This window comes from Coptis chinensis, chromosome 4, assembly GCF_015680905.1.
Source record: "Coptis chinensis isolate HL-2020 chromosome 4, ASM1568090v1, whole genome shotgun sequence".
Classification (NCBI taxonomy): Eukaryota; Viridiplantae; Streptophyta; class Magnoliopsida; order Ranunculales; family Ranunculaceae; genus Coptis; species Coptis chinensis.
Genome location: NC_141459.1, coordinates 78780881 through 78840024, shown reverse-complemented (window position 1 = coordinate 78840024; position 59144 = coordinate 78780881). Strand labels below are relative to the sequence as shown.

General features: G+C 37.4%; 1 protein-coding gene and 1 long non-coding RNA gene across 7 annotated transcripts; both read right to left on the bottom strand.

Moving 5' to 3' along the window:
• Positions 1-6290: 6290 nt before the first annotated feature.
• LOC147504957 (uncharacterized) lies at positions 6291-15524 on the bottom strand. Of its 6 annotated transcripts, none has more exons than XR_015220496.1 (7): positions 15359-15524; positions 8631-8693; positions 8322-8538; positions 8033-8092; positions 7791-7900; positions 7384-7554; positions 6291-6563 (listed from the first exon to the last, which is right to left on the bottom strand). It is a non-coding gene; the product is annotated as an uncharacterized LOC147504957 (long non-coding RNA). The 6 variants fall into 6 exon arrangements; XR_015220497.1 differs by having other exon boundaries at positions 8631-8689; XR_015220499.1 differs by having other exon boundaries at positions 8476-8538; positions 15359-15512.
• A 16595-nt stretch (positions 15525-32119) lies between these two features.
• On the bottom strand, positions 32120-36539 carry LOC147504956 (subtilisin-like protease SBT5.4). Its single transcript, XM_086605417.1, has 11 exons — positions 36456-36539; positions 36254-36363; positions 36075-36172; positions 35798-35962; positions 35148-35256; positions 34316-34862; positions 34000-34094; positions 33623-33868; positions 33359-33473; positions 33034-33247; positions 32120-32927 (listed from the first exon to the last, which is right to left on the bottom strand). The coding sequence occupies exons 1-11, from the start codon at positions 36537-36539 to the stop codon at positions 32392-32394; spliced, it is 2319 nt and encodes a 772-aa protein (XP_086461543.1). The 3' UTR covers positions 32120-32391.
• Positions 36540-59144: the final 22605 nt, after the last annotated feature.

The following is a 59144-nucleotide window of genomic DNA, read 5'->3' as shown; positions in this document are numbered from 1 at the left end:
AAAGATTGAATCCTTCAACGGTTCACACTTCAAGCGATGGAGAGAAAGGGTGTTCACAGCTCTAGATGTACTCAACTATGCAAAGTATCTCACTGATACAACACCCGTGGAGGGTTCTAATGATTTCAAAAGAAATCACGCTGCTTGGCTCAATGGGAATAAGGTATGTCGTCATGCTATTTTTAGTACCTTATCCAATGAAATATTTGATATTTATTGTTCAAATAAGAATGCACATGACATATGGGAGAGTTTGAACAAAAAATACGTAATAGAGGATGCTGGTACTCAGAAATATGCAATTAGGACTTTTCTAAAGTTCCAGATGAGAGAGGATATAGATGTAACGTCTCAAATCCATGATTTTTTCATGTGCTGATTAATGATTTGAAAACTGAGGGTATTGATTTACTCGAAACCTTTATTGCTGGATGTTTGATTGAGAAACTCCCCGAGTCTTGGAAACACTATAAAAGCAGTATGAAGCATAAGCGTAAACAGAATATGCAATTGGGACTTTTCTAAAGTTCCAGATGAGAGAGGATAGAGATGTAACGTCTCAAATCCATGATTTTCATGTGCTAATTAATGATTTGAAAAGTGAGGGTATTGATTTTCTCGAAACCTTTGTTGCTGGATGTTTGATTGAGAAACTCCCCGAGTCTTGGAAACACTATAAAAGCAGTATGAAGCATAAGCGTAAACAGATGATTCTTGAGGATGTGATCATTTACATTCACATAGAGGAAAAAAACAAGACTCGGGATGACGTGTTGTCTAAGGAATTCCATTCCGAAGCCAATATCGTTGAAGGTAATCCCAGTAAATCCAACAAAAACTCTAAAAAGCAGAAGTACAACAAAAATAAGAATTTCTAGGTCAAAGGCACTTCTTTTAAAAGGAGTGGTACTAGCAATGGAAATTGTTATGTTTGTGGTAAACCTGAACATAAGGCTTTTCAGTGCAGACACAAGAAAGACACTGATGATCCTCCCAATGCTAATATAGTTGTAGGAGATGCTATTATTGTTGCTGTGGTGTCACAAGTGTTCATGGCCACTAGGAAGAAGAACTGGGTACTAGATTCTGGTGCCACCCACCACGTCTGTGGTGATGTTGAAGCCTTTTCAGACTACATACTAGTGAAAGATGAAAAGGTCTATATGGGTGACTCTAGGTCTGTTCCTGTTGAGGGAACATGCAAGATTCTCCTGAAGTTAACTTCAGGGAAAACTCTTTCACTTAGTAATGTTCTTCATGTTCACGAGATTAAATCGGGAATCGATTTTGTGTCCCTTGGGAAAAAAGGCGTCAAGGTGACTTTTGAGAGTGACAAGTTCGTTTTGACAAAGAATGAGGGTTTTGTTGGTAAATGTTATTGTAATAACAGTGGTCTTTTCATGTTGAATGTACTTGACAACATTATTATTAATAAGAATGAATATGCTTCTGCTTACTTGCTTGACTCTTTTAATATATGGCATGGTAGACTAGGACATGTGAATGTTCAGTATATGAAAAGAATGAAAGCATGTGGTTTATTGTCTGATATTTCTGATTTTTCTAATGATAAATGTGAGATATATGCTGAGACTAAAGCCACAAAGAAACCCTGCAGAACTGTTTCTAGAGATAAAACTGGATTATTAACTCTTATTCATATGGATTTGGGTGAATTCAGAAGTACCATGTCTAGAGGGGGAAGTTTTATTATATTACATTCATAGATGACTTCTCTAGGTACACCATGGTATATTTACTTAGAAACAAGCATGAAGGCGGTGAGATGTTTCTCAAGTACAAAAGTGAAGTTGAAAACCAACTTGGTATCAGAAGATCAAAAGACTTGCCCCGATAGGGGTGGAGAATATAAGTCTAACCCCTTCGGGACTTTGTGACAAGAATGGCATTATTCATGAGACTACTCCACCATACTCTCACGAGTCTAATGGAGTAACCAAGCGGAAAAACAGAACTCTAAAAGAGATGATGAATGCTATGCTTGTAAGTTAACGGAGCTTCCCGAACTTGTGGGGGAAGCAATCCTATCTGCTTGCCATATACGAATATGATACCCAACAAGAAAGCGAGGGGAATAAGACACCATATGAGTTATGGAAAGGTCATGTACCTAACCTGAAATACTTCAAAATGTAGGGGTGTCTTGCAAAGGTTCTTGTGAACGAACCTAAAAAGAGAAAATTGGGACCTAGAACTGTTGATTGTATGTTCATTGGTTATGCTCGTAATAGTGCTGCATATAGATTTTTAGTAGTAAAATCTGATAATAACCTTGTCGATGCTAACACTATTATAGAGAGTAAAAATGCTGATTTCTTTGAGAATTTGTTTCCTTTGAAAATTGGCATTGAGAGGTTGGTTGCTCCTAGTCAACAACAATCAACAGATCCTGAAATTTCTGAACAAGAAATTCGGAAGAGTAAAAGAGACAGAAAATCCACCAATTTTGGTGGTGACTTTTACACGTTTCTTCTTGATGATAATCCTGTGACGTATAATGAGGCAATCAATTCTCGAGATGCGCCTTTCTGGAAGGATGCTATAAACTCAGAACTAGATTCGATTATACCACATGGGAGATAGTTGATCTACCTCCTGGGGCGAAACCTATACGTTACAAGTGGATCTTCAAAAAGAAACTGAAGCTAGATGGTTCCATTGAGAAATATAAGGCTAGATTAGTAGTCAAGGGATTCTCCCAGAAAAAAGGCATTGACTATTTTGATACTTATGCTCCTGTAACTAGGATTTCGTCTATAAGAGTTCTAATGGCTCTAGCTGCTATTCATAATTTATTTATTCATCAAATGGATGTAAAAATTCCATTTTTGAATGGTGATCTTGATGAAGAAATATATATGATGCAGCCGGAGGGTACTATAGTACTAGGGAATAAGTAAAAGGTATGCAAGTTAGTTAAGTCTTTATATGGGTTGAAACAAGCGCCAAAACAATGGCATGAAAAGTTTGACAGTGTCATGATGTCTAATGGATATCACATAAATGATGCTGATAAATGTATTTACTGTAAATCTTTTGATGTGAATACATATGTGATTATCTGTCTATATGTGGATGACATGTTAATCATGAGTCCTAGCCTTGATGTTGTGAGAAACACCAAGATATTTTTATCCTCCCAATTTGAAATGAAGAATTTGGGAGAAGCTGATGTGATTCTTGGAATCAAAATCATCAGAAATAGTGATGGCTATACGCTTTCACATGAGCATTATGTTGAGAAGTTTTTGAAGAAGTTTAACTTTTATAATAGTAAGCTTGTGTCGACACCTTATGAGGCAAATAGTGAACTTCAGAAAAATGCTCAACATGGTGTCCTTCAGTCTAGATATGCCCAAATTATTGGTAGTCTCATATACTTGATGAATTGCACTAGACCTAACATTGCTTATGCAGTTAACAGGTTAAGCAGATACACTCATTGTCCTAGCCAGGAACATTGGAGTGCGTTAGAGAGACTAGCCAAGTACTTGAGAGGAACAATGAATTACGGCATACGGTTTAGACAAACTCCCACGTGATAGAGGGTTATTGTGATGCAAACCTGGATATCGATTCTCACGATATCAAGTCCACTAGTGGTTATATTTTCACTCTAGGTGGAGGTGCGATTCGCTTGGAAATCTTCTAAGCGGAGACCTTGATAGCTCGTTTCAACCATGGAGTCGAGCTTATTGCTTTTAGATAAAGTAAGTCTTGAAATTTGAGTGGCTTAGAAACCTCTTGGCAGATCTTCCTATTGGTACAAAACCGCCTCTAGTTTGTACATGCATTGTATTTGTCGGGTATGATAGCAAAGGCAAAAACAAATTGTATAATAGGAAAAGAGGCATATTAAATGCGAGACTATAGTCTATAAAGCATTTGTTGGAATGGAGTTGTGGCTCTAGATTATGTGAGGTCAAAGTTAAATTTGGCGATCCTCCGACAAAACCGTTTAACTTGGGGAGACAAGTGGTTGAAGCGTCGAGGGGATGAGACTTTTGCCTTAGATAGATAGAGGCGACGACGGCGGCAACCCCACCTATGTGATTGGAGATCCTATGAAGTAGGTTCAAAGGGAAAAACAAGTCACCTCGTCGCTCTGGTATGCTATTGTCTTTCTTTGAGACGTCCCACCCTATGACTAGATAGCATTTTTGTATACTTTGTATAACTTGAATTGCAATGAGAAAGGATGAGTTATTTTACTCTTAATAGAATCCATAGTCCATTATTTTTATGAGATAGTGTATTCTAACTGCTCTGTACACTTGATGGATATCGACCTACGTGAATGTAGAACTGGGTCGGTTCTTATGAGTATTCAGGCAAGTACTCTAGAACATTCATGGAACACAGACAGCGCAAGGGCCAAAAAGCGTAACACCGCAGAATAGACATATAATGAAAGAACAATGTGGGTGCATGTGCTCTATTTTACTACAAGGGAATGTTGGTTCAAAGATTTTTTAATCCACCACTTTCACGTATTATAAAACATGTTACCATATGACTGGTTCAAGCTCGAAAAACACCAGTATCTTATGCATTGGTTTTTCGATTCTCTCTGGCATTTCGTTAACCATTTTCTTTTGTAATATCCTATTCCAAAATAGTGGGGGACTATTAGTATTTTGAAATAGTGGAAGATTGTTGAAATCTCTAGGAGTATTTCTAAATACTAGTTTCGGTGTCTAGTCGATTTCACCAATAGAGTTTGAGGATGAGGATGATGAGTCTTTATCTCTTTAGAGTTTGAGGATGAGTCTTTATCTCTTAGAGTTTGAAACCGACTTAGAGTGAAATTGTGAGTCCTTATCCTATCTGAAACCGACCACCTTACCTCTATAAATACAGGGGCTGTGCGTCTATAACAGACACAGTTGATTAGAAACACATCTCAAAAAAAAAGAAACCATTACATGCCCTATTCTTCTTCTTTTCTTCCTGTCAGCCGCCAGAGAGAGTTATATTGGTGTTCTAGAGGGTAGTCTGTTCTAGTGCAAAGTCAGGCTGCTGTTAACCATTGAATCTTGTGAGAAAGACACACAACATTTGCCTTTCTACACCATTGGAAGGAGCGAAATCTTTCCTTAAAGACAGCCTAATCCGCGCCTTGGTTATTACCTGTTATTCTGTCCTTGTCTTCTATTGTTTTCTTTTATATGCATACAACATGTTGCATTGAAAGAAACCCCCCTATAAGATGTTTTAACAATCTCCTGAAAAAAAAAAGTCAACCCAAAATTATTAAAATATGAAGGAAATGCGGAATTTATAGAGGGAGGCAATAACAAGCTCACATTCGCTGCTGGTGTTTTTAGAGTTTCCTAAATTGGCAGAGGACAACCATGACTGCTAGGAGTTGTGTAACAAAGAAATATACTTGCCAAAAGAAAATTTTGGGAAATGCACCATCATGAATCACATTAAGTTCACAATGTCAATTTAAATGACTGGGTGATTATGTAAGCCTAGATAAAAATACATACTTTATTCAGCGCAACTGTTAACTGTTAGAATTTGCACCTGAAGAACTGTTATAACGAAAGGGCTACTGGGGGTACCAATCAAAAAGACAGTTGTAGCGGAATGGGTTTTGGAATTCATTAACTGCATGCCTGCATCATATCTTTTGGTGTAACTGGTAATTCCTTACTTTGGGACCGAATTGGTTATTGGGCAGTCAAAATTGTGACAGACGTACCTGATGCTATTCCTGTAATAGGATCACCCTTAGTCGAAACCACAAATTTTTAATCCACGATAGGGGATCATACTTTAACCAAGGTTAATAGATACAGGACTAGCGCGAAATGGGGTCTCAAGGTTACATATGAGTAAAGTATATACACTACCAGTTCCAGTTCAGCTTCATCATTTCCTCTTTTTCAGCGCTCTATGTGAATCTGTGAAATCATTTTGATAAAAGACGTATGGTTCCCAATTCTCCAACAATCAAATGACTGTCAAATGCATTGTACCTGCAGACGCTATCACTACACCAGAACAGTTGAAAAAAGACAACACAGAGCCGTCGTTTTTTCAGAAAAACGCCATTTTAGAAGGTAGGATGGTGACTTTTTTTAGTAGTTTTTTTTTTTCATTTCACACTAAAAGTGCATCGTTTATCAAATTTTCATTTTTTTTTAAAGCGTTGAATGAGTTAAAAAAAATCCCAGTCTACATAGAGAAAACCAAACAAAATGGACATTTCTTCCTAAACAGACCCATCTTCATACAACAATAACAACATAAGCCAAATATAAGTAAATTCAAATTTTTTTCCATTTCCACACCTACTAAATAATACAGTCATACCACTCAACAAAATTCTAAACTTAAAATTTCAATTCATATACTATTACAATGATCTAAATTGTACAAAAATCTAAATACTCCAAATATCTCATGCAGAGAATTTTCAGTTTAACTTCTGATGAGTAAATATTCGAAAAGAAAAGTATGTAGTACCAAAGCCACCATGGCACCATCTCAAGCTCCAGAAGGATGCGGTCCTGATGATCCTGATGGTATAGCTTAGTAAAGTAGAACAGAAAAAAGAATTAATTCATTTTCGGAAGGTAATCGAGGGACAAACTTTAAAAAGAATTAATTTTTCTGTATATCACTAAGAACGTAGAAAATGAAGGTCTTTCTAGAAAACAACCATTTTCAATTTCTATTTTCTATTTTCTATTTTCTATTTTCTATTTTCTATTTTCTATTTTCTATTTCCCCTTCCTTTTCTTTTTCTTTGTTTCCTTTTACCAGCTAACATCTCATTGAAACAGAGAAAAAGGGTGGAATCCCAGCAGAGGGATATTTTTAGGGGGTAGGAATTCAAATACACAACAAAAACATTAAGTCCATACTCTTAACCGTATGCTTGCTAACATGCATTCCCCTCAATTTGGTTTTCTTTCTACGATCAAATCAAGAATTACTTCAATAGAACCAACAATCCTGAACAATAGTCCACAAAATCTATTTAAAGAATATTTTCTTATACAACAACCTTGCACATAATTGTTTGCTGGTTCCAGTTGGTAAAAGTGCGTTCGCATTCACTATATCAGATTAATAATTTCATGATGAATCTAAAAGAACCTGGTACAAGCTGCTTCAGAAAAGCATCAGTCCATAAAGAAAAATCCCATAAAAACTACAAGCCAATCGTGAGTAAAGACCAATTGCCCTTATCCATCCACCCCACATTAGTTTTATGCAGGAATAGTTTCAAGTTATATAGATTATCCCTGAATAAAATATAATTCGCATTTTTATTCTCGAGAAATATAATATTTGGTTCATTTTCTAAAGGTGAACAAAACCAACTTGAAAATCTGAAGATCAAACCTCAAACATATTGTGAGCAAACACAATGAAGCTGTGGCTCAAAGCTTTTAGGGTAAACTCTCTCCTTGGAAGGGTCTTGCACTGTTTGCTGATTTCCTTCTCAATGGCCGCCACATCCACACCATCCCCAGAAATTACCAGAACAACCTGACTGTTGGGACCATGTTCTGCCTGAAAGAGAGCAAAAACAATCATGTCAATCAAGCAGATGATAAGGCATTAAGAAGTTAGGATATGCAATAAGAACAAAGAATTGTCCTGCGTAGTAGAAAATTTTAGTCAAGATTATTTGAGTATCAAATGTCCTAACTAGAAAAGGCAGAATTGTTGGATCAATTGCCTCAGTCTTTCAATTTAAAACCCCGACCATGTGGAGTTAAAAAAATATTTAATAAAAGCATTATTACCTGAGATAGTAAATCGGCTGCTATGTGAACTGGATTAGCATATTTGTCCGCAATTACTAGACTTCCGATGGGCCGGCAGGCATGTCTATTGAAACCATGGCTTCACTATTCTGCATTTATGAAGAAAACTTAAGCTGGGGGTCCCTGAGTCCTAATCAATTCTATGAGAAGACTAAGTTTCATTGAAGTTTTATAGGTATTTGTCCAATTTCGAAAATTTCAGCATTTGCAGAGAATCATACTTGGAGAATCATTTTTGCAGCTGTAACATACTGATTTCCAGGACCAAAAATCTTCTCCACCTGCAAAAAGAAATTATCATTGGACATCCATCAACTAAATTCTACATGTAGAAGCTACAATACAAGTATGACGATCGATCTAAGATGTACTAAATGAACGCTACTGTTATCAATTTTTTCTGATCTCTATATGGTCCATATAGCACAATGTTAATTATCATTATGCAGTTCAAAGATAATACAACTTCTGCATCTCGATTATTTTTACTGCTTGCTATATGAAACTTACCCATTAACAATGAAATCATGTGGTAGTGCTTCTTTCCATTTGTGAAAAATGAACATTTGGGGGTAAGTGAACTTCAAAATGCAATGTGGATATAAAGGGAGTAACTTGGGTCGAAGAGAAAATGACTCGCTTCTTTTATCGGAAGTCAGATTACCTGCAATCTTGATGGTAAGGCTCCAACAGGATTAACTCAGACCCCTTTCATAAAATCATTACCCTGTTGCCAAATTGGAACAGGAAATCTTAATTTTCCGTTGAATTGTGTAGACAACTTTTAAACAAACAAATGAACTCCTTGGACAAATTTACCCTGGCAGAGTAACCCAAACATGTGTCAATAGCGGATTCAAGATCAGCACCTGTATGAACTGCCTGAAACATAAAATGTCAGCTCGGGAATAAGTGAATAACCTTACAAAATTGTATTGTTTTAGAAAATTAGAATTCCAACTTCGAAGACCAGCACAGAGCTTAGGCTTAGGGCGCTGGAGGCACAGAGCACAGTATAGGCTTTGTGCTTTTAGGAGACAAGGATAGCACTGCCTGTTGGAATCTCTAATGAGTATTTCAAAATACTTGTGTGTTGTTTAGTCCCACATTGGTGAACCACCACTAGCAAGTGAGGTATATGAGAAATTCTTCAAACATAAGGGCGTGCCCTTAGGGTACAAAGGCTTTTGTGTTAGGAGGGAGGACTCACCCAAAGCCACACGCGCGCCCGCCCCGCACCGAGCCGAGTCTTGTTCTTGTCGGGTTCGGGCTTGGGCTGATTGTCTAGTGGGTAGCTAGAGTTCTACTTCAAATTGGTTTTGTGAAACCGACTTGGAGAGGTGTCCTTCTCCATCTATGATAACCGATCATACCTCTATATAAACACTGCTGTGTTCATAGAGACAAATCATCATAGAACAGAGAGAGAGAGAACTCGTGTATACCGTGGTGCTGCTGCTGCCTCTATATCGAGCGAGACAAAAGTCGTGCTACTACTGCCTCTATACACCAGCAAATCCAATTCAAGAGAAAACCAGAAATCGTGAATACTCTATCAGCCTTCATCCCACTTCTCAGAAATAGAGATTCACACCTATTCTTCTTCTCTTCTTCCTGTTAGCCGCCAGAGAGAGTTATATTGCTGTTCTAGAGGGTAGTCTGTTCTAGTGCAAAGTCAGGCTACTGTTAACCATTGAATCCTGTGAGGAAGATGATGCCTTTGTTGCCTTTACGCACCATTGGAAGGGGAAATCTTTCCTTAGAGACGACTAATCCGCCTTGGTTATTACCTTTTATTACGTCCTTGTCTTCTATTGCTTTCTTTTATGCATACAACAATCTTAAGGAAAGAACACGATGTCTACACACTGTTGACACCACGCCGATCAAAGAAACCAATGCGAGTCATGGAAGTTGCCGTCTATAAGAGATCGCGACCTCTACTTGAATGCTCGCAACTTACCCAATGTGTCAAAGATTGAATCTTTCAACGGTTCACACTTCAAGCGATGGAGAGAAAGGGTGTTCACAGCCCTAGATGTACTCAACTATGCAAAGTATCTCATCGTCAAAGACACCCATGGAGGGTTCTAATGATTTGAAAGAAATCAAGTCATTATTTGGCTCAATGGGAATAAGGTATGTCGTCATGCTATTTTGAGTACCTTGTCTAATGAAATTTTTGATATTTATTGTTCAAATAAGAATGCACATGATATATGGGAGAGTTTGAACAAGAAATACATAATAGAGGATGCTGGTACTCAGAAATGTGCTATTGGGACTTTTCTAAAGTTCCATATGAGAGAGGATAGAGATGTAACGTCTCAAATCCATGATTTTCATGTGCTGATTAATGATTTGAAAACTGAGGGTATTAATTTACCCGAAACCTTTGTTGCTGGATGTTTGATTGAGAAACTCCCCGAGTCTTGGAAAACACTATAAAAATAGTATGAATCATAAGCATAAGCAGATGACTCTTGAGGATGTGATCATTCACATTCACATAGAGGAAAAGAACAAGACTCGGGATGAGGTGTTGTCTAAGGAATTCCATTCTAAAGCCAATATCATTGAAGGTAATCCCAGCAAATCTAACAAAACCTCTAAAAGCGGAATACAACAAAAAATAAAATTTCAAGGTCAAAGGCACTTCTTTCAAAAAGGAGTGGTAACCGGCAATGGAAATTGTTATGTTTTGTGGTAAACTGGACATAGGGCTTTTCGGTCTTGCATACAAAGAAAGACACTGATGATCCTCCCAATGCTAATCTAGTTGAGGGAGATGATATAGTTGCTGCTGTGGTGTCACAAGTGTTCATAGCCATTGGGAAGAGGAACTGGGTACTAGATTCTGGTGCCACCCGCCACTTCTGTGGTGATGTTGAAGCCTTCTCAGACTACATACTAGTGAAAGATGAAAAGGTCTATATGGGTGACTCTAGGTATGTTCCTGTTGAGGGAACTGGCAAGGTTCTTCTTTGAAGTTAACCGGGGAAAACCCTTTCACTTAGTAATGTTCTTCATGTTCCGAGATTCGTCGAATCGATTTCGTGTGTCCCTCTTGGGAAAAGTCGTCCAAGGTGACTTTTGAGAGTGACAAGTTTGTTCGACAAAGAATGAGGGTTTTGTTGGTAAAGGTTATTGTAATAATGTGGTGGTCTTTTCATGTTGAATGTACTTGACAACATTATTATTAATAAGAATGAATGCATACCTTACTTGCTTGACTCTTTTAATATATGGCATGGTAGACTAGGACATGTGAATGTTCAGTATATGAAAAGGATGAAAGTATGTGGTTTATTGTCTGATATTTCTGATTTTTCTAATGATAAATGTGAGATATGTGCTGAGAATAAAGCCACAAAGAAACCATGCAGAACTGTTTCTAGAGATAAAACTGGATTACTAACTCTTATTCATACGGATTTGGGTGAATTCAGAAGTACCATGTCTAGAGGGAGGAAGTTTTATTATATTACATTCATAGATGACTTCTCTAGGTACACCATGGTATATGTACTTAGAAACAAGCATGAGGTAGGTGAGATGTTTCTCAAGTACAAAGCTGAAGTTGAAAACCAGCTTAACTGTAAAATTAAAAGACTTTGGTCTGACAGGGGTGGAGAGTATGAGTCTAACCCCTTCCAGGACTTTTGTGACAAGAGTGGCATTATTCATGAGACTACTCCACCATACTCTCCTGAGTCTAATGGAGTAGCCGAACGCGGAAAAACAGAACACTAAAAGAGATGATGAATGCTATGCTCAGAAGTTCGAGCTTCCACGAACTTGTGGGGAAGCAATCCTATTTGCTTGCCATATCTGAGAATAGGATACCCAACAAGAAAACAGGGAATAAGACACCTTATGAGTTTTGGAAAGGTCATGTACCTAACGACATACTTAAAATGTGGGGTGTCTTGCTAAGGTTCTTGTGAGCGAACCTAAAAAGAGAAAATTGGGACCTAGAACTGTTGATTGTATGTTCATTGGTTATGCTCATAATAGTGCTGCATATAGATTTTTAGTAGTAAAATCAGATAATAACCTTGTCGATGCTAACATTATTATAGAGAGTAAAAATGTTGATTTCTTTGAGAATTTGTTTCCTTTGAAAATTGGCATTGAGAGGTTGGTTGCTCCTAGTCAACAACAATCAACATATCCTGAAATTTCTGAACAAGAAATTCGGAAGAGTAAAAGAGACAGAAAATCCACCAATTTTGGTGATGACTTTTACACATTTATTCTTGATGATGATCTTGTGATGTATAATGAGGCAATCAGTTCTCGAGATGCACCTTTCTGGAAGGATGCTATACGCTCAGAACTGGATTCGATTATAGCTAATCACACATGGGAGATAGTGGATCTACCTCCTAGGGCAAAACCTATATGTTACAAGTGGATCTTCAAAAAGAAATTGAAACTAGATGGTTCCATTGAGAAATACAAGGCTAGACTTGTAGTTAAGGGATTCTCCCAGAAAAAAGGCATTGACTATTTTGATACTTATGCTCCTGTAACTAGGATTTCTTCTATAAGAGTTTTAATGGCTCTAGCTGCTATTCATAATTTATTTATTCATCAAATGGATGTAAAAACTGTATTTTTGAATGGTGATCTTGATGAAGAAATATATATGATGCAGCCTGAGGGTACGATAGTACCAGGGAATGAGCATAAGGTATGCAAGTTAGTTAAGTCTTTATATGGGTTGAAACAAGCGCCAAAACAATGGCATGAAAAGTTTGACAGTGTCATGATGTCTAATGGATATCACATAAATGATGCTAATAAATGTATTTACTTTAAATCTTTTAATGTGAATACATATGTGATTATCTGTCTATATGTGGATGACATGTTAATCATGAGTCCTAGTCTTAATGTTGTGAGAAACACCAAGATGTTTTTATCCTCCCAATTTGAAATGAAGGATTTGGGAGAAGGCGATGTGATTCTTGGAATCAAAATCATCGAAAGCTTGATGATGGCTATACGCTTTCACAAGAGCATTATGTTGAGAAGTTTTTGAAGAAGTTTAACTTTTATGATAGTAAGCTTTGGTCGACACCTTATGAGGCAAATAGTGAACTTCAGGAAAAATGCTCAACATGGTGTCCTTCGATCTAGATATGCCCAAATTATTGGTAGTCTCATGTACTTGATGAATTGCACTAGACCGACATTGCTTATAAAGTTAGCGGGCTAAGCGGATACACTCATTGTCCTAGCCGGGGAACATTGGAGTGCCTTTAGAGACTAGCCAAGTACTTGAGAGGAACAATGAATTACGACATAAGGTTTAGACAAACTCCACCGTGATAGAGGGTTATTATGATGCTGTTGGATATCGATTCTCATGATATCAAGTCCACTAGTGTTTATATTTTCACTCTAGGTGGAGGTGCGATCGCTTGGAAATCTTTTAAGCGGACCTTAATAGCTCGTTCAACCATGGAGTCCGAGCTTATTGCTTTAGATAAAGCAAGTCTTTGAGGTGAGTGGCTTAGAAACCTCTTGGCAGATCTTCCTATTGGTACAAAACCGCCTCGGTATACCATGCATTGGATTTGTCGGGGCCATGAATAGCAAAGGCAAAAACAAATTGTATAATGGGAAAAGCGGGCATATTAAATGCGAGACTACGATCTATAAAGCAAATTTCTTTGGAATCTGGAGTTGTGGCTCTAGATTATGTGAGGTCGAGTTAAATTTGGTCGATCCTCGACGAATCACTTAACGGGGAGACAAGTGGTTGATACGTCGAGGGGATGGGACTTTTGCCTTAGATAGAGGGCTTACATCGACGGCAACCCCACCTATGTGATTGGAGATCCCATGAAGTAGGTTCAAAGGGAAAAACAAGTCACCTTGTCGCTCTGGTATGCTATTGTCTTTCTTTGAGACGTCCCACCCTATGACTAGATAGCATTTTTGTATACTTTGTATAACTTGAATAGCAATGAGAAAAGGATGAGTTATTTTACTCTTAATGGAATCCATAGTCCATTATTTTTATGAGATAGTGTATTCTAACTGCTATGTACACTTGATGGATATCCACCTACGTGAATGTAGAACTGGATCGGTTCTTATGAGTATTCAGGCAAGTACTCTAGAGCATTCACATAACACGAGCGTAAAGGGCCAAAAAAATAAATAACAGCAGAAACGGGCATATAATGAAAGAGCAATGTGGGTGCATGTCCTCTATTTTACTACAAGGGAATGTTGGTTCAAAGATTTTTTAATCCACCACTTTCACGTATTATAAGACATGTTACCCTATGACTGGTTCAAGCCCGAAAAGCACCCGTATCTTATGCATTGTTTTTTCGATTCTCTCTGGCATTTTGTTAACCCATTTCTTTTGTAATATCCTATTCCAAAATAGTGGGGGACTATTAGTATTTTGAAATAGTGGGGGATTGTTGAAATCTCTAATGAGTATTTCAAAATACTTGTGTGTTGTTTAGTCCCACATTGGTGAACCACCACTAGCAAGTGAGGTATATGAGAAATTCTTCCAACATAAGGGCGTGCCCTTAGGGTACAAAGACTTTTGTGTTAGGAGGGAGGACTCACCCAAAGCCCACACCCACTGGCGCCTTTTGCCCAACCGAACCGCCGAGTCTTGTTCTTGTTCTTGTCGGGTTCGAGCTTGGGCTGATTGTCTAGTGGGTAGTGGATTACCAATTGCCTAAACTTGGTTTTTGCTTTTGTAGCAAGTTTCGGCTAGCTAGAGTTCTACTTCGAATTGGTTTTGTGAAACCGACTTGGAGAGGTGTCCTTCTCCATCTATGATAACCGATCATACCTCTATATAAACACTGCTGTGTTCATAGAGAGAGATCATCACAGAACAGAGAGAGAGAGACGCCGAGAGAGAACTCGTGTATACCGTGGTGCTGCTGCTGCCTCTATATCGAGAGAGACAGAAGTCGTGCTACTGCTGCCTCTATACACCAGCAAATCCAATTCAAGAGAAAACCAGAAATCGTGAATACTCTATCAGCCTTCATCCCACTTCTCATAAACAGAGATTCACACCTATTCTTCTTCTCTTCTTCCTGTCAGCCGCCAGAGAGAGTTATATTGCTGTTCTAGAGGGTAGTCCGTTTTCTAGTGCAAAGTCGCCTCTTGTTAACCATTGAATCTGTGAGGGAAGGCATGCTTGTTGCCTTCTCGCACCATTGGAAGGGGCTTAAATCTTTCCTTAAGGACTGACCCTAATCAGCCTTGGTTATTACCTTTTATTACGTCCTTGTCTTCTATTGTTTTCTTTTATCTGCATACAACACTGCCCACATTAAAAGGTTGTCCCCTTTTGACTCTTGCCCCCTCATTTTTTTAAGCTGCATCGCTAGTTCGAAGACGATATATAAACGTAAATCGAGAAAAGCGGACATCCTTCATATTTCTTTAGTCACACTAAATCGATATTAGATTCAAAGACAAATACACTTTGAAGGAAGAAAAAAATTAAACAAAAGAATAAATACCAAAAACAGAAATTAGATGATACAACAAACCTGCTGTTTTACAGGTGATGAGAAAAACACTATCAAGAATCAAGACAACGCTCTCTTGCCGCAGTCTATATACAAAATAGTTTGTGTGTTTTCAGTATCTCCCAAAAGTAGATCTTAAACAAATGACAGGCTAGAAATGTATTAACAAGCTTAATTCGAGTCGTTAATTTTATTGGAGCATTGGAATTCAATTTCCAAATTTCGAGAAGCTCCAAAATTCCTAAACACAATATTAAATTCCTAAACACACACTAAAAGTTCAGCTAAAATTCATTAATTTTTTTTTCCAGAACCTAAAACTTACAATACAATAAACAACTGACAAAATGTGATAAGAGCCCAAAACTGTAGTTTTAACCTGTAACAGTCATACTTTTAGACCAATTATGTGAGTAATAATTAAGAGTTAAACGATTCGTGTTTTATGCATTTCAAGTTTCAAAGTCCATTATGTGCAGAAATGTGCCACTTTAGCGAGATAAAGGAGCAAAGGTCGGTTACTAAGGAGTTCCGTGATTAAAGGCCAAGATTCAAGAAGACAAAGCCTTCCTAAAGCCCGGTCAAAAGCTGAAAAGTCGACACGGGCGTAAACAAAGACACAAGTCGTGAGAACTTCCGAAGGCCGTATCTTTGGACTCAGACCTCGGAATGGGGCCTACCTTATGTCAAAACGACCGGCTCAGAAAGAGATTTCCAATGGTTTAAGCCTTGACCCAATCAGAGAAGCAAAAGTGGACGAAAAGTCTGTTGAAGCCAACTGCAGCTGAAGAGGCCTTTTTGGACTGAAAGAATTGGGTTTTGGGCCTGATTCTCTGGCCCAAAACTTAGTTCCAAGCCCATGCACGATTTTTTGATCTGAAAGTATAAAAACCAAAGCTTAGCTCTTTGTTAATGGTAGCTAGTTAGACCTAAATAATATAGATAATTCTAGATCTAGTTTCCAGTATTTTAATTAAGTTTTAGTTCCATTTTAAATTCTTGTTTTAGATTAAGTCTTTGAATCATTGTTCTTGATTGATTAGATAAATAAAATAGTTATTTTGTTAATTTCGATTTTTGTCATCTCAATTTATAGATCTAGTTTTAATTCTTGTTGATTATCATTTCGTAGTTTAAGTAGATTGAAACATTGTTAGTTAATTTAGTTAAGTTAGAATTTTAATATAATGAGTAGTTATAATTCAATGGGAAATGATGGTTTGATGACTCAAGGCTAAAACCTCCATTAGAGGGGTTGATGAAGCTTTGATGAAAACTTAGTGGTATAGTGTAGAAACATTGTAGAATCTATTCCACTCTAGAAGGTCGTGATTAAGCCAAGAGAATGGGTGGGACGACCTCACATGCTAGTTAGTATTTGGTAGAAATGCCATGAACACTAGGGATTAGAACTTCGAAATTCTTGCCGTAAGAACGTAAGAATCGAGATACAAGAATCTATGCTAGGTTATTAAGTTGGATTCGAGGTGGATTCAATTCCCCTCTAATCCTTTATCTAGATTAAAAAACAATCATATTTCCATAGTATTCGTAGTTTAAATTCAACATAATCAATTTCATATTGTATCGTAGTATAACACCCTTCGTAAAGCTCTCATTAGACTTAAGACCGACTAATTAGATTAGAAAACATTCCATGCTAGAGCACTAGGAGTGGAACGAATTTGTTACTCCACTCTATTTCGATAGAATTGAGAGTAGAAACTTTGATAAATATAGACACGCATAAATAGTTTTAGTTTACTTACGTTTTGAGTTCATCGTTTATTTCGTAGGTAGACTATTCATTTTTATCATTTATCAAATGGCGCCGCTGCCATCTTAGTTGCACTTTAGCATTGTTTTCATAGTAGAATTAGTCATTTTTAAGTGCCATTAAACCCACCCACCTTTGTTTGATTCATACTGTGGTTATCCGTTTCAGCGTTGAAAAATTCCGCGACAAAACTAAAACTACACGGAAGCGACCCACAGCCTATAAGGAGCGCTGCGCCTATAGTCACGGAACACGGCGCGACCAGCCCTCACACCGGCGCGACCAGCCCTCATACCAGCGAGCGACCAGCTAAGTTCTTGGAACGGAGGGACGGCCGCGTCCGCTATCGGCGCACTGCGCTCTAAGCAAAATTTTCGGATTTCTACAGGTTTGTTTGAACCGATTTTTAAGTTTTTGGTGTTCTAACTTGTTATTTACACGAACAGCGTAAACAAGGCGCTATTCATAATAAAGCGAAGCAAGAACGTTATCAGGTATTCCTTTCTTCCATACCTCGCATCTCCGGTTAGAGGTTCATACTAATATATCAAGATTGTTTGGATTGTTGTCGTGTTTAGACTTAGACTTGCATGAGATTAAGGTGCGGTGGGAGAAAAACACCGAGCGTAATTAACCCGTCAGCGTCAACAAACAAATCTATCGAGTATACCAATCACTACACCTCTAGCTACTATTCCACCAACCCCGGACATAATGGTGAAGAAGAAGAGACTCCTCTCCAGACTTTTACAAAGCCTTGGCGATAGCCCTAAATCTTGCATCGTTCTAGCGGACCCGGTGGGGATTTTCAAATTCCCCAAACATATTTAATTTGTTACCCGTTTTCCATGGTTTAGACTATGAAAAACCTTATCACACATCGTAGGATTGAACAAGTCCTTACAACATTCCATCATCCCTACGGTTGGTGCGGAACAAATTAAAGCGAGGGTATTCCCTTTCACCTTAGCCCGATAAAGGCGTCTTGGTTAGTTGCCCAAGTGCCTAACTCTAGAGACTCATGGGCTAAACTTGTTCAATTTGTTTATGGAACATTTTTTACCCCTAAAGACGGATGAGATGCTTTCCAAGATTCATTTTTTCCGACAAAATCCTCATGAATCGTTTTTACGGAAGCTTGGAATTGTTTCACCGATCGCTTATTGAGTGTCCACACCATAACCTAGCAAAAGACCGTTAGTTCGTGCCTTTTTCAAAGGACTTCAACATCACCATAAAGAAGTCCTTGACATAATGAATGGGGGTAGTTTCCTAAGTAAAGGAGCCTCGGAGGCTTACAAATTTTTAGAAGATCAAACTAAACGTAATAACAATTGGGGGTAGTGATATATCCCCGCTCTGTTAGTTCTTCTTCAACAGATTAAGGCGCGGTATGTTTGAGATGAAACCCGATCTAGAACTTAAAAATTTAATCGTATCTCTAACTAAAAAGGTTGAGGCTATTTCTGTGCAACAAAAGCCTATCCCCGTCATGAATGTTAACTCCAACCCATGTAATGTCTGTTTGAGTCCCGAGCACCACGACTCTATTGTCCTCTAAGCCTATGAACAACAACAATTAGAGCAAGATAATGTTTACTCCATTAATAACTATCCTATTCCTAATGCCCCATGGAGACAACATCCGACTTTTAGTTGGCGAAACAATTAACAAGTTTCACCTTCGTGGTCTAATAACCAAAATGTTAGGCAAGCAAACAACTATAATCAAGCTCCACCTAGGCAAGGCCGGGGACTAAGTCGGGGAAATTATAATAATTATAACAACCAAGCATAAACCACGACAAGGTTTTAGCACAAGGTCGGGGTAATTATAATAGTTATAATACCAATAGAGGTATCGTTAGGTTAACAATAGTAACTATCACAACCCACCCATAAATAATCAACGTGAGATAGTTCGGTCGCACCACCTGCGTGACTACTACACAATCACATCCGGATCGTAGAGGCGCCTTTATCTGAGTTACCCAACAACTTCTCCAATCAATGACTCAATCAAACCAACAGATCTTACAATCCATAAATCGGGGCATATCTGGCGGTTAGCCCAAGAGAAAGCCCAACCAAAAGCGTGTTTCGGGACAAGCCATACCCAACCCTAAAACAACAAACACGACCTTTGAGGTAAGCGGTAATACTAGTGCGGAAGCGAAATAGTAGGTGACTGAATGCCATCACCACTCTCCGGATTCGGAAAAGTGGTTGATAACAAAGTAACTATGCCTATAGTTACCCCATCGATACTCCCTACACCGGATATCGAACTAGATACCGAAGTAAAAACTGAAGACCCTACCACTGTAGAGGTACCAGTTAAACAACAAACTAAGAAACAGAAAGCCAAGGTAACACATCAAGTCGAGCCATACGCTAAATATAGAGCAAAACCACCATTCCCTCAGAAGTTAGCCATGCTAACCAGGGATACAAACTTTGAGGAGATTAGGAGCGTTTTCAAGAATCTAACGATAAACCTTCCTTTTCACCGAAGCTATTAAAAGCTCCCCTAACCACGCTAAGTTTCTTAAAGAGTTGTGTACTACTAGGCGTAAGACCAACATACCTAAAGGCGCCTTTTTAAGCTGAGCGGTTCCAACTTTATCGAAAATAATGGAATCATTAAGTACAAGGACCCTGGTCGTCCTACTGTAAAATGCACCTTAGGAGATTCCTACACGACGACCGCTTTATTAGACCTAGGGGCGAGTGTTAACTTACTCCCGTATTACTTGTATAAACAAATAGGTCTATAGAAAATGCAACCTACAAAAATAACGTTGCAATTAGCGGACAGGTCAATTAAGTATCCTAAGGGTGTAGTGGAAAACATGCTTGTTAAGGTTCAGGATTTTTACTATCCTGCTGATTTTGTTATCCTCGATCTGAGAAGTCGCCAACGACTCTGTACCGATCATCTTAGAAGCCCCTTCTTAGCAACCGCCAACGACTTATAAATTGCGCGATGGTAAGATGTCCTTATCTTTTGGCCATCTTACGGTTGAGGTAAATGTTTTAAAATGATGAAATAATTACCGATTTGTCTATAGATGGGGAGGTTAGCATGATCGAGAGCTTAGCTCAAGATTATTTTAACAACACGTTTCACGAAAACAATATGTACAAATTCCTTTCTTTTGGAACTTCATATTTTGTAAATGACTCCTACTTAGAGGAAGTCAACACCATCCTTGAGTCCACACCAATTGTAGACACCGGGTTGCTCCACATATTAAGTATGAAGACTTGCTACCTAAGCAAGTATTCATTATGCAAAATGAGGACCCCGAATTTAAACATCTATTGATTTTCCTTCCACCCCGGTCTTAAACCCCTTCCCCGAGTTAAAATATATTCAACTTGATCCGGATGGTAGTCATCCGGTAATTATATCTTCTCGTTATCTAAGAATGAAGAGACCGCGTTTAATCCGGGTGATTAGGGAACATCGGTCTGCGCGATTGGTTGGTCCCTAGCCGACATTAAGGGAATTGACCCTAATATTTGCACTCATCGTATCCATTTGGAGGATAAGCGAAGACTTCTCGCGAACCTCGGCGTCGCTTGAACCCGACCATGAAAGAGGTGGTTAGGGAAGAAGTCTTACGATTACTTTCGATCGCGGGTATCATATACCCAATCTCGATAGCGAATGGGTAAGCCCCATTCATGTAGTTCCTAAGAAATCGGGGAGTTACCATGTGCGTAGCGGGAAGGGTGACTATGTTGTCACACAAGGCCCTATGAAATGGAGGATTTGTATTGATTCTGAGGCGTTTAAATGCTATGACACGAAAGGATCACTTCCCCTTACCTTTTATAGATCAAATGCTTCGAGCGCCTGGCTGGTCATGCTTTTATTGTTTTACGGATGGCTACTCGGGCTATTTTTAGATTATTATTGATATTGATGACCAAGAAAAGACTACCTTCATATGTCCCTTTGGGCGTATGCCTATAAGCGAATGCCTTTTGGCCTTTGTAATGCTCCTGGAACCTTCGGTGTATATGCTTCATATATTTAGTGACATGGTAGAGCTTTATGGAAGTTTTCATGGATGATTTTTTCTATCTATGGAGACTCCTTCATTTGTTTGTCTAACTTTGTCTAAGGTTTTGACACGGTGTGAAGAAAAGAGCCTCGTTTTAAACTGGGAAAAGTGTCATTTCATGGTGAAAAAGGGCATAGTACTAGGTCACATTGTATCTAGTGATGGCATCGAAGTAGATAAGGCCAAACTAGATAAGATAGCGACTCTACCTAAACCGCAATTTGTCCGTGATATTAGAGCCTTTCTAGGCCATGCAGGTTTTATAGGCGGTTTATTAAAAACTTTTTCGAAAATAGCTAGGCCGTTAACTAATCTGCTTTTTGAAGGATGCAATCTTTGATTTTAATTTTAAGCGTAAAGCGGGCTTTTGAAACTTTAAAAGCCGCCTCTAACCTCTACACCAATTATACAACCTCCCAATTGGTCTAAACCTTTCGAACTCATGTGTGATGCTAGTGATTATGCGGTTAGTGCGATCTTGGGACAAAAACTAGATAATAAGTCCTTTGTTATTTATTATGCTAGTAAAACCTTAAACGATGCTCAACGGAATTATTCAACTAGAAAAAGAATTCTTAGCTGTCATTTATGCTTTAGATAAGTTTTGTCCTTATTTGGTTGGTTCTAAAACTTTAGTTTACACGGACCATGCGACCGCTTAAGTACCTTCTTGCAAAGAAGGATGCTAGGTGAGAGATTAATCCGATGGATCCTTCTCCGCAAGAGTTCATATTAGAAATAAAAGGACAAAAAGAGGGGTAAAAAGCGTAGTTGCCGACCACTTATCTAGACTCACAAACGACGATCAGAGTGATTCTGAGTCCATACCATACTCTTTTCATGATGAGCATCTGTATGCGATTTTTTCAGCACCATGGTATGCTGACATTGTAAATTATTTAGCGGCTGATGTTATGCCTTATAATTGGTCAAGAAATGAAGCGTAAGAAGTTCTTGGCCGGAGTTAAGTTATACTCTTTGGGATGAGCCATACCTTTTTAAGTATTGTGCGGATCAGATTATTCGTCGTCGTTGTATTCCCGAGTGGGAATACAATGAAGTTCTATCATTCTGCCATGACAAAGAGTGTGGTGGCCATTTTAGTGGGATGAAAACAGCCGCTAAAGTGCTTCAATGTGGTTTTATTGGCCTACCCTTTTTAAGGATGCCCAAGTGCATTGCAAGGCGTGTATTCGTTGCCAACAACTCGGGGCGAATCACTGGCGTAATATGATGCCATTAAATCCAATCTTGATAGTAGAAATCTTTGACGTTTGGGGCATTGATTTCATGGGTCCTTTCCCTGTTTCCCACGGTTTCATTTATATTCTAGTTGTAGGTGGACTGGACTACGTGTCTAAATGGATAGAGGCCCTAGCTTGTCGTAGCAATGACCATAAGACCGTTGTATTTTTATTAAAGAATATATTTTTACGTCGGTTTGGCATTCCTAAAGCCATCATTAGTGATGGTGGAACACATTTTGCAACAGAGTTGTTGCATCCCTAGTGAAAAAGTATGGAGTTACACACAAAGTAGCAACTCCGTATCATCCACAAACTAGCGGACAAGTAGAAGTTTCTAATAGGAAATCAAAAAGATTTTAGAAACAATTGTAAACCCCGATAGGAAAAAGGCTGGTTGAAGCGTCTATCGGATGCCTTATGGTATATAGAACTGCTTTCAAAACTCCTATAGGTATGTCTCCCTTTAGACTTGTATTTGGGAAACCATGTCATTTGCCGTTGAATTAGAGCACCGTGCTTTGTGGGCTATAAAAGCCTTAACTTCAATATTGATGAGGCGGGTGTCAAACTTGAAGTTGCAATTGAATGAGCTTGAAGAAATCCGTGGCGATTCTTACGATCTCATAAAGGATTATAAAGCTAACATGAAGCGTGTTCATGATAAACAAATCTTAGCGCCAAAGAGTTTGTAGTCGGTCAAAAGGTCTTGCTTTACAACTCCCCGCCTACATATTTTCCCGGAAAACTAAAAACCCGTTGGTCGGCCCTTTTTCAGTTCTTGAAGTCACCCCCTACGGGGCAATCACCTTGGTAAATCCAAATGACAACAAAGACGTTTCAAGTTAATGGTCAACGGTTAAAACATTTTCACGAACTTACGTCCCACGATGTAGAGGAAGTCCTTTTACAAGACCATCTATGAGGATTGACCTTTGTCATTGGTGTACTTCCTTTCACTTCCATATAGTGGTAAGTGCACCATTCAGTAACGGGCCCTCCCTATGGAGTGTGTGGCTGTAAAGTACCGGATCCTAAGTCCACGATTAACATAATTCACGTTTTCCACTTTTGCATGTTTTTCGGTTTTGAGTCATGTTCCTCTAAGGGATGAATTATGTATTTATTGTTTTCGTTTATCTTATAATAAACTAATAAAAAATATATATATATATATATATATATATATATATATATATATATATATATATATATATATAATAATAAAAAAAAATAATAAATAAAATACATAATAATAAAAAAATTCTTAATCATAAAAATAGCAATCCAACAAGTCTTGGGAATCTGACTTTAAACGACCCGCATTAGAACAAATTTTGTGTTTAAAAATTTGTTTGGGGTTGGGCAATCGGTCTCTCCATCTGGATTGCTCGAACTTGCCGTTTGTGTTGCTTAGGCCCATTACTTGTAGTTCAATTGGGTTGACGTAATCTTAACTTAGATTTTCTTCGTTCGCATAACTTACGTCACACACACACACTTAGAGGCGTTTTTCCACCCTTTTATACGTCACCCATGGTTGGAATTGAGTGTTTTATGGATCATTGGATTGGAAATTCTCTACTGATCATTTTCATAACTCATTCGCCAAAATCGGGCCGATGCGAAGCGGCAAATTGAGTTTGAAATTGCGAAAAATTAGAAAATTTCGAATTCATCTTGGGCTTGGGCCCAAAACCGCGTTTGACGCTTGTCGTCCTCCTTCCTTCCCAAAACAAACGCGACGGTTTCCTTCTTTTTCGTCAATCCCGGCGGTTATCAAGGTAAAACAAACCTTGAACACCAAAAAAAAAAAAAATAGAGAGAAGAAAACCTAACTACACCTACACCAACATAATCAAATCCAACTAAAATCTTCTTTAACCATTAATACCACCACCCCAAACTCCAAAACCGCCACCAATCCAAGTAACCACCGCCACCACCGTTGTTTTAGTTGTTTTTCTTCAATCTCGCCTCCCCCACAGTCTATAAAACCATTAGTTGTCTCAGAAACTTTAATGTCGCTCTGACGAAGAATTTTGCCGAGCACGCTTTGAAGTCCGATCAAACTTCCGGCGCCATTTTACGACGCGGAGATGATTAGGAGGCATTGGAACGGACTGTGGTACTTGACTGAGGAGTTCTATCACCATGATTTGGTAGAACAATTTTATAAGAAGCGAGAATTTTGAGGGGATAGGATTTTCATAAAGGTAGCGAGGCGAGGAGGGAAAGTAAAGACGGTTGTTGGTGAATCTGTTAGGAATTACGGCTTTGAAAGCAACACAGTAGCGACAATTTAGGAATCCGGTATATTTGGAGTTCTGCTTTGATGAAGGATACTGTCGTGGAGGGTGAATACAATCCGACATCTCATTGCGTCCGCCAGTCAACCCTGAGAACCAATCAACTGGCTGTAGCTCAGTGGATTGGTAGGAACGTCCTCGGGAAAGACAAAGTCAGTGATATCGGCCTGCAATGTCTACACGTTCTCTGGATTTTGCAAACAAATAAGTATAATTTCTGCATCATTGATTTAATGTTTAATGTGATTTGAGGAGTGGGGAAGAGCTTGGCGCCTCTTCCCGTATTGATCACTAAGATCATGCTCTCCTTTAGAGCTGTCGCAAGATCTACTCCTATTAAGATCAAATTGCATTCTAATGCAAGTATCTATACGGATTGCATCTAAGAGACTTGGCCGTTGTCTGAAGAAAAAATAGATGAGTCGGAGGATGAAAGGGAGGATATGACATGTCTGGATGACGATGCATTAGATAAATGTAGTTCTAATTTAGAACGCATGCAAGTATTGCAAACTGCCTTGCGTTGCATTTATGGTATTTGTGAAGATATCCGAGATAGACAGATTGTAATTTGAAAGAAGCAAACGAACCTTCAGACGAGACTTGAAATGCTCGAAGGGGTTCAGGACGATATCTTGTCTAACATGGAGACTATCCACCAGCATCAACAAGCCCAGTATGCAGTACTTTGGACTGAGATGGAAGCACAACGCTTGTTCCGAATAAAGATATTACGACGCATGCCACCAGTGGAGGAATCGGTTTCAGCCGAGTCCGACAGGCATGAGCGTCGTCGCCGAAGGACAGATGGTTCAAGCCATTCTCCATCCCAGGGCCAATCTCCATCCCAGGGCCAATCTCCATCACACAACTAGGTGTTCACCATCAGTTGTGTTCGCTGTTATTTCATAGTTTTGATTGTTTTATTAGTTGAATTTTAATTAAGTAGTTAAATTTAAATATTAATGTGTTTGTTTTATGTTGTTTGGATTTAAATTTTATATTTAATATAATTGGTTAATTTCTAGTACTGCTTGTTTTTATCATTAATCCCACCTTCCCGACTTGTTTGGGGGTGGTAATATTTATACCGAGCATAATTCGTTATATGATCATCCATGATAAAGTAGTCTTGAAGGAAAGGTTGATAATTTGGCGATATCGGCATATCTATGATTTGTGTGGTGGTAGCATGAAATGTAGGAGAGTTTAGAAGTTACTATTCTAAATCCATTATGAAAGATACCAGGATTTTTAGAAAATCACGAAAATGGTTTGTTTCCGTTTTCGGGTTTGGAATTTTTCTATTTCCGGAAATTGCCTTAACACAATTTGGGAACTTGCCAATTCATTTTGGAAGCTCAAAACCTATTTAAACTCCCTTCATTCTACACTAACAAACCACACTACACCCCACCATCATCCCGCACCTTTCACTCCAAGCTTTTCCTTCATTTTCTTCCAAATTTCTGTTTCACGCGACGCCGGGCGCGCCTGCTCGTCGAGCGCGGCCTGCGCCCCGTACACTTTCCCAAATTTTAGCGACGCGACCGCCCTCTCCTTGACCCAAAACACTTGTAAATTCTACAACCCACAGTGAGCGACGCGCTTCTCTATGTAAGCGCCCGCATACGCGCCTTCTTAACGCGGAAAATTCCAATTTTCAGAGGGTCAGTCCAGGATTTTTTGGAACTGTTCAAAGAGTAGTTAAGATGACATCTCCTATAGTCATACCTGAACAGTCTTTCGAAGATGTGTTGGGCACCGAGACCTATGGACATTGGTTCCGACATAGGATCCTGCAGTTAGGATGGTGTCATCTACTGGTGATGACGATTCATATTCACCACAGCTTACTACTTATTTCTACGACCATATTAAATTCTATTGTAATCAGGATGGAGAACAAGAATTCTCCGTCGTAGTCGAAGACACGACACATCAATTCGATAAAAATGTGGTCGCTTTAGTTTCAGGATTACCAATACCTGATCCTGTTCACACATGGGCATATATGACCGATAATGCATATCTTTATGATTATACATATTTCCATGAGTATTATGGGGGAGGGTATTTCGATTAATGGACTAGGGGCGATATAGCATTGCCCTTGGTAGCCTTTCCCTAAACGTAGGCACCACCATATTATTCATCCTGATGAATATTTTGGGGGAATGGCAGTTCATTTCTGCAAACAGTACTGCTGGTGACATTTTCCTCGCTTTAGCTGAGGGACGTCGCCGATATGACATTCCCCGAGTTTTAGTCGCTAGTCTTAAGAGAGCCCAAACCATGAGGTGTAAGTATCTTCTTATGCCTGTGTTGGTAAGGCGCATCATGCGTAGTTGTTTACTTGTATTCTGTGCACAATTCACAGATTGGAAAAGGGTTGAAGTCATGAGACCCACCAATTGAGTGGTTCTCATTCGCGAATAATGACTTGGCGGGATGGCGGGTGCAGCCTCAATTGGTAAGCCCGTACATCCCATCGGACATAATAACACTTAACAAAGGTTAGCATTAGTAGATGATAAATGGCGGCAAGCTTGGCAAGTTATAATGGGTGGCAAGATCTTGAAGGAACCTCATCTCTTTAATGAGGAGGAGGACGTTTAAAGCGGGGAGATAAGGTAAGTTTTAGTTTTGTTATTATGCGCTTATGTCCCAAGCATATTTAATTCGGTTAACCCCATAATGGGTGGAACTCTTATAGAGTTCGTCGGTTTTATTTCCTATATTAGTGCGTTCTAACTTGTTTTTTGCGGATGTTCTGAATTTCACACGTTTCAATGGTATTTTTCCTACCCTCTTTATTTACAATACTTTGAGGACAAAGCATGCTTCTTGTTTGGGGGCATAGAAACACGGTAATTAAGGCATCTGTTAGGATATAAATATGTATAATATGCATTGTTTTCTAGTTAAAGTTTCAAAAATTTTCAAAATATAAATAAATAAGTTTATGCTATACACTTAGGAATATTGGTATTGCTTTCTTTCTCTATGCTCTTAACAATCTAGAAGTCTCACGTAGCTTTTGCATCAGAATAATTGTTAGAAACTTAGGTTAATATGTAGGTAATAATCTTTGCATCTATCTATAAATATATTACATGAGTATCTATGATTGTTAGCGAGAAGTTTACGAAATCTAGGCTAGAGTACTTATTCTACAAATCTGTGAGAATATAGCCTAAAGCCTTATATGAGCTTTAAACATTTGAGAAATGACACAAGGGAGAAGTAAAATCCGGATAGAGAAATCACACGTCCACTTGCTTGATCACTATGCCATATCCTAAGCGAGAATTTATGCCCTCTTTGGATTGATATAGCCGAAATTCAAACCTATGAATTATTTTCCGCTAATTAAGCCCCTCGAGCCTTTCTTTAGCCTTTCATAACCCACAAATCCTTTACCCTGTTACAAAAACAAAACAAAATAAAAAAAATCAACCTACCCAATCTAGAATAAGTCTGAGAATAGAATGAGAAAAAAAAAAAAAAAAAAAAAAAAAAAAGAAGAGAGAAAAACCGGTGTAAACAAAAGTTAGTTAATTGCTTCAGAAAATAAAGAAAAAAAGTTCCCATCCAAAGAAAAGAAAAATAAAAATAGAAATAAAATAAAAACTCCAAAAAAATTGAATAAAAGGAGTCAAAAGCCAAAGAAAAAGAAAAAAAAAATATGGCTAAAGATGGAAACAAAGTATAGAAGCAAAAGTAAATAATAAGGTTTTATCTAAGTTACATAATATGAAGACTCTACTATCTCAGACTTGTCCTTTTAAATATCCATTTCCTTTCTTCTTAAACCATCTCCTAATCCCCGCAACACCTAATAAAGACCTCTAGCTCAATTAGGAATAGGTTAGTGTGATAGTAAGTGGCAGATGTGTTTGATCGACTCCGGCTTCCTTGTTGTCATTGAGATTGTAAGGTAAAGTGTGCCCACCGCATGACCTTCGGAGTAGCAAAACTTGAGCGGAAAAATCAGAGTGGTTTTCGCCTTGACAATTATGTGAGGACCTACTTAAGGACGCTTATTCGAAGTTTTGAAAACTAACACGCTAGGCATTTCATAGTATTACTCATAGTATTTATATTTGTATCATAGATGATTGATTATTATGCATATATTAGCTTAGGTTTTGACTTGGTTATTCTTATTCATTTGCTAGTGAGATGTATAGATAGTTGGGACATGAATGAGGAAACAATAGTTTTATTTCTTAGTCGTTGTAGTATAGATGAAGTTTGTGAGTACCTTCATCTGGAAAACTCTCACGAGGTTATAACTCGCCCACTAGGGAATTCCTAGTGGTTTAAGGCCTTGTTGATATGGTCAATGCAATCGCGACTCGAAACGAGAGTAGATAAAACTCCATTTTGGTCACTTATTCTAATTTCTCATCTTTGCTTGAGGACAAGCAAAACGATGTTTGGGGGTGGTTTGATAAGAGCCCAAAACTGTAGTTTTAACCCCCAGAATGATCATACTTTTAGACCAATTATGTGAGTAATAATTAAGAGTTAACACGACACGTGTTTTTATGCATTTCAGGTTTCAAAGTCCATTATGTGCAGAAATGTGCCACTTTAGCGAGATAAAGGAGCAAAGGTCGGTTACTAAGGAGTTCCGTGATTAAAGGCCAAGATTCAAGAAGACAAAGCCTTCCTAAAGCCCGGTCAAAACCTGAAAAGTCGACACGGGCAGAAACAACACACAAGTTAGCAGAACTTCCGAAGGCTGTATCTTTGGACTCAGACCTCGGAATGGGGCCTACCTTATGTCAAAACGACCGGCTCAGAAAGAGCTTTCCAATAGTCTAAGCCTTGACCCAATCAGAGGAGCAGAAGTGGACAAAAAGTCTGTTGAAGCCAACTGCAGCTGAAGAGGCCTTTTTGGACTGAAAGAATTGGGTTTTGGGCCTGATTCTCTGGCCCAAAACATGGCTCCAAGCCCATGCACGATTTTTGGATCTGAAAGTATAAAAACCAAAGCTTAGCCCTTTGTTAATGGTAGCTAGTTAGACCTAAACAATATAGATAATTCTAGATCTCGTTTCCAGTATTTTAATTAAGTTTTAGTTCCATTTTAAATTCTTGTTTTAGATTAAGTCTTTGAATCATTGTTTTTGATTGATTAGATAAATAAAATAGTTATTTTGTTAATTTCGATTTTTGTCATCTCAATTTATAGATCTAGTTTTAATTCTTGTTGATTATCATTTCGTAGTTTAAGTAGATTGAAACATTGTTAGTTAATTTAGTTAAGTTAGAATTTTAATATGATGAGTAGTTATAATTCAATGGGAAATGATGGTTTGATGACTCAAGGCTAAAACCTCCATTAGAGGGGTTGATGAAGCTTTGATGAAAACTTAGTGGTATAGTGTAGAAACATTGTAGAATCTATTCCACTCTAGAAGGTCGTGATTAAGCCATGAGAATGGGTCCGGCGACCTCACATGCTAGTTAGTATTTGGTAGAAATGCCATGAACACTAGGGATTAGAACTTCGAAATTCTTGCCGTAAGAACGTAAGAATCGAGATACAAGAATCTATGCTAGGTTATTAAGTTGGATTCGAGGTGGATTCAATTCCCTCTAATCCTTTATCTAGATTAAAAACAATCATATTTCCATAGCATTAAGTAGTTTAAATTCAACATAATCAATTTCATATTGTATCGTAGTATAACACCCTTCGTAAAGCTCTCATTAGACTTAAGACCGACTAATTAGATTAGAAAACATTCTATACTAGAGCACTAGGAGTGGAACGAATTTGTTACTCCACTCTATTTCGATAGAATTGAGAGTAGAAACTTTGATAAATATAGACACACATAAATAGTTTTAGTTTACTTACGTTTTGAGTTCATCATTTATTTCGTAGGTAGATTATTCATTTTTATCTTTATCAAAATGCAATTGAATTATAACTAACTGATACTTTTGTAACCATTACTAGTCATTTCCACCATAACATTAATGTTTTCTAATAAGAAGACAACACATTTCAAGTCATTTCAAGCTTTATTTCATATCTTCACATCACAAAAAACCAATACCAATCAATAATAAGCTAAAAACATATCCAAAATAAACATTTAACATTTATACAAAAATTTAGGGCTATGAAATCAAGGTTTGTTTACTTACTGATGATGTTAAAACAATGATCAAACAGCTTAAAGTGAACAATTTGTGATGATTAAGAAGTGATCGAAATCAATCAAAACATCAATTGAAGTGATCGAAATTAAAACTGAAATCGTTTATTTGGGATTGAAATCAAAAGGTCAATTTAAGTGATCGAAATTACCTGAAGATGTGATTGAGAAGAGAGTGATTTGAGAGCGATTTGAGATTCGAGAGTGATTTGCAATTCGAGAGGGATTTGAGAGCGAGGGTTTTCTTATTTTTATGAAGAGAACGAATGAGTGAAAAGTGATTTTTTTTTCCTTTTTGTTCTCTCATGTTTTTTTTATGTATGGGTTCTGATCCGACGCCTCACGGGTGTTTTTTCAAATCTTTAAACCTGTCGCTCTAACATCTCTATGATAGTATGATTTTTTGAATTCTAGTTATAATTTAAAAAATAATATAAAAACATTAGGAGGGATTGAATATAATTTGAAGCTAATTCTAATTTCAATAAAGTGAGAGAATTTTTGGTAAATTGTTTAAAAAGGATGGAGCTGATTAGAATAATTAAGGGAGGTGGTTCTAAAATCATAAAATAGAGAGATTACAAATACACAGTTCGATCATATAGTGTAGAGATGTCCTCAAAAAGATCTTAAAATATAAGAAGGAATTAGCATTTTATGCAAGGTTCTAATTAGCTTAAAAAAAGAAAATTGGGATATAAGAGAGTGAATTTAAAAATGTGGATATAGTGGTGTATTGTAAAAATATGGAGTACTGAAGGGAGTGGAAGACATAATATCCAAGAACTGAATATATATCATTGAATTGTAAAAATACCAAGAAGTAGCCTTATGATGAAATGAAGATGATTTACTATTTAAAACAGACTTGCCAGTAAAAAAAAAAAATTTGCTATTCTAGATACAGAATATCTATAGTGTAGAAAATATAAAAGTCACGTGGCTTCCGTGCATGAATTAGGAAAGAAGCCCCAACATTCAAAAGTTAGCTTATATGCCAAGAGGTTATTGCTAGTTGGTTGTTGACGTTAAAAAACACAATGAGGACGTTGATCCCAGTATTTTGCTATAGACATTTGGAAAAACACCTTAACATCTACACACAAATTCACCACTAATTTGGTCAATGGATATAAACGAGAACATAACATTAAATTCTAAAGCGGCACAATATATAGTAGATTGATCGAGAATATGAATGGGCGGAAGTCGTAAAAGTACGATTGTTAATTTTATTTGCAGGAAACAATGTATCAGTGAAACCGCCGGACCAAGCCATTGGTTTGAATCCAGCCACCGATAATGTGGATCATCCTGTGGTTACTGGAACTCAAAGCATAACTCTGAAAAGAACTCATGTCACTACACTTTAGAAGTCCTTCAGTATCCCATCTTTTATGTGTCTAAGAAAAAGGAAATATAGAATAATTATGCTGTTATCACTGCACCTAAAAAGTCAATGAGTTTGTCTTCTATTTTGCCTTCACCACAATAGAACTCCTAACATAATGAGTTTGATCAGACCATGTCAGCCTTCCAAACACGTAGTCCTTGGCTGCACGTTGACTCTTAGCCTGAACAGTTACTTGAAATGTCTTCTCTTCTCCTATCTTCTTGAATTCTAACGTCTTTGGCTCCACAGATACAGAAATGCCATTTGGCTGATTGACCACCACGTGGTACGTACTAGGAGCACCGACATTTTTAACTGTTCGAGAAACAGTAGCTGAGCCAGAGAGGCTGGGGATAGTGATTGAAGGGTAATTTAGGTCCAAGATACTGTAAGACTTGGGGCATTTGTATGGTTGATTTGAGAATACTGCAATTTGTGTTTCGTTGTAGCCAAGGCTACACAGGAAGTTCAAGTAATCGTTGGTACCCAAGTCATAGACCAAACCAGGATCTGCAGCACGATTTGGCCATACATGTCCTGCTCCATAGCTGAATGGAGTTGCTTTTACGAAAGATGCATTTAGCACTGGCTCCATCATATTGTCTTGTGTTGTGGCTGTACAAAAGGTAATACAACATGTATAAGAAAAGAGATTCATTTTAATTTTTTATCAGTTGTACAAAAAATATCCAATTTTACCAGGTAAACATTGAGTTCTTACCAGAAGTCATGATTGCTGATTTAATTGCTGATGGACTCCAATCAGGGTGGAGAGTTTTTAAAAGGCCAACGACGCCCGAAATGTGAGGACACGACATTGATGTTCCTGATTCTGAATTGAAGAGAACCCGTCGGGTGTCAGACTCCATACCAGTAGGTCCTGTTGCTTGGGTGTAAGCAGCTATTACAGACACGCCTGGTGCCGTAATATCAGGCTGACAAGATCATGTGTAAGAAGTGACATAGGTTAGCATTAATAATAAGCACAGTATCAGGTAAGTATACTCTAACTAAAAAAATGTGGAGCAAGAATTTTCATTGTTAACCTTGAGGATCTCAGGTGTGATAGAGTTAGGTCCTTGCGAGGAGAAAGAAGCCATGAAAGGAGCAGGTTTTGTGTTTAAATGGGTCCGTGCAGGCGTCAGATAAGCCACTGGTGACCTGATAGAAGCAGTGCATGAAACTCAGATATCAAAGTAGTGACACTACACTACAACTGTATATGTTTATTCTCTTTTAGTAACACTGAGATCATACTCTCTACTGAATGCCCAAATTAAACATGAAACGGTATGTTAAGAGCAACTCACTTGGTAGAATTTATATATTGGTAGACATTTTGGCCATCACTGTAAGTGACATGGGTAGCAGGAAGGACATGAGCATCAGCTATAACTTCATTGCCAGTTGAAACATCGTTGATAAGGATCATCCCAGCAGCACCAGCCTGAGCTGCTTGGACGCCCTTGTCCACTCTTCCATTGCCACCTCGAAGACAAACTAATATCTTACCCTTCCCCTTCTTGGGATCAAGCGAGCCTGGCTTGCAAAGTAGACTGCAAGATTAAGTTAAGTCATCAGTGTCGGTTAGCTTAGACAACTATAAAATAAAACAAGAATTGAGAATGATTGAATATATAGTACGCATGATCCCAAACAAAAGCATCTTAGGTATCTATGGCCTTACGCCTCGCTATTTGATGCATTTGCTGCTTTTGCATCTGCGGCACTAATCAATGGGTGGTCCTCAGCTGTCATAGTTTTTGCTGAAAGGCTCATTCCCTGGTATAGAAAATTGAAGAAAAGTAAATTGTATGTTGAAGATAACCCTTTTCATTTTTTGCTTGGTATAATTGAACCTTAGTTAGCAGAAATAAAGAATATTGATGTAAGATAACCCCCAAACCTGAGTGAGTGTGAATTTGTCTGCGTGCAAGTGTGCAACGCAAAACTGGAACATTACTTATTGACTAGTTTAAGGGTTTACAACGGATATAACTAACCTTGACTGACTTCCGGTTGCCAAGAACAGCATAAGATGGAAATTCACGGTCCATCGTACTTGCACCCACAGTTAGGATCCATGGTGCAACATTTGAAACACTGCCAGCCGTTGGTCCAGAATTACCGGCTGAGCAGACAAAAACAATGCCCTTCTGAACAGCATGAAATGCCGCAATAGATATGCCGTCTCCAAAGTAATTGTATGGATCCCCACCAAGTGACACCGACAAAACATCAACACCATCATGAATTGCATAATCGACGGCAGCCATGATATCGGCATCAAAGCATTCACCACCTCCGATTGGTGTCCAGCAAACTTTGTATGCTGCAACACGAGCTTTGGGCGACCCTCCTTTGGCTGTTCCCTCACCAAAACCAAAGACATTTGCTCCACGAACAAAGCTACCTCCGGCAGTGGAAAGGGTATGAGACCCGTGACCATCTTCATCGCGTGCCGAGTTGACGGTGGAGTTGAGGGTCACGTTGACTTGCTGCGCATAGGACCTGTAGCCTTTGTTAAAGTACCTTGCTCCAATCAGCTTCCTGGAATAGCAACCATAATAAGCTACTTTCAAGAGTGAAACAGAACAACTTGAAGTACTATGAAGAATCAAGAGTTCTTTAATTTGCACTCCTTCCTAAACATTAGGACTTAATCATCTGGCAAAAGAAATATTGGTCCCCCAAGTACATTCATGTAAAAGTGATGCCACTTTAACGCAAGTGAACATTCTCCTCGGAAGAGAACATGATTATTCCAAAAGAAGATACTGAATTGGTGTTAGTGTGATAGAGAGAACCAACTTAAAGTTGGTAAAGAGAATAGACCTGTTGCAAGGAGCTCCAGTCTTGGTGTTATTCTGGCAGGTACCTTTCCATTTCGTTGGAATTGGTCCCATCCCATGATCGTTAAAGCTTGGCGATTCTGGCCATGCCCCTAATTTAAGGGTTACACATTGGTAAAAGGCGAAAAAAAATTGTCAAACCTGATAGCGATGACAAAAGGCAGCATACTAAAGGATCAGAAGATAAGATAAGGCAGAAAATATAAAATTCCCAATGAACTAGGGATAGTAAAAGCAAATTAATGAAATGATCAATGGGAATCAGAAACTTATTTTGGGTTCATATTATATTATCATCATATGACTAGAAAGGAAAGATACCCGTCCTCTTCATTGTCAAAGATGCTACATATTACTGCATGCTGATCCATATACACTTATGACATACAAGAAGCAATCATTTTATTCGAAAAAGAGAACTGCTTACTCATTAGAAGACAAAAATTGAATCTTGCAATACATTAGTATTCTGTCTGTTAAGTTTTAAAAGTACACCATTATTTATCATCATTATTTGATGAACCAACATTATTTATTGAACCAACATCATATATTAGAAGCCTAAATATATTAGTCACCCGTCACTACCAAAACAGGAAATCGACAAATAAAATGGAAAAAAAATTTATTTACCAGTGTCAAGGTTTCCAATGATTGTATCTTCACCGAATCTAGCCTTCTTCCAAAGTGAATGAGCAGGAACTTCTCCATTCTTCTCTAGTCCAAGAAAGCTCCAAGACCTAGTTGTGTGTAGTTTTCTTCCTTTGTTTAAGAAAACTGATATAACACTAGGATCCTCTACAATTCAACAAAAGAACATACACGCAAAAATGATAAGTTAATAATGGTCTAACATGGCCATTAAAAAGAACATCAGTGCATGCAATGAATAGAGGATTGTATATCATACGAGAGATAGCTTCCGCTTCTTCTTCCTCGAGGATTGCAGCAAAACCATTAATATGTTTGTTATACGAGTAGAAGATTGCATCTTTGGCCTTCTCTCTACTGTTTAATTACTAAAGGAAAATGTTAACAATGTTGCATACTCGGCTCGCAAAATTGAAAAGGAGTTGGTAGATGGTTTACCTCCCTAGGTGAGAACCTAATAATTCATAATGGCTATCAGTTGCTTGTTGAAGATCCATTTGTGAAACTTCTGGGCCATGTGAATGGCCACCCAAGTACACTACATAAGACTGTACCATAAAAGTAAATACATACCGCTTAGTAATACTAATCAAACAATCACACAAAGAACAAATGCAAGAATGGTTAGAGAGCAACATGCCTTTTTAATAGCAAATGCAGGTTGCTGTAGAACAGTGAGAAGAGTAAAAGAAAGAAGAAAGAGTTGGAGCCCCGAAAGCTTCATTATTTTTTCTTAGTTGGTATTGTGCTCTGTTAGGCCTCTGTTTTCATCTATATATATATATATAAAGTTTATCTTTCTTGATACGGAATCAAGAGAAAGAATCCTAGTAAAAATCAAACAATACTGATGGATAATTCATATATATATACTTACCAAGAACACTCAGAGTTCTTCTCAAACTAGATGACTTATGAGTTATCCGTGTTGTACAAAATGAACGAAAGTGGCGGGCTAAAATGAAGCCCAGTCAGCTAGCATTCTTCATACTAGGTTTCGGTTGGAATGAGAATGTCAAGCCCGAATAACACTTAGGTTGGGGTTGGGGTTGGGATATATCTTTTTCAAACCTACAAACCAACTTTGTGAAGTCTCTAGCATTGCCCTAAACCTTCTGGGATTCATGGTAGTATGGTACCAGACTACCAGTTCATCACTGGCACCGAGTCACTCACCTATTTTCAGCACTCATTATAGTGGGCGTGCCTCTGGCGATATGGGTATCCTTGGCACCAGTCCAGTAATTTACCCTATAGTTTGACAATCATGATGGATACATTTGAAAGATTTCGAAAAATCATTTATGTAAAAGTTCTTTTATTAGGGACCAGGATGCTAATGGGTACTCAGTACTCAACAAAATGAACACATTCCTGCCTCTCATTAGTTTGTCCATATTTTCACTAAGAATCTCTCGCGCTCAAATTTAGTCATCCAAGCTGAGCACGTACAGACAAGAGTGATGGTGCTAACTTAGCAAAGATTTTGGAGTGGGTCTTTCCCCACCTAGTGTCGAGGCCTCTTCAAACACTTCAATCATTAGCATAGCAAACACTTCAACCATTAGCATAGCAAACACTTTATTCATGAAATGAGTTGGATTGTGTGAGATACAAGAAGAGAAAGATCAAGATTAACTAAGTTTTTCTTATTCATTAATGGTCTTTTGCAATGTTCTCTCATTCCTCTCTCATGTGAGAAATAGAAAAATAAAGTGTGAGAAATGAATATGGTCCTTCTCTTTTGCATCCAATCATTTTATAGTTGTTCTACATGGCTTCATCCAGTAGCTTTGTGACATGTGTCCCTTCCTTTCGCACTCTTTTGTACCTGCCAATTTATATAATGATTGAAATAAGAGCAAATATCGTGTATGATATTTGGCTACCATATTGCTCCCTTTCAAAATTTTCAAATTTTATAAGTGAAAATTTAAAGATTTCGAGAAACAATAGAAAGTAAACTTGAAATTCGTTTTTTTTTCGTCGACACTGTTCAACCGATACTATTCATCAGCATTGTTCATTTGATACTGTACCTCGATACATTATTCCTCGATACTGTACATCCGATACTATTCCTCAATATTGTACATCCGATACTGTTAATCAATAATGTACATCCGATACTATTCCTTTATAATGTTCATCCGATATTATTCCTTGTTCATCCGAGATGGGAATTTTTGTAAGTAATTTTTTGAAATCCGATATAGCAATTTTTGCAATTTATTTTTGGAAACTCCAGATGGCATTTTTGTAAATAGTTTTTTGAAATCCGAGATGACAATTTTTGCAATTAATTTTTTGAAATTCAATATGACATTTTTTTTAGTACCTAATATCGCTCATCCCTGTCGATACCAGGGCTTTTTGATATAATGCCTGATATCGCTCATCCCTGTCAATACCAGGACATTTATATATAGTGCCTGATACCGCTCATCCCTATCGATACTAGGGCTTTTTTATATAGTGCCTGATACCGCTCATCCCTGTCGATACTAGGGCTTTTTTATATAGTGCCTGATATCGCTCATCCCTGTAGATACCAGGGCTATTAATTAATATAAAATAATAATATATATATATATATATATATATATATATATTTTTTTTAAATTTAGAATAGGATATGATTTGGATAAAATGAATTTTTGAATATGAAATATGATTTTGATAATTAATTTTTTTGAATTCGAAATAGAATTTGATGTTGATAAAAAGAATTTTTGAATCCAAAAATAGGATTTTGACAATTAAAGTTTTTGAATTCGAAATAGGATTGATAAATGAAATTTTTGAATGCGAAATAAGATTTGATTGTGATAAAAGGAATTTTTGAATAAAAAAAATAAGATTTTGACATTTAAATTTTTTTAATTCGAAATAAGATTTGATAAATGAAATTTTTGAATTCGAAATAGAATTTGATAAATGAAACTTTTGGAATTCGAAACAGGATTTGATGAATGTTTGAGCTCTTCATTCAATCTCAAGTGATTGATTCATATTGTCACAAAAAAGTCGCCCCCAAGTGATAACTTCAAATATCGGTTCTTTAAAATATCCGTCCACACCTTAATTCACCAATGAATAATGGCCCTGAGGTGATTATATCGGCAATACAATTTTTGTCTCCAAGTGTGGTTTATATCAGCATGTCGTCCCTAAGTGTTTCTTTAGTATTGGCCTTAAATCAGTGGTATCGGGTTACCCCTATATCAGTAATGAAATATTGACTAAAAGTGATCAGCCTCTATATCGACCATGTGACATTTTTTGTCTTCAAGTGATGAGTTAACCTTTAGGGGCGCACTATTGGCACCCCACTTTATGGGATTGGCACCCCTTTAGCAAAAAGTAAAACAATAATGGTTATTTTTTATATGTCCTTTTACACCTCACATGCCCATAGTTCTACGGCATCGGGTTGCCGCGAGATCTCATATTCCACGGCAGACAGTTGCAACGGAACATTTCTTTTATGTTTTTTGTTTTTTTTTTTCACTTCAAATTTTGCGTATTGAATACACACGATATATGGATACCTCATTTTCTTCTTTCAAGCTTTTTTATACACTCCAAGAACAACACCAAAACCATGAAAAAAAAAATGTACAATCAAAACATAATTTTGCTATCTCGCGGCAAATATTTTCATATGCTATAAGAAAAACTTGTGATCAAATTAATGAAGAAGAGTTTTGATAATTAACACAAGCAAAGACTCTATTTTAGTTAACACCAAGGTTCAAAATATCGATATCGATGAATATATCGGTGTACCCAAAAACCGATATATATCGGATATATCCATTTTTTTGGTGATCAGTCCAAACTATTTAAAATATCAGAAATATCGGATATATCGGAAATATAATATCGGAAATATATAAAAAATATATTGGAAATATCGGATTTATATTAAAAAATGGTCAAAAAGTCAAACGATATATATCGGATATATCGATTATATCGGCGATATAAACTTTTATATCGGAAAAAAGGGTACTATATTCGGTGGATATATGTCGAAAATATCGATATCGGTGTACCAAAATACCGATATATATCGGCGATATATCGGATATATCGTCGATATTTTGGTCCATGGTTAACACAACCATCTCGCGGCAACTAACTTTTTTTACGGTGGCTATTAAAAAAAAATTAAATGAAAAAAGGACCCACAGCAACCACCTTTCGTGGAATATAGGATCTCGCGGCAACCCGATGTCGTGGATTGTGCGATATCGCGGCAACTTCTTGTCGTGAGTGTTTTTTATGTGATTAATGGAGGGTGCTAGTACTTTTGAATTGGTAAAAAGGGCGCCAATTCCATAAAGTGGGGTTTCAATACCGCGACCCAAACTTTTTCTGAAACCGATGCCCACTTATCTTTCTTAGACCTATTTATGAAATCTGACTTCTGAAACCGATGCTCATCTCCATTGCCAATATTATCCACCCATCAGCCGAAATGCCGAAGTTTAAACAAAAAATCCAAACAAGACTTTAAGAAACTAATCTTGCCAAAGTCAAACTCTTAGAGTTCATTCTTTGCCAATATCAATTATTTTCAACTGAAATTTTTGGATTAGGATCATAGGTATTGAATTCGCCCCCAAGTGATATGTCTCACTTGAAACTCTGTTTCCGAAACTATGGAATGTCGCCTCCAGGTGAGTGGTATCGGCTACCATGCACCCATACCAAGCTTTTTGAATCTAATGTCCAAGCCACTTCTTTATTTCTTGGATTTTGATTTTGTTTTTTGTTGACCTTCAGGCTGTTGGTTTTTGATTCGTATCGAAATTTGGTTGTTTGGGTTTGATTCGGTATCGGAATTTTATGTTAGAACTTGACTCAGTATCGAAATTGGGTGTTTTTGTTCGGTATCGAAATTGGGTGTTTGAATGTAGTGAAGTTTGCAAGAAGTTTTTGTGCAACTTTTGGGAGGTGGGTATCGAAGTTGGACTGTTTGTAATTGATTTGTGTCGATATTGAATCTTGTTGTTGGGGTTTACTACACCATAATAGGATATTTGCAACACAGGTCTTTTTTGCTTTGCAACGGTTATTTATCATTAGCAAATTGCCAACACTATATAAGCGTTGGTAATGTTGTTAAGTGTTGCTTTAATTGGGTGAATTTCAGGAATTAATTTCTAACGCTTAAAAATCGTTTGATAAGTGTTACAAATCAAAATTTTGAAAATTTTGTGAAAGAGGGAAACAAAAAAAATCGCGCTCTATTATTTCGGCCGAAATATAAAAGATAACCTTAACTTTAGTCTCTCTCCTCTCTCCCCACTACCGCTCCCCACAATTAGCGACTTGCTCTTTTTTTTTTTATGTTTTTTTCCACTCTTTCTTCTTCTTACATCTCAACAAGGTAATGGAATCAAAAAAATTATTTATTTCAAGCACCGATTTTTTTGTGTAGGGTTTTATTTGACAAAAATTTTCAATTTTAATTTTCTTAGGATTTACAAGCTTTGTTTCTCTTCACTACTCAAAGACACATTTTTTTTCCTTTCAACGTCTCAACTTGGAATCGTTGCTGACCGAAACCCAAGTCAATTATAACACCCCGGCTTTTTCTTTTGTTTTTATAGTATAAAAAAAAAAATAATAAAAAATAATAATAATAATGAAAATAGATAATGGATAGATGATAACTATCAGTTAAGGATAAAAGTCCCGTAAGTAATAGATAAGGGTTGTCTTTGTTTTTCGGGAAGTTTTCTCACGTAGAGTTTTTGGGGAAAAACCAAGCGAGAGTTTTAGACAGAAAAACGAGATTTTTCTAAAAGAAGAAAAGGAAGTTTTTTCTTGTAGCTGGCTGATAATCGGAGAGCGCTACAGGTGAGTAGATATTTTATGGATTTATTTTATTAAATCCTCGTTACTGTCGATTTCTTTTCGGTTGAAATATGTAGTGTTGTTAAAACTTAAAACTATAAAATTTGATATAGAACTGTCGAATCGAATATGTCTGATATCTTGTGACGTTAAACCGTCGAAGCTTGAAACAAGTCATTAATTAATGGCGTAAGCCCCACAAAGAAGATTTCGGCTTGTGTTTCGTTTAGACTATTTTTGTTTGTGGTTTTGAACTCTGAACTTAAACTGTCGAAGCCTTGACGCCGGTTGTTACTGGCGTCAACCTCAGAACTCAAGACACCTTATTCTTTGTGGTGTTTGACTGATAGTTTTGTTAGAAATTTTGGTTGTGATGTATACTGTTAGTTAGTGTTGATGTCGGGTTTAGATTCGTTGGTTAAGCTGTTGGGCTGTGCGTGGTGAAGTAGAGGTGATTGTTTGAGAGTGGGAGTGCTGTGAAGCTTGAACAACCATTAATGGCGTTCAAGCAAGAACCAAATCGTCCGATTTTTTGTGTTGCTTCAAGGATTGGTTGTTTGATTTTGTTTTGAGGTTATGTTGTTGGTTGCGGTGGAAGGGTTAAATACTAGTTTGGGGTGTGAAGCTCTAGCGACCATTAATGGGCTCGATCCCTGCTTTTTCAAGATAAGAAAATCGCGTTATGATGGTATCGGTTGATGGGGGGGTTTTCCGGGGTCAAAACCGATAGGATGATGGAGGTGGTTGAGTGGTGGATTAGTGGTGGTGGCCGATTGGTGGAGAGGAGCTGTTGGAGAGATGTTGGAGGAAGAGGTCGACCTGTTGGGTCAGTTGGGCCTTGGGCCGAAACTTGTTGGTTTTGTTTGGGCCTTAACTTGTTTGGTTTTTGGAGCTGGTCCATAGTATTTTAAGTGGATCTTCAAGTTGGGCCAACCCAGTTTATGGGCCGGGTTAAGGCTTAAGTTATTGAACCTGGTCAGCTTAGATAAATCGGTTTGGGACTGGGTGACTGCTGTTGACCCTTGGCAGGTCGACTTTGACCATTGACCAGAGTTGACTTTGATTGTTGACCAGAGTTGGCTTTGACCGTTGACTAGGGTTGACTTTGACCAGTTGACCCAATTTGACCTTTTAACTTGGATTATGATTTGGGCTATTAGGATAGGTCTAGGGCTACTAGCATGCTTGGCTTTAGGCTAAAACTTTCTATATATACGTGTGTACGTGTATTAACTACTATATGATTTTTGCAGTATTTTATGATATGCAACGTTATGACACTTAGACATCCATATAATTAATAACGCGTAAACCAAAATATATGAATCAAGATACTCTTTCATTTTCTGAAATAATTTATACAATATAGTTCAATAATGCGTAAACAATTTACTGCACTCTTTTAGAACTCTCCACGCCTCAAGTTTTGGGATTTTGTTTTATGACTGTTGATGTCATATGTTATGTGAGCATTTATTGAATGTGCCATAAATGGCCCGTTAGCGTTATATAAGAGTATTCATTGAATGTGCCATAAATGACCCGGGTATTCATTGAATGTGCCATGAATGACCAGATTCTTTGGACTGCCCTAGAGAGGAACTAAGGTATTCGCCTTGCGGGTTAGTTGTATTATTTGATTATGCGAGCGTTTGGGTTTACTTTTGAATACCTAATATAATATCTACATAGGTTATATAGAAGTTCTAACTTTCTTTTGCAGGAGGGTAGGACTTAATAACATTTTGTGCAGGGACGCGGTCCTACCCTTATCCAAAAGTGGATATCAGGAAGTTTTAATTCAGTTACCTAGTTATAATAACGAGTTATGATAATGAGTTAATAGAATGGTAGTCTTGCTTGGGAAGACACTATGCTGGTTGAAATGACGGAACTATCTGTCTTCCAAGTTGAGAATGATTAAGTTATGGGAAAATATAACATGATTGTTTGGATAATTAAAGTATGATAATGTTTATATGTGGTTAGTCTACTCATACCAGCAAATTCCATTTTGCTGACCCATGTTTGCTTTGTTTTGGCAACGTGGGTGTGTTCTTGGGAACATAGGTGGAAGGCAGTGGAACCGCGGTGTGTGATTTGGATTCTTGCCTGGAGCAGTCCGGGAGGTTATTTTATTAGGTCTGATCTTTTGAAAGTATGTAATAACGTAGTTTTCTTTTCATATGACATGAAAATACGATGTTGAAGACCTGTTATTCTTAGAGTGGTTTGATGTTTTATTGGGACAGAAGATAGACTTTTTATAAAGTAATAAAGAGAATTTTGGAGATTATTTTTGTTGTTAAGATTCTTTTATGATGTGGGTTTTCGGTTTTGGCATGTGTAGTATCCACCCCGTCATAGCCTGGGTTTTTAGACAATTGAATATAGTGATGTTTGAGATATTTATATTTCAAATATTTTTTTTTTAATTGTTTAGAAATTCGGGCTGTGACATCAATTTAGTTTCTTCAAAGGTTTTCATATTCATTTATTTTACTCTTCTACTTAAAGATTGTAGCTTTGCCTTTCCAGTTTTTCTAGTGTTTATTATGTTAATTACTATGTTTCCATATGTCAATAATAGACAATTGATAAAGTAAGGTTGGGATATTTCGGTGTTTGAATAGCTAATTAGATTTGTCACTGTTGGGGTTTCAAGCTAGTGTATAAATATGTAGATTTGGGTAAATGGGTTTCACACACTGAAAATTATTTGTTTCTATAAGGTCTAATTGTTGATGAATAAGGCCTACGGAAATTTATTTGTTTGTAGAGATGTGGGTTTTGTTCAAATAATTGGAGCTGCTATTACTCTTGAAGTGCATGCAATTGGTGTACATTATACTTTTGCACATTGTGTTGCTATAAGTTTGTTATGAACCACTCTCTTAGTTTGATGTTTATTATTATTTTTTTTCCTTATTTTTTTTATTAATGTATTGTTAGTGGAATCTTGTGTAGAGTGGTCAGTAATGTCTCAATAGGACGACCTATTGAGACAGGCATTCCTGTCTTAAATTTAGGATGGGCTTTTGAGTCCCAAACATGATAAAACCCGTCGCGAGGCCTTAGCCCGAAAAATAGACGACAACTTCTTTTGTTCTTACTTTAGACGGGCGAAAGTGTATCTAATTTTCTTTGATTATGAATAGTGCATTTGAGTCCATATATATTCAAAAATAAGTTTTCTTTATGTTTGTAGCTGAATCTCTATATGTGGTTTACTTTTGTTTATCTTTTTTATTTGTTTGGGGGTGCCTTCTTGCACATCATACATAGCCAATCATTCTTAGCAATTTTGTGTAAAATGTTTTTTATATGATAGGGATTGCATTTGCCTCGATGGCTAGTATGGTTTACTTTGTTTTTGAAGTTTTTTTAGTGATTGAAAAAATTGAAATCCAGCTCATCCTTTCTTTGTTAGGGACTAAGAAAAGCAATTAGAAATTGGGTGGGTTTTGTAATTTTATTTTGTGTTTAAGTTGATCACAATTTTACAAGTCATTAATTTACACCATTGAGTTTCCCTTAGTAGACAAGGCATAGACATGATGTTGCATTGCAAGTGATAGCTGAAAACTATAACCTTTGTTGCCCACTTCATCAGGTATTTGCATTTCCTTTGTCATTGAAACCTTGTATGCTTTGTATTCTGTCTAGACTCTAGAATGCAATTGCACTGAGCCTAATAAGACATAATGTAGTCTTAAAATCTGTCTTGTGTATTCTTTCCATCCAGGCATGTAATCATTTATCTGCCTTCCAGACAGCAGCATGTAATCTTGTATCGCCTTCCGATGAGGTCCAATCAAGGCTTTAGCTTTTCAAACTGATGAATTTTGTGAGATAAGTTTCAGTTTGATATATATATTGATGAGACAAAAATAGTTTGGAGACTGGAGAGACGGTTTTTCTTATGTCGTGCCCTGGATATTCTAGTAATTACTGAATACTGCTTTAAGAATTTGAACGTAAGCCATATTTTCCCTTTCTGTTTATTATATATTTATTTGCCTAGATCCATGACATATTCATCCAATTGTCTTTAGGGTTTGAATTCAGCCATATTTTTTTCTTTATGCATAGATTTATGACATGTTCACGTAGTTGTCTTTAGGATTTGAATTGCAGCCTGATTTTTCCTCTAGAAATCCTGAAGATATTCATGTAGTTGTCTCACCCCTCTTAATACATTGTTAGCAATTAGAAATTCCAAACTGTTAGTAGTTACAATTTAGCTAATTGACATTGACACGAGTACATGAGTTAGTGTCCTAGATTAGATACAGGTACTAAGTGTCTAGCAAGGCCGTATTGAAATATAATGAAAGCACTTAAATCTTGAACCAAAAATGTATTTGTTCTTGGTTCTGAACATGCTAGTAACATATATTGGAGATGGGACTATGTTAATTGCTGATCCCTACTTACTTTTATTACTATTCAGTTTATTGGGGGTTGATTTTGTTGTCGAGACTAGTTATGAAGTTCAGAGTCTTCAGACTACGTTAATTGCTGACCCAACTCTTATCATAGCTACCTTTGAATTCAGAAATTACTTTGAACAGGGTCTCTATTATTTAGTCGATTACATGATTATGAGAAAGATACAGGAAGACGAGCTGCAACAGCTTTTTGTAAGAGACACGATGGAAGGATTCTTGGAGCAGTTTTACAAGTTTAAATGCCAAAATGCCATGCAAGCGGTGCAAAGGTGTTGAACTTCGCAATTATATCGACAAGGAAACTCTGTGCTCTGCATATAGTGATATTGGGAGACAATCAAAGTCTTATGAAAACTCTTGCAAAGCAGGAGAAAGTACTATGACAAGGGATTTCAAGGCAGCCTACAACAAAGGCTCCTGGCTATTATGAAAGAGCACCATGTGTATATCCACGAGGTACGTCTTTTTCACTATTAGGCTTATGATATGTTGTATCTAATTTTCTTAATCACTCACTTCACAAAGGGAGTCTGAATATGTGCTTATGAGGAAGATACAGGAAGAGGATAATTAGAAGCTAATAAACCCTCTCTTTTGCGATTCTGAAAATGATTCCTAGTCGAGCTTCAATTGGTGTGTGGAAAGCTGCCCTCTTCATCATAGGTGTGTGAGAAGCAAAGTGCTTCAATTGGTTTAGGCTTACTTGTTTTGTTAGCGTAAGTAGAATTATATATAGATCTGTGTCAAGAATTTCAGTTGGTATAGTTTAGAGGAATTCTTGGGAGCTACCTGTTCTTCTAATAGGTATCACTGGTCGAGTTACAGGCGGGTTTTCTTTTTTGGTATTCTTCTGACAACCAGTTTTCAATAGTTTCGATTGTTATTTTCTCACTGCAGAAAAATATAATCTAGTGTTTTAATTAGCAGTTGGACCATAGGACCATAACTTCTTTAGCATTTCAACGTTCTAGAGCTAAGAGCTTCCAACCACACTTGGATACGGTATATTGCTCCCAGTATTTTGTGGAAAAAGAATAAATATGATACTTGATGGGTTTTTTTTTTGTTTTAGGCTTGGACATTTACTGATGTAGTATTTTTTTGGGTTTTGACTCCTGCAATTTGTGAGCAAATCCTTACTCTTAAAATAGCAAGTATCACCATCACAATTGAAAAAGAATAATCTCAAATAATTGATCAAGATGTAAAGTCCATTGATGTTTTGATTAATCTCAAATGTGTCGTTGCAGTTTCAATAGTTCTGAACTGCTAGGTTGCTTTGTTAGATGGAGAATTGAGTTGTTGTTCTGATATTTGTACATTGATTTATTCTTAAGCAAAAGGACATGCTCGAGCACGGGTTGAAAATTATCTTAAATATCATTTTAAATTTCATACCATTCCAAGCTTTAGTTATGCAAGTCGCTTTGATTGCACTGAGGAACAAATAATATAAAAGTTGAAAATGAGCTCCCCCTTGTTTAATAAGACTGTTGGAGTCCAACTTATGCCTTACATGACCCATTTCTTCCTTTTTCTCCTTGCCATACACTTGCAGGAATAAAGTTCTTGTACTTTGTTTGTTATCGTGACGATCATTTATTTTTGTATATATCCTAATAATCCTTGTATCATGTTTATGGATTCAGCCCTTTTAGTGAAAGCGCAAGGACCTGTAAGAGTTGGTTTAGTTGTTCTGCCATGCAACTGGATGCATGCGGATGGCTGATGTTTTCAAACTAGCGGTCCGAAGCTTCAAGGTCCAAGACTGGAATCTTTTTCGGTTCTAGGATTTGAGGAAGGAAGGTATCACAAAGTTGTTTTAAACAATACCATTCCTTATGGTCTTCTTCTTTGTCTTGAATTTGGATATTATTTTTTTTGCCTAGTTGATTAATTTCCTCTTTTTAATTGTTCTCAAGTTTGTTATTGCATCTTGCCTTTTTCAGTTTTCATGTGGCCGGGCCATGATTTGGATGTCTAACTTTATATTTGGTTGTATACCCAAGTCATTTTGTAGTTGCCATTTTAATACCATGTCGTCAACTTGTTCGAACACATTGTTTTTTTTTTATCGGTTATTGATTCCGAACATTCACTCTTAGTGTTATCATGCCAAACCCGCAAAACTTGATTGATTATCCGGTTAGTGGAAAAGCACTAGCCATTAGTGTTTGATCTCGTGAACCAAGACTATTATTGCTGAGTCTTTGCATAATGGTTGGTTTTTTTATATGCACAGTACGACAGTCGAGTCACATTCATTATACGCTCTTAATAATCTTTTCTTGAACCACCAAAGTCATTGATTTTATGTCTGTGTGTGGGAGAGAGATTTTGTTCATTATTTCCTACAAATGTTTTAGGTTTACTCATATTTTGTTTGTTTCTCTTGCGAATTGCCGTCGTGCCCTACGTATGTAAATTTGTGTTGATCAATGATCATTGCCTACAATACTAGTAAACCCCTCGATATAACAGCTCATGATTCACAAGTTAATCTACCCTTTTCTTTTTCCTTATTTTAGACAACTTACGTACCATCAAGCCATTTGCTCTTTCGTTGTAAACTTGTAGCGACTTTTCCTCATGAATTAACTATACCATAACAAGATATGTGATGAATTTGGGGGGGGGGGGGATTGGGTCGTGGGTACCGCTGCTCGACTTTATTCTTTTGTGTTATTGTTTTTTTATTTTTTGCATGTGCGTGTGTGCCTGCTTGTGTGAGCGCGATTACATTAGTATCATGTAGTGCAAAAGAAAAGTAGAAAACGTAGTGGATTTCTCTGTGATGAGTTTAGTGTTTGCAATTGAAAATATATGTTTTTGTATAAAGAATGTGATTAGTTTAATTATATGTTTTTGTTGGTTCTACAGGGAGGTACTAGAAGCTAGAGATTTGGAATATCGAGCATGGGCGCATGTTCGAAGCCTTAATTCTTCTCTTGATGAGCACAACTTAGAGTCACATATTAAAGCTGCAAATGAAGCTAAATACTATTAAGATTTTGTATGTTTCTTCCACACAATTAATTCCTTTTGAGCTTCCACTTATTGGGAAGTAATATATTGTACATATTTGACTAAGTACATAGGCACATAAGTTTTGTTTCATTCATAACTTGCACAGTTGCACTAGTACATACATAGCTAGTCATGGAATGAATACTTTATATATATTATGGAGCAATGGAGCACATGACCCTCATTGCTCTTTATGAGCCGCTATACTAACTTTACAAGGACGCGTGGCTTGACCATGTGTCAATGTCTTCACAATTTATCATTATTTGTTGACTTTTTAGGTTTGGTTTTCCCTATTGGTGGACTACTCGGTATCTGAGTTTGCATTGTGATTAAGAAATATAAAACAGGTTAGACAAATCTTTCATACAACTCTTTCTTACCTTTTTTTTTTTATCTACAATTTCTCTGCCCCATTTATCTCCATGTTTGAAACTAATGTCTTGATAACTAGATGCTTCTAGTTGGGTGTCATGGTTAGAGAATCCACATTATTTGCTCTATATATTATCATTGGACACAAGTGTTTGTTTGAAAATTTGAATTTCACTTGGTACAAAGTAGGTCGACCTGCTTTATACATTGTTATGTTCTGATAGTTATGTTGGGTCCATGGCTTGCTAGTACATGTTGATGCAGGACAATATTTTTGGACAGTCCTAGGTTTATAGAAGTGGTGCTTTTGTTTATATATAAAGTGTTTCAAAGCCTTTTAGAATAGTTAGATAGATCATTTTGTTGCCGTTCAATGTGTTGTTCAGTGTGTTGTGTAGGGTATCAATTTGATGGAGGGAAAAACAAGAAGCAGACCAAAATAATTGCTCCCCAATCAAATGATCATGCTCACCTCAAGCTCCTTGTCAAGGTAAAAGCTTAAAATTCCACCCTCTATTTTCTCATTTGTTTAACTTCTTACTTCATTTAGGTAGATTTTCAAATATTTAATTAATTGCACGAGTTTAATTAGTACTATTGTATTTCTAAGTTTATTATTTGTTTTGTGAATTTTTAGGAATTAGATGGACTTTGTGGAGCCGCATTAGGATTTCTAGTGAGTGATTAGGATTTATAGTGAGTGAAGACATCACCAATACTTGGTATTGCAATGATTCGAGATTGCTTGGAAAATCGTATTGAATATATTATCCTTATTTGTAATAAATATGAATTTGTAACTCTTAAAAAATATTTTGAAGTTATATTGCATACATGGTTTAACGAATATCCTATTTTTTTCAGTCTTTTGTTTGTGTATGCTATTATTTACTTGTCAAATGGTATGAAAAGGTAATGTGGACTTTATTATGGAATTGAGATGTTGTTTCAATATGGGGCAGGTTTAGCTGGTTGCTACAAAATAAAATAAGATTTTTTTTTTATTTGCAACCCATCAGCAACGGTTCATAACCGTTACAAATTTAAAAACGTTGCTAAAATTTTGTATGAAACAGGCATAAACAAGCGTTACAAATAATATTTGCAACACTTAAAAACCGTTGGAAAGTTTTTCTTGCAACGGTTAATAAGCGTTGGAAATTTCTTTTTGCAACGGTTAATAAGCGTTGGAAAGTTTAGTTTGCAACGGTTAATAATCGTTGGAAATTTCTGTTTGCAACGCTTATTTACCGTTGCAAAAATTTCCAACACTTAAAAAGCATTGCAAAAATTATTAGCAACGGTTTTTTGCCGTTGCAAATAGCCTGTTTTGGTGTAGTGGTTGGACTGGTATCGGTATCGAATTCGACTCAGTATCGGTTCTTCATATTGATTAACTTTATATTGATAACGAAAATTGTTTGTGGTCTTTTTGAATCCGATGCCCAGTATCAATAACTCTATATCGGCCTTGAATGATTTTTCTATTTCAGCTCCAATTTACAGAAACAAAAGTTACATTCACAACACTAAAACCAAAACTCTAGAACCCACAACCTCAAGCTTATTATTAAAATACTCTTACATTTACATGACCAAGGTTTATCACCAACATTAACAGTATTAGAAACAAAAAATTAATAACGAATTAAAGAATGAGTTCAAGAATCATATAACGAATTTAAATAATGAGTTACAACAACTTATCTCGACAGTTTAGTTGTTTCGAAGGTCGAGCACATCTTTATCACTTCTTCTACTATTTTTGTTTCCATCTTTTAAGCTTTAATGGTAGAGAATAAGAAAAACTCAATTGACAAATCAATCTCCTCTTCATCAGTTTTGCTCAACCAAGAAAAACTTGAATGTGTTTCTCAAAGAACGGACGGTGCCAATGTGAGATACAAGAAGAGAAAGATCAAGATTAAGTAAGCTTTTCTTATTCATTAATGGTCTTTTACAATGTTCTCTCATTCCTCTTTCTGGTTTACATGTGAGAAATATAAAAATAAAGTGTGAGAAATGAATATGGTCCCTTCTCTTTTGCATCCAATCCTTTTATAGTTGCTCCACATGGCTTCATTCAGTAGCTTTGTGACATGTGTCCCTTCCTTTCGCACTCTTTTGTACCTACCAATTTATACAATGATTGAAATAAGAGCAAATATCGTTAGTGTATGATATTTGGCCACCACAGATTGGTTACTATTCTGGGTACTTAAAGAGTTAAAGATCATTCTATTAGATTGAATAATTGCATTGCATAAGAATTGAGAAATTCTATGTCTCGAATTTTTAGTATTCGGCTTTTTTGGAAATCCTTGCTCCATGGATGAGGGAATATATGAGGCCCTAACTGTTAGGGTCCATTTGTGGCTGTGAGTGTCAAGTCATTGTTGTTTATAACCCTTTGAAAGACAATAAGAACAGCCCCAGACCTCTGATATCATCACCCAAAGGTTTTACCGACTTTGCTAGTCAGTACCTTAGTGTCTGTTAGAGTCCATTTGTGGCCGAGTGTCCATTGTTGTTTATAACCCTTTAAAAGACTATAGGAATGATTTCCTACCTTAGTGTTTGTTAGAGTCCATTTGTCGCCAAGTGTCAAGCCATTGTTGTTTATAACCATTTGGAGGACTATAGGAATGATTTCCTACCTTAGTGCCTATTGTTGTTAAGGCAATGCAATTTCTTAATTAACCGAATTGGTCAATTTGTAAATTTTATTCATTGGGCTGTCCCCACACTTCTTGAAATGACCGAAGTCTCGAAGTCTTGAAATGAAATTTGGCCGCAATAAGCATAGAACACACTCCGAACAAACATTGCCTCATGATTTAGTCACTACAAATATTGGCAGTGGAATTCCTTACGTTTTGTACTGTTGTGTACTCCAAATTTATTCGGCACCTATAAGAGGCCATAGTATGGTGGTACAACAGCCAAATATTCCCTCAAGAGTTAGCATGAAGTACAATTCAGATAGCTTAATTCATAGGGACCAGGTTAGGGGTGACTAGTATAGACATAACTTAAGTTGCAGTTTGATCCTGTGTCCCTTTTTATTTCCTTTATTAGCAAAAAATAGTAGGTAAAGATAGCTTATATTTTTTCTTCCTTTCTTCTTTCCTATATTCGGTAAAATCCTCCATTGGAAAACAGTGGGAGTTCGATAAGGAAAGGAAGCCTCTTTGTACATTTGTTTGTTTGTTAAGCCTGCTTTGTTTTATGGCTTCTCCTCCGTCTTCTTCTGCCATTAATGGCCCCGTGGTGCTGGGTGAACAGGGTTCCTGGCAGTCTTTGTTCTCAGGTGAATCTAGCTCAAGTAACACTTCATTGAGAAGATTTGAAACACATCAGGTGGATGGGATAGCGGAAATTCCAGCAAGCATTTTAGAGAAAGGTGTCTCTATGTGGATTGATTATGTGGTTGGTTTCTTTGTAGAGAAACGACTACTATTTCCACTGGTTAAAGCTGTGCTGGCTTGTCTTTGGAAGATTAAAGGCAGTTACACTATATCCACTGATAGAGAGCTTTACTACTTCAAGTTTAACCTTGATGAAGATAGAAAACAAGTGTTAGATGCAAATCTAATTTTTATAGCAGGTAAACTCTTTGTGGTCCGTCAATGGACTCGAGAAGTCAAAGCTCAAAAGAACAAGATAACTAGTATCCCAATCTGGGTAAAACTTATGGATTTGCCAAAGGAACTGTGAACTGATGAAGGGTTGGGATATATTGCAAGTTTAATTGGCAATCCCTTGCGAACGGATGAGGCAACCATAGAAAGAACCAGGTTGATGTTTGCTAAGATTTGTGTAGTTGTACCAATAGACTACGACTACAAGAGTTAGATTCCAGTTAAAATGGGGGATGATATAATTGATATAACCCTTGAATATCCCTGGGTGCCTATGTCATGCACTAGGTGTAAAATGTTTGGGCATAAGTTTTCAAGTTGGCCCTCTCGTCCAAAACAAGTTTGGAGAGTAAAGACTGATAACCGTACAGTGAATCCACCTGAGGAAGCTCAAGGGCAAGATGATGCTACTGATGGTGGCTCAAATTACGCAGAATGTGAGGAAGAAGGGGTAGTGGAGGTGCAAGGAAATGGTTAACTTTGTTCCACCTTCTGAAGAAGGAACTAGATGTACTACGCAAGTGGCCCTACAAAGTTTTATGTTTGATGCTCCTAGTAGGGACATTTTGTCTCCAGTACAGAGGGGATTAGATATTGCGATCCATTAAGATTCACCAGCTGCTTCTGATCAGCTCCATTAGACAAACTTGGGAAAGAGTCACAAGGAACAATTTCTGAAGGAACAAAATGCTTTTCAGGTATTGGCAGATAGTGAATAAGAGATTGAGGATGACATCTCTGAAGGAACTTCTGTAGAATTTTTCACAGACCACGAGCCAGTTAAGGAAAAGGTGGTGAAAGCTAAAACAAGGGCACATAAAAGAGCAGAAAACAATGAGAAAAGGCTGGAAGTATAGTTAAGAGTAAACAAGCTCAGGTCTCTGAGAAGAAGAAGAAAGGTAGATCTAAGGGGTCAGACAGTAAGAAACATTAATCTAAATGATTAAGATTGGTACATGGAATATCAGTGGTCTTAATGACGTAAAAAAAGCGAAGGAAATAAATAAATTCATTTTGAAAAATAATCTTTGCTTGTTGGGTCTTTTGGAAACTAAAGTAAAGGAGGTTAAGAGGAAAATCATCAGTGATATATGTGCTCCGAATTGGAATTTTGAGAGTAATTATAGTAGTAATCCTGGGGTAGAATATGGATCCTTTGGAACCCAAATTTTGTGGATGTGAGTAAGATTCAGGAAACAGCTCAGTTTGTACATTACAGGGTGACGATACTTCTTAACTTAGCAAGTTTTTTATCTACGATTATCTATGCAAGTAATTATAGCCAGGAGAGATTGGGGCTTTGGCAGGATTTGTGGCATCTTCACCGTAGTATTACATGACCATGGTGTGTGCATGGAGACTTCAATAATGTTCTTTACTCTCATGAGAGGATAGGGGAGCCGGTCCACGCTAGAGAAACAATTCTTTTTAGTGATTGCCTAGCTGATACAGGGTTGTTTGATTTGAAAGCTTATGGGTGTTATTTTACGTGGACAAATTACGGAGTAGGAGCTAATAGGAAATGATAAAAAATTGATAAAGTTCTTATAAATATCCTCTGGTTGTCTTTGTTTGTTCATGCTTCTGCTGAATTCCTTCTGCAAGGAATTTCTGATCATTCTCCCATGCTAGTTTGTTTGGTTGATGCTGAAAAAGGAAGAGTTCCCTTTCGCTTTTGTAATTCCTGGGCCCTTCACGATAGTTTCAAAGAGGTGATTCAGCAAGTGTGGGCAATAGAGGTGACGGGTAGTTGTATCTATATTCTGGTCCAAAAGTTGAAGATTCTTAAGTCTAAACTGAGAGGTTGGGCAACGGTACATATGTCTGATATCCATATTAAAACCGAGGCAGCTAGGGAGGATCTTCACAGTCTACAAATTGAGCTGCAAAATAACCCTACAGATTCCCAGTTATGTGATAAGGAAAGAGAAGCAAGAAACCTCCTGTGTAAACTAATCGAGATGGAGTTTATGGAACTCAAGGCTAAAGCTGAAAATGATTGGCTTGACTATGGCGACAAAGGAATTGAAATGCATTCTTTCATCAAGTAATAAAAGAAAGGAGGAACCGTAATTTTGTGTGGTCTGTATCAGATATGAATGGAGTTAAACATGAAGGTATAACACAAGTTTCAAATGCTTTCATCAATTTCTTTCAAGAGCTTCTGGGAGTTAAGTCTCAGACGACGAGTACTGATTTGTTGTTAGAGGAGATTTTAGTAAGGGGTACGTGTTGTGGACTCTGACTTAGTAGTAAAACTTTCTGAAGAGGTCACAAATGGGGAAATTACACAAGCATTGTTTGTTATGGATGACTTTAAATCCCCAGGTCCCGACGGCTATACAGCTTTCTTCTTCAAAAATTCATGGGACATTGTTGGAGGCGATTTCCTAAGAGCTAGAAAGTTTTCTGTCACAACAAAATTCATAAAAGGTACTAATGCAACATTTCTATGTCTAGTTCCTTAAAAGCCTGTTGTGTCCCAGGTTGATGAATTTCGTCTGAGTGCTTGTTGTAATATTACTTACAAATGTATTGCCAAGATTCTAAGCAACAGGATGAAGCCTTACATGGACCAGTTGATCGCACTTAACCAATCAGCATTCATTGCTGGAAGATGTATATAGGACAATCTTCTACTGGCTCATGAACTGCTTAGAGGGTACAACAGAAAGCATGGGACACAGAGATGTACTATCAAAGTTGTTATCCAAAAAGCTTATGACACTGTCAGCTGGGACTCTCTCATACTGGTGCTCAAGAGATTTAGGTTCCCCGACAAGTTTATCGGTTGGCTATTTATGTGCTTCACTTCTCCTTGTTATTTAGTCTTCGTCAATGGTAGTCCGTATGGCTTCTTTGAAGGGAAAAAAGTGTTAAGGCAAGGTGATCCTTTGTCTCCATATCTATTTGTGCTGGTAATGGAACTGTTAGGTGGTTTGCTGATGCAAGGTCTTCAAATGAAAAGCATCCGGCCTCATTCCAGATGTAAAAGACTTGCAATTACTCACTTGAGTTTCGCTGATGATGTGCTACTTTTCTGTAAAGGGAGTCCGCTCTATTTTGGTACATTAAAGCGGTCATTGATTATTTCTCTTCTCTCCACGGGGCTGAAGATAAATACCACGAAGACGACTATCCTCCTCACCGGATATGACTAAAGAAGATGGGCTTGCTCTTGCAGGCTTATTGGGGAGTCTTGACTAGTCACCCCTCCCATTAAATATTGGGGGGTTACCTCTCACTGCAGCTAGAATCAGTTCTAAGGACTGTCTGCAGCTGATTGAAAAAATCACCATGAGAATGTCAAACTGGAAGAACAGGTCCTGAATTATCTTATGCGGGCAGGTTACAGCTCATACAGTCTATTCTCTCGTCTTTTCATATTTATTGGGCGAAGACTTTTATCCTTCTAGTAGGTGTATTAGACAAGGTTGCTAAACTCTGTAACAGATTTTTGTGGGCTGGTGATTCTTTGCAAGTGAAGATGCATAAAGCTAGCCATGAAACTTTGAGGTTGCATAAAAAGGAAGGTGGGCTAAGTATAATTGACCCTAGGGTATGGAACAAAGCAGCTTACTGCGGGTTGGTGTTCAAGGTTGCAACTAAGGATGAAACTCTTTGGACACAATGGACTTGGGAGTACCACATTCGACAGAAACATTTTTGGACTATGAAGATTCCTTCGGATTGTTCGTGGGTTTGGAGGAGTATCCTGAAACATAGGAATATTGCCCAAAAGTATATATTAGATGCTTGATTGCGAACGGGGAAGGTACAAGTTTATGGCATGATCCTTGGATATCCTCTATGTTGCTTCTTCATAATGCACAGGCTAGAAATCTCATTCATGTTCCAGATGATGCTAAAGTGAGTGCTCTGATCACTAACGGATCATGGAATGATATGGTTTTTAATTTGCCAGATGGTGAGTTAAAAACTAAAATTCTGCAGACTTCCATCAATGTCAACATGGCCCAGGACTTGGTAGGGTGGACTGCTACAAGCTCAGGTAGGTTCTCCACGAAGTCAGCTTATATGTCCATCAAAAAGATGAGAGAAAAGGTTGTATGGTACAAATTGGTGTGGGGTAAGTACAATGTTCCAAAACACTCTTTCATCACCTGGCAACTGATTTCGGGCTGCCTTGCTACCCAAGATCGACTGATTCATAGGAAAGTTCTTTCTCATTCAGAGTGTAGTCTGTGTGATGATCATCATCCAGAAAACTCGAAGCATCTCTTCTTTAACTGTGCATTCACAAAAAAGATTTGGGCTGTAGTAAAAGACAGATTAGGGCTGGGAGTGGTGCGCGAGTCCTCTGCTGAGTGGCAGTTTCTTCTGCGCTTAACTAGATCGAACTTGATATCGAGTGAGATAGTAAGAACTATGATTTGTGCAACTGTGTATGGGATTTGGAACGAGCGGAATAGCAGGATGTTCAGGAACAAAGCTCACAATGCTGAGTCGATAAGCAGGTATGTCATAGAGAAGATAAGAACTTATTTGCAGCGAGTTATCAAGATCATTGATGACTCCTCTCTTGCGACTAGTAGAATGATTGCGAGACTCGGTACTGATATCATATTAAAGCAGAGAGTGCACGAACTAGTTAAGTGGACTAAACCACCACTTGGGTTCATCAAAATAAATGCTGATGGGTCGGTGATTGATGACTGTGCTGGTTATGGCGGTATATTGAGGAACCATGAGGGTTTTCCCATATTCTTATACATGGGTAATGCTAACCTACGATCGGTGATTATCCAAGAATTAAAAGGTATATAGAGGCGGGTCTTCTGGCAGCCCTCAGTGTGAACTGTAATATGATTTTGGTTGAGTCTGATTCTATGAGAGCTGTCCAAATGATTATCAGAAAGGAGGCAAGTCCTTGGCACTGTCTCGATACAGTTGAAGCCATCTGGAGGCTCATGAGCCATTTTGGTTCGGTTAGTGTGCCCCATGTTTATAGAGAAAAGAATAGAGCGGCAGATTTGTTGGCTAAGTCTAGTACTACTCTGGATATAATTATAAATACAGGAGTTACCTTGGTTAGTGTTCCCCCACTCACGTATGAGCTTAATGTAATAGTGGAGGAGGATGCTATTGGTAAGTTGTACCAAAGAGTTTGATCAATACAGGTTGGGGGTTTGCTTAACCCCAAATAATCGCTTCAAAAAAAACAATTCAGATCTCGAACCATAAAATTTCCAATGCCAAAGAGAAAAATTCAGATCTTTTTTATTTTTTTTATTTTATTTTATAAGTGGAAATTTTATTGAAACTGATAAGAAATTTTACAAATGATTAGGACAAGCGTGCAACAAGCTGCGCCGCAAGTTCTTTATGAATAGCAAATCCTATTCTTCTAAAAACATACTCGTTAGAACCAGCTGTTATAACGTTATTGTTCATCACTTTTTGAAGTCTCTTGAGAAGCTCAACAGATTGTTGTTCCAAGAAACCGAAAGTGTCGAAATTAAACGGAATGAAACAATGCTGGTTAGCCGTGCAAGCTTCCTCATGCTTCTCCATTTTTCCCTGTCGCTGCTCTCTTAGCTGCTTCACCCACCTCAAAGACTCCATTCCCAAGCCCTACCAACGGAGAGACTCCAGTTACATCAACACATGCATGTCTCCCCTCAGACCAACTGTGTGAGCGATCTCAAACTTCTGCTCTATCTCAATGTCTAACAGACCACGGTGATGTTTTCTGCCTCTTTTTTCTCTTTTTTATATATATAATATTTTTTTCCCACAGCACCGCCCAGTGCCTAAACAGAGTTTGGTGACATTTTTCCACCACTCCCGGGCCTACTTCCAAATTTGTTGCAAATAGGTCAATCCACTATCTAGATTGTTATTGAAGACTGAACCTCGATAGTATAAACTCAAATGGTCTAGCAAGATTATCGGGAAAAAAAAAATGGTCTAGCACGAGGGGCGGCGGGGGGGAAAATGGTTGCT

Bases quoted from the DNA above. Each gene is read 5' to 3' on its own strand.
- LOC147504956 (XM_086605417.1), bottom strand. From the start codon at position 36,539: ATGAAGCTTTCGGGGCTCCAACTCTTTCTTCTTTCTTTTACTCTTCTC. The intron at 35,257-35,797 runs GTAAATAAATTT...CCCTTAAATTAG, and splicing joins CATTGGAAACCTTGACACTG to GGGCATGGCCAGAATCGCCA. The intron at 32,928-33,033 runs GTAAGAACTCAA...CCTTTTGTACAG, and splicing joins ATCAGCAATCATGACTTCTG to CCACAACACAAGACAATATG.